The sequence below is a fragment of the Aotus nancymaae genome, unplaced genomic scaffold (genome assembly GCF_030222135.1).
Source record: "Aotus nancymaae isolate 86718 unplaced genomic scaffold, 86718_ANA_hifiasm-v0.15.2.pri h1tg000006l, whole genome shotgun sequence".
NCBI classification, from domain to species: domain Eukaryota; kingdom Metazoa; phylum Chordata; class Mammalia; order Primates; family Aotidae; genus Aotus; species Aotus nancymaae.
This window is the reverse complement of record NW_026988417.1, coordinates 69,865,524-69,928,500: the sequence shown is the minus strand read 5'-3', so window position 1 is coordinate 69,928,500 and position 62,977 is coordinate 69,865,524. Positions and strand designations below refer to the sequence as shown.

General features: G+C 41.2%; 1 protein-coding gene and 1 pseudogene across 1 annotated transcript; one reads left to right on the top strand and one right to left on the bottom strand.

Annotated features, from left to right (window-relative positions):
* The first annotated feature begins 14,965 nt into the window (after positions 1-14,965).
* On the top strand, positions 14,966-20,013 carry SOWAHB (sosondowah ankyrin repeat domain family member B). Its single transcript, XM_012447078.3, has one exon. It carries the CDS (start codon positions 15,265-15,267, stop codon positions 17,644-17,646), a length of 2,382 nt encoding a protein of 793 aa, XP_012302501.2. The 5' UTR covers positions 14,966-15,264; the 3' UTR covers positions 17,647-20,013.
* Positions 20,014-21,660: 1,647 nt separating this feature from the next.
* LOC135269494 (large ribosomal subunit protein uL24-like) lies at positions 21,661-25,757 on the bottom strand (annotated as a pseudogene).
* Between the last annotated feature and the right edge of the window lie 37,220 nt (positions 25,758-62,977).

The window sequence follows — 62,977 nt, the reverse complement described above, 5'->3', positions numbered from 1 at the left end:
TGGACAGGAGAAATCTTTATTGAATGAAACTGTCTTGCATATTTCAGGACATTTACAACTCCAGGTCCAAGATACTATCTAAATGCCAGTAGCACCCTCCCAGTCATTGTATCACTACAAATGCTCCTACACATTTACAGTTATCCTTAAGGGGTGGTGCCATCCTTAACTTTTAGGCTTCTGTGGCAGACATCTATTCTTGTCTACCCAGTATATAACTTTTCCAGGGAAACTCCTTCCCACAGCCATGTGTTAGATGGCCATCTTCTTAGGCGACCCTTCTCTAGCTACAGAGATGAGAAAACAGGTCTGCATTGGACCCAGGCCAAGTGAAGTAAAATCCTTTCCCAGGTTTTAAAAAGTTGAACCTAGGGGAGACTTGTAGTTCCTCCATAAGTGGAGACATAAGATCTGGTGCTCTTGAATACACTACTGGTGGGAATGTAAATTGGTGCTGCTAATATGGAAAACAGTATGGCAACTCTGCAAAAGGTTAAATATAGAGATACCAAATGACATAGCAACTCTACCCCTAGGTGTATAACCAAGAGAAATGAAAAAATGTTCACACAAAAACTTCTACATGAATGCTCCTAGTATCATTATTCATTATAGCCAAAAAGTGAAACAGCCCATCAGTCTACTGATAGATGAATGGATAAACCAGATATGGTATATCTACACAATGGAATATTATTTGGCAATAAAAAGAAATGAACTACTGACCCATGCTACAACATAGTTGAAACTCGAAGAAAACATGAAGGAAGCCAATCACAAATGACCACATAGTTTGTGACTCCCATTTATATGTAATGTGCAGAATAGGCAAATTCATAGGGAAGGAAAGTAGATTACTAGTGGCTGGGGGTAGGGAGAAATGGTGAGTGACTCCTGCAGGTTGAGTATCCCTATATAAAATGCTTGGGACCAGAAGTGTTTCAAATTTTGATTTTTTTAAATATTGAAATATTTGCATATACGTAATACAATATATTGAGGATGGAACCCAAGTCTAAACAGAAATTTCATGTATGTTTCTTATATACATAGCCTGAAAGTAATTTTATATAATATTTGAAATAATTTTGTGCATACAACAAAGTTTTGACTGTGACTGTCACATGAGGTCGGATGTGGAATTTTCCACTTGTGGTATGAGGTCTGTGCTCAAAAGCTTTGGATTTTGGATTTTGGATTTTGGACTTTTGGATTAGGAATGCTCAACTTCTAATGGGTGGAAGGTCCAGTTCTCCTCCAATAACCTGTAGCTATATCTCTCCCAGCCTGGCATTATTTAGTCTTAAAAAAGTTTCGTCTTCTTGCTTAAAATTAAATAAGATACATATATATACATAGCGAGAGAGATTGATGGGCTGTTTCACTTTTATATATATATATTCGTTATATTTAATATAATATTGAACACGAATATTATATGGCTATAATCAATATATAAAATTAATATATATTACACATAGATTTAATTATATATTAAACATATGTATACATTTAAAAATATATGTAGCATACTTGTATATATATGTTTAATATATATATTAAATGTATGTGCAAGTCATAGTCCAAACTGTTACATGCACAAAATTATTAAAAATATTATACAAAATTACTTTCAGGCTATGTGATAAGAAACATAAATGAAATGTGTCTATATAAATATCAGCAGTCATTGCTGTATAACAATGATTCAGTCAGCAATAGACTGCATATACAATGGTGGTCCCATGAACTTATAACGGAGCTGAAAAATTTCTATCACACATATACTTACTGTTGTGTTACTATTTTCTGTCTTACTATTCAGTGTGGTAATATGCTATACAGGCTTGCAGCCCAGGAGCAAGAAGCTATACCACATAGCCTAGGTGTGTAGTAAGCTATACCATCTAGGTTTGTGTAAATACACTCTATGAAGTTTGTACAACAAACTCTCCTGGCACGTTTCTGAGAGTATAACCCTGTTATGGAACAGACGACTACACATGCTTAAGGAGGAGCTTATCATTAAAAACGGATCATGTACATTTCTATTTTAAATGTTATTTTCCATAATTTAAAGTTCGTGGAACAATTCTTGTCAGATGTGGTTAGATAGTTATCGTTTTAATTTTAATGTTGCTGAAGGCACATACTAGGTGTATGTGCCAATCCCTTGGGCTTACAGTATTGCTGGTTTGGGCGTGGAGCTCAGCATTATCTTTAATCTATGGTTTCTTTGTAAGAAATGATTTCAGTATATATTATAACTTTGTTGCTATTTGTATGCTTGTTAAGTGGATTTACAGATTATATTATCTAGTTTTAACTAAATTAATCTTCATCAAGAAGGCAAATGATTCATGAATAAGAAGAAAAACTAGGTTGTAACTTGCTATGGTCTGAATGTTTGTATCCCCCCAAAATTCACATGCTAAAACCTAATCACCAATGGGATGGAATTAGGAGGCCATGGGGACAGAGCCCTCATGAATGGGATTTATGCACTCAGAGAACCCAGAGAACTGCCTTGCCCCTTCTACCATGTGTGGACACAGCTAAAATACACCATCTATGAACCAGAAAATGGGTCCTTCAGTCATTGAATCTGCTGGCATTTTAATATTGGATTTTCCAGTCTCCAGAGCTGTCAGAGTTCAATTTTCACTGTTTTGAAGCTGCCCAGTTTATGATCTTTTCTTATAGTGGCCCAGATGAATTAAGACAAAGCTACATCTTGAAGATCTTTATCCCGTAAGCAATGAATAGCCATTCCAAAGTTGTTTTAAGGGTTTGTTTGTTGTTTTAGCAAGAGAGTAATATAATCTGATCTGGCTTTTAGGATTGTAAGATGAGCAGTATGATAGAGGATGGACTGGAGTTGGAGAAGACTGAAGGCAGCAAGTTTGATGAGGAGGCTATGGCAATAGTCCAGGTGAAAGATACAAGAGCCCCAAATACGGCAGTGGCCAAGGGAATGGATTTGAGACAAAGTTCAGAAGACAGAGTTGGCAGGGCAGGTGAGGTAAGTAAGTGCTTGGGATAAATTCACATGGTGTGGTTGAACATCTGTGAGCTCTGTAATATAGGAAGAGTGACTTTGGTAGAATGGAAAGATAATGAGGGCTATTCTGGACATGCTGATTTAGGGCCACGAGAGACCCAGTAAGAAGCCGGAAATGTGAGACTAAAGCATGGTAGAAAGGCCCAGGTGGAACTATGTGTAATTAAAACAATATTTGATGTGATTTCTCCCAAGGAGAGGATGTATTTGAAAGCGGGATCCCTTCTATCACTTCTTGGTTTAAAACTCTGTTGGCCTCCTGTGATCTCAAAGATGAAATCTAAATGTCTTAATTTGATACTCAAAATCCTCCCCAGTCTATTACCAATCTATTATTCAGTCATTTATTCAACCCATCAGCCTTTCTAGAGAGCCTGGATGTGCCACAGCGAGTGTTAGAGACACAGAGATAAATAAGTGGTCGGTTTCTGCCCTGGAAGAGGTGTCTAGTAGGGGAGAGAAGCAACACAACAGACTATTAGGTTTCAGTAAAATAAGGACAGTAATAAGGACCACCCCATGAGGCTGTAGCAAGAATTAATGAGTTCATACACATAAAGCCCTTAAAACAGTGTTGAATATGCAACAGCTATTATTATTATAGGAGGAGCATGTACTGAGACTAGGGGCATGGGGCAAGGATGGCTCCCTTGATTTGGTGACAGCTGAGCTGAATCTTGAAGGAAATTTAATGTAGCTAGAGTCCAGGGAAAAGGGGAGGGGTTGGAGAAGGACATTTCTGAACTTCTTTCAGTTTTCTTGTATAGTGAGTTGAATGATGGCCCCCAAAGGATGTGTCCACGTCCAAATCCCTTGAACTGTGAATGCTATTTGTGAAAAGGTAAAGGCTTGCAGATATAATTAAATGAAGGATCTTATCTTTAGTTTATCTTTAATCCAGGAGAAGAGAAGAAGGCCACATGAAGATGGAGCCAAAGACTAGAGTGATGTGGTCACAAGCCCAGGAAGCTGAGAAATGAAGACAGGCATCAGGCGCTGAAAGAGGAAAAGGATTCTTTCTTGGGGCCTCTAGACAGAAAACAGCCCTGCCAACACTTTCATTTCCAATGTCTGGACTCCAGAACTGTGATAAAATAAATTCCCGTTATTTTAAGGAACACAGTTTGTGATGTTGCATTACAGCAGCCCCAGGAAACAAATACATTTTGTTATTCCAAGTCCTCTTCACAACAGTCTTTGCTAGTGGTGAACCAAACACAGTCCCACCGTCATGAGCCCCTGTTCTGGATGAGGGGCCAACACAGTTCACCCACTGGCCATCTCTACTTAATGTCTAATGGACATCTCAAACCAAACTTTCTCTCAGTGGAAATGCCTGGAGGTACCTGGAGATAAAGAGCTGACCTAGCCAGAGAGTTCAGCTAAGACCTCTGTGAGGAGGTGACATCTGGACATCTGCACAGAATAAGGAGGCTGGGTTAAGGCAGTGACTGAAGGAGGCACTCTCTTGGTTTTGCTTTGCTTTTGTTTTGTGTAGGAAGGAAAGAATAGCCAGGAGAGATAGGGAAGAAAGAGGATAAAGATACACAGTAAAGAGGTAACAGAAGAAGTCAGGACCTGCGCTTGAGGGGCAGAAGTGAAGTTGGGCTAAGGTGAGAAGGCAGAACAGGGTTAGGGGTCTTTGAAGTGAAACAGGTACAGAGCTGGGACTAAGTGATGCTGACTCCAGACTAAAACCATCTGGGTTTGAATCCTGCCTCTGCCACTTACTTATTCATTACAAAATAGGAGGAGATTACATTATCTGGACCTTGGTCTCTGCAACTATAAAATAAAAATAATAATAGATCCTACCTCGTAGGATGTTGTTAGGAGGATGAAGTATATTAACACCTGTAAAGCACTTGGTTCCATGTCTGGCACTGCATATGCAATAAATACCATTATTACTGTTAACATTATTAAAAGCAGCAGCAAGTTTAAAATCAGAATGTGAGCACTGGAAAGGATTTCAGGATCGACTAGTCTAATTCCCCCATTGTACAAATGAAAAGACTGAGGCCCAGAGAGGTTTGAAATTGGCCAAATTTAAGGAGATAGGAGCAGAGCCAAGATGAGACAAATTGCACGAAAGTCTGCTTTTTCTAGGTGAACTACACATATATATTTGGGAATCATAAGAATATAAGCGGCGATTGAATCTGAGGAAATAGCGTTACTGAGGAAGAACACAAGAATTAGTACAGAGTGTTGAAAGAATGGTGGCCAGGTGTGGTGGCTCATGCCTGTAATTCCAGCACTTTGGGAGGCCAAGGCGAGTGGATCACCAGGTCAGGAGATCGAGACCATCCTGGCTTAACATGGTGAAACCTCGTCCCTACTAAAAATACAAAAAATTAGCCGGGCATGGTGGCACGCGCCTGTAGTCCCAGCTACTTGGCTGAGGCAGGAGAATTGCTTGAACTCAGGAGGCAGAGGTTGCAGTGAGCTGAGATCATGCCACTGCACTCCAGCCTGGGTGACAGAGTGAGACTCCATCTCAAAAAAGGAAGAAAGAAAGAAAGAAAGAAAAAGAAAGAAAGAAAGAAAGAGAGGGGGAGGGAGGGAGGGAGGGAGGGAGGGAGGGAGGATGGAAATAGTAGATTTGGAGTCAACTTGATTTGAATATCCCCGTGTGATGGTATTAGGAGGTGGTGCCTTTCTGAGGTAATTGGGTCATGAGGGTGGAGTCCTCATGAGTGGTATTAGTGCCCTTATAAGGGACTGAAGAGACCAGAGTGTTCCCTTCCACCAGCTGAAGACTCATATAGAAGATACTATTTATGAGCCAGAAGGTAGGTCCTCAGCAGACACCAAGTCTGCTGCAACCTTGATCTTGGACTTCCCAGTCTCTAGGGAGCTTAAAAGTCACCCAGTTTATGATATTTTGTTATAGCAGCCTGAATAGGCTAAGACACCATTAAATTTTGAAACTTGGTTTTCCCACATGTAAAATCAGAATACACATAGAAAACCTGCTGATGCCTTTAAGAAAATTTAAATCCATATGTTCAAAAGTTGGCAATGGAGGGAGACTTTCCACAAGAGGGAAGAGAGGAAAGTCTCTTACTCTAGACCCTAAAATTAACCTTATTGTTGGGGTGTAAGTTTACTCACACTAATGTCTGCTGGAGCCACAATCAGCAGACCGGCTTTAGGGAGACAAAGCATGGATTTTACAGTTTCTCTCATTGCCGTAGTATGGTTGAGACAGCTTACAATATTTAAGCAAGATAGTACTAAAGATACTACACAGTAGAGGTTTGGACAGAAGGCAAAGAATAAGCTCATCAGAACATCCTACAATCTCATGTCGGATTTGGACGTAGGACTTTTTTCTTCTCTTTCTAGATTTCCTCCATAGATACATTCATCTAATCCCATGGCTTTAAAATACCATCTCAAGGCCAAAGACTCAAATGTATACATCTAGCTCTGACCGACTCTTGAGCTCCAGACCAATGGCTTGCTCTAGATCATTACTTAGATGTCTGATGGTCATTCAAATATAACCTTTCCAAAATGAGATGCTTGACTTCCTGCTCCCAAACCAGTTCTTCCTGCAACATTCTCAATCTTTATAAACTTATATCCAATTTATATAGTTTGGATCTCTGTCCCCACCCAAATCTCAGGTTGAATTGTAATCTCTAGTGATGGCGATGGGGCCCGGTGGGAGGTGATTGGATCACGGGGTGGATCTCTCATGGCTTAGTACTGTCTTTGTGATAGTGAGTAAGTTCTCAAGAGATCTGGTCATTTAAAGGTATATGGCACCCCCTCACTCTCTCTCTCTCTCTCTCTCTTGTTCCTGCTTTTGCCATGTGAGGTGCCTGCTCCCCCTTAGCCTTCCACCATGATAGGAAGCTTCCTGGGGGCTCCCTAGAAGCCAAGCAGTTGCTAGCACCATGCTTCCTGTAAAGCCTACAGAACAGTGAGCTGATTAAACTTCTTTTCCTTATAAATTACCCAGTTTCAGGTATTTCTTTAGAGCAATGTAAGAATGGCCTAAGAAATCAATCCATAAGCAAACTCTCTTAGTTCTACTCTGAAACATTTTGCAAATCTCAATCTTTCTCCACATCTGATGTCTTAATATTCCAAGCCACTGCCATCTCTTACCTCACCTTCTGCAGTAGTCTCCCAGCTGGATTTTCTGTTTCTACTTTAATATCCCCCAAAATCTACTCTCCACACAGCAGCCAGATGGTCTGTTTGCTACATAAATTATGTGTCACTGTCTTGGTTATAAACTTCCAATGGCTTCCCATCACACTTAGATTGAAACCCCGACCCCATTAGACTCTGCAAGACCGAGATCCTGCTCACTGTCTGACCTCACCCCACACTTCCCTTGCTCATGATGCTCCAGATTCAAGGCTGGGTTGCTTTCTGTTCCTCAAACACACCAAGCTACTTTCTTTTATATCTATCTATCTATCTATCTATCTATCTATCTATCTATCTATCTATCTATCTAATGTATCTATTTTTATCGCAAGAATCAGAGGAAAAACCATGCTCGTTTCTGATGTTACCTCAGCTGTTCTCTGTGTCTGGAAGGCTCATCCCATCCTGCTCCCTCCTCCCCGTCTTCTCATGGCTGCATTCTTACTGTTGTGGTCTCTGCTTATTGTTGTGTTCTAACAGAGGCCTTCCCTGCCCGTCCTTGCTAGAGTAGCTCTCTAGTCAGCCTCTATTGTATCAGCTAGTTTTTGCATCTGAGCACTTATTGCTACCAATATTTCCCTATTTTCTGTCTGTGGTCTGTTTCTTCCTCACTAGAATGTAAACTTTCTGAGAGCAGTGATTTTATCTGTTTGGTTTACCACTGTGTGCCCGGCCTCAGAAAAGTACATATACCTGGTGGACCCTCAATAAATATTTGATGAATAAATAAATAAACGTTCAAGTAAGAGAAGGGAAGTAAATGCAGGAAGCACTATATCATTAGATTGGCCCATAAATTAGAATCCCCAACTTCAGCTTATAGTTCATCATGAAATACATTTTCCTTGCTATGTCAGCGTGCCTAAACTTGTGGAAATCCAGACCTGAACAATGGAGGGTGAGGACGGAGGCTAGGCAAGCCCCATGGTTTTCTCTCCTGCATTTCTACATTCTACCTTCACTATGGTTTCACCTGATGTGTTAGTCCATTTTGCACTGTTATAAAGGAATACCTGAGACTGGGTAATTTATATAGTAAAGAGGTTCATTTGCTTCATGATTCTGCAGGCTATGTAAGACACATGGTGTCAGCATCTGCTCGGCTTCTGGTGAGGCCTCAGGAGCCTTTACTCATGGCAGAAGGCCCTGTGTAAAAGGGAGCCACTTAGTGAGAAAGGGAGCAAGAGAGAGGCGAGGTGATGCCAGTTCTTTTTAACAATCATTTCTGATGTGAAGCAATAGAGCAAGAACTTTCTCATTAGCATGAAAAAGGCACCAAGCCATTCATTAGGAATCTACCCCTTTGACTCACACACCTCCCAGAGGCCCCATCTCCAACACTGGGGATCAAATTTCAACATTCGATTTTGAGGGGACAAACATCCAAATGGTATCACCTGGGGATCTACCCACTGACCGGGGTCATTAACATGGGGCAGTTCCACCTTCTTGAGTGGTGATATCACTCCACATCCACAGTAGAGGTTTGGATGGAAGGCAAAGAATAAGCTCATCACAACATCCTACAAGAAAAACAGACTTATTAATAGCAAGGAGCGCTGCTTTCTGCAAGATAATTGAGTTAGTTTATTCAGACTGCTTTAACATAATACCATAGACTTGGTGGCTTAAACAACAAACATTTACCCCTCATAGTTCTGGAGGCTGGAAGCACAAGATCAAGATGTTGACAGATTTGGTGTCTAGGGATGGCCCACTTCTTGGCCCATAGACAGGTGTCTTCTCATTGTGCCTTCACATGGCAGAAAACGGTGGGGGAACTCTGTGGGTTCTCTTTTATAAGGGTACAAATCCTATTCATAAGGGCTCCACCTTCTAAAGCTAATTAATTCCTAAAGGCCCCATCTCCTGATACCATCACATTGGGGGTTAGGATGTCAACATGTGAATTTAGAGGATCACAAGCATTTCATCCATAAGAGTAATGATCTCTGTTCTACACACTTCCCATACTTGTTCTGAAGATCTGATAAAGAAGTGTGGTTTGGAACATGACCCACATGTGTAAATCACTACATTAGTATACTATTTGCTCCTCATCACTATGTGTTAATGAGGAGCAGAGCAAGTACTCCTGGCAGAATGCCATCAGTGTTCCTCATGTGACAGTACTAAGGACTTAGACAATTTTTGTTGTCCTCTCCAACCTAGATAACTCAGTATCCCTGTATAAGATTCATTCAACGCCTGAGCTCACCATTCTACAATATCATCATCTCCAATATACCTCTCGCGTCCACTATGCTTCATTCATGTGGTCACACTCTGAGCCTTGTCATCACCCCCAAACTATTCCACTTTGGAAACCTCAAGCACCAAGACCTGGGAATAATTGACTTTCTGCCCACAATGTCCTAACCCTCGAGCTCTCATATTCACTTACTCCCTTTGGACCTGCTTTTCAACCCCACAGAGACTTCCTCAAACCTTTCCTCCCTATCTCTTAGCCCCCTTCTGAGCTGACTTCCTTCATTATTCATCCACACCACTTCCTTCTTCCAAAATCTCAATTTTCATGCCCTCACCTGCCAACCCTCAACCCTGGAACAGTCTAGTGCCTGCCTTTTCTGCTTCTAAACACCCAGGATACTGTGCCCTCATGGAGAAAACCACACAGTAGTGTGGTCTGGTGACACCATAAACTTGCAAAATAAGTTGGTTCCCTTGGCCAAATGGCAATCCTATATGTCTCTCCCGATCGCCCTAACTGATACATGAACCTTATTCATGCTTCTTTCTCTCTCTTACATATTCATACTCAGAATGGCATCCTTTTCTATACCATGAGGAAAATGGAGATCTTCATACATAAAACCCCTCAGCTTTCTGCGCTCCCTGTGCAAATAAAATGAATGTATACCTAGAGCTATGGCCGAGATGAATTGCTGTCAACCAGAATCTGTTCCTTCCTTCCTTCTGGACACACAGCTCTGCTACATTTCTCAACCTCTTTGCAGTTAGGTGTTACCATGTGATGAAATTTTTTGCCAATGGAATTTGAGCATTAGTGTTGTTTACCACTTCCATGCCTGGTCTATAAGATGTCCCACATGCACATCACCATGATCTTTCCCCTTCTGGCAAGCTGTGTGATGATACGAAAACCATGTGTTAAAGATGGTAGAGCTGCCATCAGCCTTGTTCCTGAAATAACTGCATGGGAAGTAGCTGCCTGCCTGTCTTTAAAAACTGCCTTAAAAATGATGTAAGTGAGAAACAAGCTTTGTTTTTGAGTCATTACGAATTAGGGTTTATTTTTATAGCAGGTTAACCTATGCTAACGAATGCAATAGCCATTTTTCCTCTCCCGATTCTTAATGGGAAAAATGGCTCTCCCCTGTCCTGTCCCAGGGAATCCTTCTGTCTGAACTCTGGACTCCAGCCCCACCCCAAGCCTCGTTTCATCAATTATTTACTCTCTCCTCTATGTCTCAACTTATCCTCTCCTGGCTCTTTTCCCCCTGCACACGGACATGCTCATATCTCTTCTAACAACTATACCCAAAAAATCTTACATTATGTGATCTGACAGTCTCCTTGTCTAGAATTATCTTTTCTCTTTCCTTTTATGGTCAAGGCTTTTTCATCCCACTCTCTACCCCCTCACTCTGTGACCTGGTCTCCCCACCACTGTTCTGAAACTGCTCCAGATTGGGCCCCAGTGACCTAACAGAAGATGCTCATATTTCACATCTTATCTAACTTGGCATCTTGGCATAGAAAGCTGTTCCTTCCTCCTCCTGCCTTGGTGCTCCTGTGACACTGAGCTCAGTGGTGCTTCTCTTCCTTCCTAGCTGCTCCTTCTAAATCTCCCTGACAGATTTCTTTTCCTCTCTCTCTTTGGTAAATGTGGATTCACCCTCTACCCTCTTTTCTTCCCACTGTGTATATATCTCTTTCTAAACAATTTTGTTATTGCCTGTGGTTCAAATGACCATTCTTTATAGATGCTAATGCCACACATCCTTGAGCCTCCAACCTATATTACCAACTGCCTTCTAGATATTTCTATCTTTATGGCCCATAGGCACCTCAAACTTAATATGTCCAAACTGAATCAGTCATCTTTCCCATTCCCAGCAACTACTGCCTTTTTATTTTCTATTGAGGCAGATGGTAACAACTGTCCATGGGTAACAGTCATCCACTAACCCTCTGAGCTGACTTCCTTCACATCAATTCATACCACTACCCTCTTCCACAAGCTTAATTTGTATGCCCCGACCTGCCAACCCTCAACCCTGCAACAGTCCAGTGCCTGCCTTCCCTGTTTCTAACCTCCCAGGGCATACTCTGTCCAAATGGAGAAAATCACACAGTGGTTTGGTTGGGGGCATTATATTCAGGCACTCAGGATAGACACATGAGAGCAAGCCAACCTGGTCTCTCATCCCCAAAGTACTCTGCCTCCAAATCCTACTATATGTATCTGCTGAACATCTCTCCAATACAAAGGGAGACAAACGTCTCCCTTTCTTGGCCACTGCTGAGCTCAGACCTTTTTCATCACTTTCTTAGATCATCTCAAGTAACTTCCGGACTATTCTTCCTGTGGACAGCCTCACCTTCCTCCTCTAGTCTTAAATTTGATATTGTCTCCTTCACTGTTGATATTCATTTATAGGATTTTTTTCCCTTAATGTCTTTTTCAAACTAAAAAGTAATATTCTCATTGTAAAATAGTCAAATAGTTTATCAGGCTATTTAAAAAAAAATTAAAGTCATCCCATAGACAGTTCTTAAATCTTATCACCAAATATATATACACAGCATTTTTTTCTAAAAATGGGATCTTATTACACACACCATATTTCTTCTATGCTGTATTGTATTTTAGGAGGAAATTTTTTTTTTTTTTCACATTTCAACATCTCTAAAATCACAATGTGTCATACAATCAATGGTTCTTAGGTTTGGCTACATACAGCATTGTTCTACAATGTATCTTTTTACTCATTAATATTGGTCATGATTCCAAACCAACACTTAACCTTCAGGAGATCTTTCTAAAGTACAAATCTGGTCAAGTTGCTACCCTTGGGAAAATTCTTCCAAGCTGCCCCCGCCCCCAAAGCCCTTCATCTTCTGATTCTCATCTTTTTCCCTTTCTAGCACATCTACACACGTCCTCTTCCTTAAAGCCAAACAGGCCAAGCAGATCTACTGGCAGTTCATTCCCCAAATAGCTATGCTTATGCTAAGCCAGATCTCTTTGCCTTTGCATCAATGTTTTTTCTGCCTTAAAGCTTATTCTCACCTTTTCTACTCAAAGTTAGCTCTTACTGGAGAATTGTCCGGATCCCCCAAGCTGAGCCTGAGTTCTTCCTTTAGGCACTTCCCCTCAACTTCTCCAGTATGTGGTGCATGTCTCTGTTAAATCACTTAGCACACAGGTTCATGCCATTTATCTTGTTGCTCCTACTAAATAGAGAGACATAGCAAGTTCTCAAGCCCACTTTCCTCTTTATTCCCATTTCCAACAGTGTCGGGGTTATGTAGGAGCTTCATAAATATTTTTGGAAATAACAAACTGTATATGCAGGAGGCAGGAAAATGCTCCCTGAGATAACATAAAGAGCTTTCTAATTAACCATCCCTTTACCCTGAGACAAGAGAGAGAAAGAAGAGAAGGTCTGGACACCAAAGTACCTGGGAATCCAGAAATCTAAAGCAATCAGATTTTTTTCTTTTTGTTCCCTCCAGTCCAATTAATTCTACCCTCAACTAAAAATAATCTGATTTCAACAACCATATGCTTTATAATCTCCCCTCACCTGGACTTCCACTTCCTTTCTCTCTAGTCTTTTTAAGTCCTTTAAGTCGAAACTTCAGTCAATATTATGGCTCTCTTTTGCAGCAAGCCCCTTATTTTGTAACCAAATGTTTTTAAAAGTACCAAAGAGGGATTCTTTCCACTTGCCATTCTAAAATACCTACTTGAGTCTTCCATTCGGTTTTCCTCCTGCCTTAGGTATGGACTCGCCTCACTCAGTCCTAGCAAGACTCTATACCAGCAAATAAATTCAAAAGAAAAAAAATTCTAAAGAAAACTGAAGTTTAATACAAAACCTTTATTTTAATAACTATCCCATAGGCATGATGTTATGTAGAGACATCGGTGGAAACCACTATCCCTCTCTCAACCCAGTATTGGGTTTAAATCCTAGAAAATGCCAAAAGTAGACAAAAATGTTTCCAGTACTTTTTTTCTGACCTAGATAATTTAAAGCCAAGGATTCATTCATGGAAAAGTACCAGGGTACTTTTGGGGATTTAAAAATCAAGCTCAGTTAATGTGATCTGTAGGGCAGTCACTAAGATTGGTCCATGCTAAAACATGTCTTTGTCAACAGTTGCAGGGCCAACACACACACTTTCAGTACTCTCTCTTGGCAAAAAGAATAGAAACTATGAATAATCAGAAATAGAAGAGCAAAAGGGAAAGCGGAAAGATGAGGGGAGTGCAAGAAAAAAGAGTGACAAATGACAGGGAAAGAGAAAATGGACGCTTTTGAATGGGAAGTACAGTGGACATGAGAGGATCTGAGAAACAGACATATTTCCTGTCAGTAGAGGCTGAAGGTAAACAAAGATGTCTTGTAACAGAAAGAAATGGGAAGGTCAAGCTAAAGAAAAGAATGAGAGGGCTTGTAACTAAAACAGGAAAAGAGATAATGACAGTGAAAACTATCTCAGGCATGTCTACAGGACTGATAAGGAATAGACATCCAGGGTCTCATCTCCAAGAAAAAAGTGTCAACATGTGGAGAGAGAAAAAGGAAGAGGGATCCCAGCTGTTATGGGGCAAAGGTCTGTTAAAGACAGCTCTTGTCTGCATTTTGAACCTGTGGAGGGAATCTTACATTCTGAACGGAAGGACTTCACCAAGCCAACACAAAACACTGTACAAACCTCTGCTGTTCACAAATTTTAGAGGAGTAAATAAAAGCAAACTAATGCTACACATCCAATACCTTAACTGGCGAGACATAATTTCTAGTTCATTTTGGCCGCTGGGAGCAAGAAGCTATCAAAGTGTTTTTGTTTGTTTGTTTCTTCCAACACCTTAATGTGCGACAAGTATGAAGGAAAAAGGCCCAAACCAACATTGGCCAGTAGTAATTTTCAGAGTGATTTCTCTTTTCGGTCTAGACTTGGATTATTTGGACGGACCCCTTGGAAGGGACGCCGGAGAAGCGGCCCAGTATTTCCAATTTAAGAAAAAATTAGTTTGGATGCAAAGTGAGTTTTGCAGACCTCAAAACAGCCTCGAGAAATCTGAAATACTCCTCTACAGCGTTCATAAAGAAAGAGAACTCAGATTGCCTGTTAACTCGCACCTTCCCCTCCTCCCCCATCGGCTTCAGCCTGAACTCATCAAAGCACCAGGAGGACAGGAACGGACTTTCCATCGCTTTTGTTTCCTGCGTGGCGGAGACTCAGAGGAACGGCCGGTCGCCTACCTGCCTTCCACTTCCCTGGCCGGGAGCGGCCGCGCGTCTCGCAGAGCGATTCGCTGCCGGCTGGGTTCGCCGCCAACCTCACCTACCCGCTGGCTCTCCGGCCCGACTCTTCTGGGTTGGGTGGCGCGGGGTGGGGGAGACCTCGGAGGGCGGAGTGACACTCGGAGGCGGGCCGGGCCCTTCCCCCCAGAGCCAGGGAGGAGGAGGCGCCGCCAGGGCGCAGGTGAAACCGACTCGGCCCTATCCCGGGAACTTTCGCTGCGGGACTGGTTGCGAGAGGCTAGCGTCGTGCGGGGGAGGGGGGGGCTGGGAGCCGCCCTCTCTCTCCCAGACTGCCCGTGGGGACTCAGCCCAGGGGCCACAGAAGGGGACCCACGGCCCTCCTGGCGCGCTCACCGGCTGCGGGCAGCGCTGGCCTCCGCCGCTGATGGGGGCGGTTGGTGCCGCCCCCGGGGCAGGTGACATTGGCCCGGCCAGGGTTTTCTCTGGCGGGGGAGAGCCCCCGGAGGGCGAGACGCAGACACCCCGGAGGCGGGGGACAAGGCAGCGATGGCCCGAGAACTGAGCCAGGAGGCACTACTGGACTTTCTGTGCCAGGCTGGGGGCCGCGTGACCAATGCTGCCTTGCTAAGCCACTTCAAGAGCTTTCTCCGAGACCCCGACTTGCCCCCCAACCAGCACCAGCACCGCCGCGAGCTCTTCAAGGGCTTCGTCAACTCGGTCGCCGCAGTGCGCCAGGACCCCGACGGCACCAAGTACGTGGTGCTCAAGAGGAGGTACAGGGACCTTTTGGGGGAGGAGGGGCTGCAGCGACCCCGCGATCCGCCCGCAACCGCCCCCAGTGCAGGGGGAGCTGCGCCCTGCTCCCCGCGAGGCGCGCGCCGAGGGGAGCCTCCCCAGCAGCAGCCCAGGCGGCGGCGGCGCGAGAAGGAGCCGGAGGAGGAGCCAGCAGGTGCAGCAGCCAGAGCCGCCGACGCGGGTTGCAATGGACTCCCAGCCAGCGGCGCCCGCGGGGCTCCTGGGAAGGGCGGCGGATCGAAGGGCAGCCCTGGAGAGAGGTCGCCGGTGCCCGCAGCTGCAGCGGCAGGGGCCCAGGCGAGAGCGAGGTGCGCGGCGGCGGAGGCGCAGGGCCGCTGCTGCTGGGAATGCCTCCAGAACAGCCTGGCGGGGCTCCCGGGAGAGCTCGGCTCACTCCCGGACTCCGCCACCGCGGAGGAGAAGCCGGCGCCGGCTCTGCTCGCCCTGGAGGGCCGCGGGGCTTCCAGGGAGCGGGAAGAAGGCGCGTTGGCTGAGCCCGCGCCAGTGCCTGCAACACCTCGCTCGCCTCCGGCCACCGTTGAGGCTGCGACGAACCGGGCTTCTCTGCCTGCTCTCCTGCCCTGCCCCGCTCCCCGCGGAGACCCGCCGGAGCTGCTGACCCCCAACTCCCTGCATTATTCGACCCTGCAGCAACAGCAGCAGCGCACTCGAGAGTGGGTGGCAAGGCACCCGCAGGTGCCTGGGGCCCGTGATCAGGGCCCTATCCGCGCCTGGTCGGTGCTGCCAGACAACTTCCTCCAGCTGTCGTTGGAGCCTGGCTCCACCGAGCCTAACTCAGAGCCGCCAGATCCCCGTCTTTCCTCACACCCTCTCTTTCCTGTTGCTCCAGATGAATCCTCGGAATCCTGGCCGGGGAACCCTTCACTGACTGTCTTTCGCAGCATTCGTTGTCAGCTGTCCCTCCAAGATCTAGATGACTTTGTGGACCAGGAGAGTCACGGCAGTGAGGAGAGCAGCAGCGGGCCCAAAGAGTCCCCGGGGGCTTCTGAAGAAGGGCTGCAGGTTGTCTTGGGAACCCCAGATCGGGGGAAGCTCAGGAATCCAGCTGGAGGCCTTTCTGTATCTCAGAAGGAGGGTAGCCCCAGCCGGAGCCCTCAAGGCCTCAGAAACAGAAAGGATGGTCACCCCTCTCAGCAGGTCCCTGCAGGGGCTAATGGCCTTGCAGGTCACCCCCTGGAGCCTTTGCCTTGGCCAGCTCCTAGGTTAAGGAGGTCCCTCAGGAGGAGCTCTCTGGCAGGAAGAGCCAAATTGTCCTCCTCTGATGAGGAGTACCTTGATGAGAGCTTGCTGAGAAGAAGTCGGCGCCCACCTCGATCCAGAAAGCCCTCCAAAGCAGGAACAGTGCCCAACCCAAGGGTAGATGCAGCTTTATCACCGAAGCTTGCAGAGGTTAAGGCTGTTGAGGCTGAGTGGGATTCGCGACACAGCTTGTGGGCTCGTAATGGGGAGGGGCCTGCAGCCTTGGCCCCCCACAGAACTTCTGAGCACAAATCATCCCTGGTTCCCCTAGATGCCAGGGAGCACGAGTGGATTGTGAAGCTTGCCAGTGGCTCCTGGATTCAGGTGTGGACTTTGTTCTGGGAGGAACCTCAACTGGCCTTGCACAAAGACTTTTTGACTGGGTACACTGCCTTGCACTGGATAGCCAAACATGGTGACCTCAGGGCCCTTCAGAACTTGGTCTCTGGAGCAAAGAAGGCAGGGATTGTCCTTGATGTAAATGTGAGGTCCAGTTGTGGGTATACCCCGCTGCATCTTGCAGCCATTCATGGCCACCAGGGAGTTATCAAATTGCTAGTGCAAAGGTTGGCTTCTCGCATAAATGTCAGGGACAGCAGTGGGAAGAAGCCATGGCAGTATCTAACCAGTAATACCTCTGGGGAAATATGGCAGCTACTGGGAGCCCCTAAGGGCAAGCCCATTTTCCCTGTCTATCCCCTAGTTGGAAGTTCTTCCCCCACCAGAAAGGCCAAGAGCAGGGAAATATCTAGAAATGTTACCCGAAAGACTTCCTTCGCTGCATTACTCAAAAGTCAGCACAGCAAGTGGAAATTGGCCAACCAGTATGAGAAATTCCCCAGTCCAAGGGAAAGAGAAGAGTACAGTGACTGAGGTGGGTCTCTCTGTCCAACATGCAGGCAGCATACCCTCACCCTACTCAGTGAAAGAATTCCAGGGGAATATAAAAGCTGATGAGAGTTGGTAAAGAGGATGGTCAAGGGAGATGGCGTTGACCTCACTGGATCTTATGTCACCACATCCTGGACCTAAGGAGGGTCATCCAAACTTTTTGAAAGCTGAAGTACTTGAACTAGAGAGACCTAGGCAAGGGGCAGAGCCAGGTGCTCAAAATCCAGGAGGCATTCTTCCTCTTCCCTTGCCACCATGGATCTGGGCACAGTAAGCCACATTGTTTCCTTGAAGCAGCAGTCCCTGGCCTTGGCTAGAGAGGGAACAGATGTCGAACAAAAAGAGAGGCAATTCAAGGAACTGACGAAGCACATACAAAATCCTCTCTGGCTAGGAGTTCTCTGGCTTCTGTTCATTTGGAGAATAAATCTTGGCTGACAGTGGGAAGCACCAGGTTTGAAATCAGATGGCTTTTTCATTTTTTTGGCATTGAAATCAGTGAAATAAAATTATTACTGGAGAGTAAAGTTTGATTTGAGAGATTCCCCAGCCGTGTTCCCAAGTCTTCTTTTGAATGCCATGCATGGTGGTTAGTGGGCAAAATGATTAATGCCTCCTTTGGGTCTTCTCACTGATCAGAGAAGCAGTTGGGTAAGATTCAGTTATGACTTGGACTCCATTCCCAAGAGAACTGTCATTCAGGCCCTGCTTTTTTGTATCAACCCAAAGGGAACTTTCCAAATGTAAAAACCATGTGGCTCATTTGCATAGTGACTGAAACCATCTTTCATGGAAACTCCCTGTGTAACAAACAGAATTATCATCACTTGTTTTCAGTAGGTTTGAATGGCCAACATTTGTACTCAGAAAAAGAAATGATTTCACTCTGGGGAAACAGTAAGGATTAAGAGAATGCATCCTCACCAGGACTTTCTAAGCTGCTAAATGTAATTTTATTTGCACTAAACTTGTTGCCAATTAAGATTAAATATTAGCCTTTAAGTATTGTATATCTAACGGAAAGCATTCCTTTTTAATTGCTTTTGAAGGGACTGATTACTTGTGAGTTCATGATGTGAGAGAATGGCTAGTCTATAAATGTCAGTAGAACATCAAGATTTCAAAATAAGTTCAAAGAGGGCTGAAAAATTACATGTTCAAGTGGAAATTGTTAATTTTTAATGGGAATGTTTTCATGTGATGTGGCAATGATGCTGTATTTTAAGTCTTTTTGTGTTTCTTCTGGTTATTTTCCCCCATTAAAAGATCAATAGATCTTTATAATTTATTGTACTATGCTGATTACTGTTAGTTTTCTTCTTTACAAAATTGTGTCTCAGTGAGTGCCAAATATTATTGGTTTCTTTGATTTTTTACTGTATAATTTTGCTGAAATAAATACATCTTTTCTACTAAAAAAATAAGCATAATAAATAAAGGAACTAAGAGCTTTTTTCCCGAAAGACCTATATAAGAGATGAAACTTTGTCAAATCAAAGCAAGAAAATGGGCAACCACAGATGGGACATAGTTTAAAGAGATAAAAATTTAAAAGAATACAAGATAAACATCTATGCAAATACTCTAGTAAACTAGTAAAATTTGTAAACCACCAGTAAGCTAGTGATATTTCAAGGAAAAGATGTAAACTTTCTAAAAAATCCAATGAATGTTTTTACTTTATCATATTGTTATCACTACATCAATTTATTCAACAGATGTGTTTTGTGTAGTGCTGTGGAACTTATACAAGTGAGTAGGAGATAAACTCTCCCATCTTGAAACTTAAAATCTAACAATATTTATAATTGATTGCTTTATACCCTTTTTAAAATTATTATTATTTTGAGATGGAGCCTTACTCTGTTGCCCAGGCTGGAATGCAGTGGTGTGATCTTGGCTCACTGCAAACTTCGCCTCCCAGGTTCAAGGGATTCTACTGTTTCAGCCTCCCACGTAGCTGAGATTACAGGCAACCACCACCATGGCTAATTTTTATATTTTGTATTTTTAGTAAAGATGGTTTTTCACCATGTTGGTCAGGCTGGTCTCGAACTCCTGACCTCAAGTGATAAGTACATTGCATGTTTCAGTATTTGCAAAGTGCTGGGATTACAGGCGTGAGCCACCATGCCTGACCAGTACCCTATCTTACTCCCATGATGTCTTTTAAAGGTGAATTATATCAAAAAATAAGCTTGTAAAATGAGGCAAAGAGAAAAGAAGGATGGTACCAGGAATGAGGGCAAACAGCAGCAATGCAAGAAAAAAATTTCAAAGTGTCCTAAGTACAAAATAGTGCTCTGGGGAGAGCACTTATTTCTAGAGAGAGAGAAAGAGAAATAGAAAGGGAAAGACAGAGAGAGAGAAAGAGAGATCTTTTTAGGCTGGTAAAATCAGGGAGGGCTTCATAAAGGTCAGGAATCCTTGAATTAAATGATACTGACTTTCCCAAGAAACCAGCTGTGTTAGTTCTACCACATTCTTGACTTGTGCTTCAGTGTGTGATTTACATAGCACTAGTGTTGGCTGATTGTTGACTGGTTAGAACACAATCCTAAGTCTCAAGTTGATTCTTATGATGAATCATCATGCTGCCTCTGATCAACTCTTTTACATGGTCAATATGTTATGTTGGGAGGAGTCAGGGGAGAAGAGGGTGTAGAGAGGAGATTAAAACACAGATCTGATCCTGACACTCTCTTGCTCATGTTGTAAAGTCCAGGCCAGGAGGGCTGCCAGAACTAGGGTACTTTCCCAGCTTTTTGCCAGCCACTCCCTGCCGTGAACCCCAAACTGAAGCTTCATCAGACCCATTGGGATGCTACTGCCCCTAACCTCTCAGTTTCTGTCTTGTGCTGAATTTCTTCTACTTAGAAAATCATTTTTTTCTATTTTCCTAGTAATCTTATTCCTCAAAGGACAGCTTAAATGTCACAGCCTATATGAAGATTCCAGGACAAACACCTCCAAGCCAGAAGCTGTATAGCTCCTTCATCAGAATTTTCCTAATACTATGTACATACCTCATTTATAATTTTTGCCACATAGTATTTAGGTATATTGTATGTCTCAATATTCCTGAATATTTTGAACATTTGGAGATTAGTGAATATGTTTTCATTTCATCTAGATTTCCCAAATATTTATGAAGCATCTACTATGTGATAAAGACATACTTCCTGCCTTCAAGAGCTCATAGTCTACTAGGGAAGGAGATGTGAGGGTTGGGTCACTGAAAATTGCTTCTAGCACAGTGAGGTAAGTGCACAGATGTGTGTCAAGACTCTGAGAATACAAAGAAGGGGACATTTATGAAGCATTTTCTGTGTGCCAGTCTCTATGTTTATGCTGGAAATACAACATTTAGTAGAATATGCCTATTTCCTGCTCTGTTGGTGCTTTTCTGGATTGGGGAGGTCAGGAGGCAAAAAGGAACTTATGTGAGTTTTGAAGGGTGAAGTGGAGAAAAGAGTTCTGGAAGAATATCCTGGAAGAGGGAAGGGACATGACCAAAACCACAGAGTGGTTTAGGGGATACTGAGCCACACAGTGTGGCAGAAGTGAGGCAGGGCAAAAAGAGATGAAGATGGAAAGGTCATTTAAGACTAGGTTGAAAGAAGGGTCTTTTTGACCTCAGAAAATACAGGCATTTTCTAGGAAGCCAGGGACTGTAAAAACTCCTCCTAGAAAAACATAGTGTTATTCCAAATCCAGATGTTTTCCTGACGTCTTAATTTGAAGACAAAAAAAAAAAAGTATTAGATTAAATGTGCTTAATTTTATAGTTTCTCTGTCAAATTTTTCTTAGGTCTTCTGTGTTGTTAATGCTTATTTGCTAGCAAATAGTGGTAGGCAACAAAGTAATTTAACAAATGGCAATTTCATTTTAAAGGCAACCATTAGACATTGATTAGATATTGTTGATAAGCTTAGCTCAACACTTCTTTTTCTTTCATTTCAGCAGTTGTATGAAAGCTTGTATATAAGATTCCTTTATTCCTGTATCTTCTCAGTGGTTTCTTTCTTGTATTTGCCCTTTTTCTTTCCTATTTGGTGAGATTTGGATTTCTGTTTATGGATCTTTTTATGGTCTTTGTCCACTTTTAGCCTAGTGATAACCACTTTGCTGGGGTGAATGCCTACATGGACAGTTGTACCATTAGCCTTTTGCTGCTGCGCCTGTTCAATGTAGATGACATATTTCTTCCTGTAAACCTGGACTATGTTGCCAATTTGCCGACCTTTATGATGTCCTTGCACAAGCTGAACTTCATCGTCCTTTTGGATGGTCATGGATCAAACATCGTACTTCTGTCTTAGTTCTTTGGAAAGAGGGGAAGACATAATCTTCCTGTGAATGTGGGAAAGTGCATTGAAATGCCTTTTGCAGTTCTTGCTTCTGTCAGAAGTCACAAAAGCATTGAATTTCACTTTGGCCACTCTCGCTTCAGTGATGGCTGCAAAAGGTGCTCGACACTTTTTGTTGTAGTCATAAAGCAATGAATTTTAATGTAATAAATATACTGTAAATATGAAGTACATATACTGTAATCTTGTTTTATGCTAGTAAAATTGCTTATAGTTCAACATGTCAGTGTGTTACACATAGCATGCTATGAATTCCAGACACCTTGATTCCTTTGTATATTTTTGGTTTTTTTTGAGGCAGGGTCTCACTTGGTCACCCAAGCTAGAGGGCAGTGTACAATCATAGCTCACCGTAACTTCAAAGTCCTGGGCTCAAGAGATCCTCCCACCTCAGCCTCTTTAGTAGCTGGGACTATGGGTGCACACCATCACACCCAGCTATTTTTTTTTTTTTTTTGAGACAGGGTCTCTATGTTACCCAGGCTATGTTGCCCAGTCTGGGTCTCAAACTCCTGGCCTCAGCTTCCCCAAGCACTGGAATTATGTGTGAGCCACCACATCTGGCGCCCCGTACATATTTTTTCTTGTTGTTGAGACAGGGTCTCCTGCTGTCACCCAGGCTGGAATGCAGTGGTGCAATCTCAGCTCACTGCAGTATTGACCTCCGGGACTCAAGCCATCCTCCCACCTCAGCTTCTGGAGTAGCTAGAACTATAGGCACACACCACCACACCCACCTAATTTTAAAATTTTTTTGTAGAGATGAGGTCTCACTATGTTGCCCAGGCTAGTCATCAACTCCTGAACTTAGGCAATCCTCCAGCCTCAGCCTCCCATAGTGCTGGGATTACAGGTATCAGCCACCATCCCCAGCTCTCCCTATACATCTTAAAAAATAACTTTACACATACCATACAATTCACCTATTTTAAACATAAAATTCAATAATTTTTAGTATAATCACACTTAATGCAGCCATCACCACATTAAGTTCCTGTATAAATCTGAGAACCACTGATCCAGGCAATAGGAAGCCATTGAAGGTTCAGTGCAGGAGAGTGACATATAAGCTGGGGTGAAACAAAGATTCTTCTTGCTGCAGTAAAGGAGATAAACTAGAAGCAGAGATAAGTTAAACTATTGTAATATCTTAGTTGCATATTGAGCATATCAGGAATGTTGACTCAATAAGCTGGATAAGGTGATAAGATTGGACATCTACAGTGAGGGAAAAAAGCTTTGTTGGAGGGGCTGATTTAGTTGATAAGAATTAAGAATTAGGTAAAATGTAGAAGTGTTTCTCCATTTCTTCTGACCCTCAAAATACCCTGGTTTTGTAAATTTTTTTTTTTTTTTTTTTGAGGCAGAATCTCCCTCTGTTGCCCAGACTGGAGTGCAGTGGCATCATCTCGACTCACCGCAACCTCCACCTTCCAGGTTCAAGCAATTCTCGTGCCTCAGCCTCCTGAGTAACTGGGATTACAGTGTGAGACCACACCTGGCTAATTTCTTTCTTCTTTCTTTCTTTTTTGAGACAGACTCTCCCTGTGTCGCCCAGCTGGAGTGTAGTGGTATAATCTCGACTCACTGCAACCTCCACCTCCCAGGTTCAAGCAATTCTCCTGTCTCAGCCTCTGGAGTAGCTGGGATTACAGCGTGTACCACCACATCCAGCTAATTTTAGTTTAGTTTTTTTTTTTTTTTTGGTGGAATTTGCTCTTGTTACCCAGGCTGGAGTGGTACGATCTTGGCTCACTGAAACCTCCGCCTCCCCAGTTCTAGTGATCCCCCTGCCTCAGCCTCCTGAGTAGCTGGGATTACAGGCATCCACCAGCATGCCCAGCTAATTTTTTATATTTTTAGTAGTGACAGGGTTTCACCATGTTGGCCAGGCTGGTCTCAAGCTCCTGACCTCTGGTAATACACCCGCCTCGGCCTCCCAAAGTGCTGGAATTACATGTATGAGCCATTTTGTCCAGCCTAATTTTTGTATTTTTAGGAGAGATGGGTTTTTGCCATGTTCACCGGACTGGTTTTGAATTCCTGGCCTCAAGCGATTGGCCTGCCTCAGCCTCGAAAAGTGCTGAGTTACAAGTGTGAGCCATGGCATCCGGCCTGGTTTTGTAATTAAATCACTGCATTCCTGTAATGACCATCTAGGTTCATGGTGGCACTGAATCTAGAGTGTAAATGAAATGTCTGTACAAGCTGTTTTACTTAGCAGTGCTGCTGTGTGTACGTGGGTTTGTCAACATCAAAACAAATTAAAAATGTTTAGTGAAAGATAGGATAATGTAAGTACTTAAGCTCACGGCAAAGAATCTAGGTTGCCTGGCTCCTGACCTGATTTGGACAAGACCTTCGACTTCTTAGCTTTGTCATTTACATTGAAATAATATTAATAGCAATAGAAAATGGGTTTTCTGAGAGGATAAAATGAATTCATACCTGTTCAAAGTTCATAGAAAATGCCTGGCACATAGTAGATCCTCAATAAACACTTGGTATTATTATTTTTAACACCATTTAAAATATACAGTTCACTTAAATTTCCATCTATACAAAAAGCAAAGAAATCTACTTGATTTAAAAGGTGCTGATAAAAATTTACTGATAAAGCTAAATAATTTTTATTATGCTTCTACACAAGAAAGATGCCTGGGATTCTCATTTCAAATGAAAAAGATCATTTATCTCTTGTAGTTATCATTAGCTATTATGATATGCCATTAAACAGAATTATGTCTAATTGAAGTCATATTAACTAACACCAGTCAAATTAGAAGCTCTGATGTTGGCTGGAACTAAACTCAGACAGAGCTCTGAAGGAATCAGGCTTTGGAGAGGTGAGGGGTGTGTGTGTGTGTGTGTGTGTGTGTGTGTGTGTGTGTGTATAATGCTATTGTCACTCATGAATTGGAAAAATCTAAATGGAACCATGCAGTAAGGTTTATCCAATTTCTGCTAAATTTGGTCACAATGAAGTCACTGAATTGGATTAAAAATTATTGATCTGACTATTCCTCCTTCATGATGTGAAAATAACACTTCTTGATCTCTAGCTACCAAGCTTGACTCCTATTTTCTACATTTTTTTTGGGGGGGTGGGTGGGGATTGATCCTTTCATTTATTCAGACTTACTCATCATCACACTCTGAGCCCCTTTCTGCATCTACCTCAGTGTTCTCACACAACTCACAGGCTAGAGAAGTCTTCAAAGTGTGATCACAGCACTGAGGGGTCCCAAGTAAGGCCAAAGGGCCTGGGGGAGTGGTGAGGATCCAGCAGGGCCTCATGAAGTAGGTGACGTCTGAGCTGGGTCTCCAAGAATGAGACACCACTTAGCTAGGGCCTCTGTTTTCATATTGAATCACTGGAATACAATTTGCTGAATTCAACAGCTTGATAACCTGGGCTGAGGCTAATTAGCTTTGTTTATGTTTTGCTTCTGTTTTTTCTGTCTCCCCCGCAAGGCTGTCATCTCATAAGAATGAAGACCTCTGCCTGCTTCACTACCTGCCGTGCTTCCGTGTGTGGAGCAGGCCCAGCATGCAGTAGGTCCTCAGTGAATGTGTGCTGGAAAAGGGAACCCTGATCAGGATTTGCCCTCTGAATTTGTCCACTCACGCTGCAGTGTCAGCTCCTTGAGGACAGCAATGTCATCAGTCCTATAGATCCCTGGATCAGCACCTAGAGAGGGCTTTGCACATGGTAGATGCATACTGACTGGCTACTTACAACAGTACACAGGAACAGGTTTTGAAGCTGGGAGTGAACCAAATCCTACTTTCAAGCAGGAAGCTCTGCTCCTTTGTATTATGCATAAAATGGGGCCTGTGAAGGAGGCGGCAGGAGAGGGAAAAGATGCTGCCATGGGTTCTTGTGTACATAGAAGACAGTGGCATGGGAGGAGGACATGAGCAGGCATATCCAGGAAATGAACAGAGGACTGAGGCTCGACCCTGAACCTGCTCTCTCAGGTGTCACACCCTCTCCCACTGGAAGCAGGTGAGCAGTTCCTCTGTCTTGGAGGACACATGACCTTGACCTGGCCAATCAGCAGAGCCCATTTTCTTCAGCCACAGTGATTGGCTAAGGTCTGGGCACATGACCAATCAGGTGCCAAAGGTCAGACCTCGGGGTTGGAACCCTGGGGGAGGAGAAGCTCTATTTCTGTTAGGTTGCTGGAGTGGATGGTGACATCTTGTCGCCTTGAAAGGAAAGCCCACCCGAGAATGACACCAACACAGAGGGAAGTAAGCAGAGCCAAGAGGTCGGGAGAGGTGGTTCCTGGTGCCATTATCCAGCACCCAGCTCCAGCCCGGGTGAAGTTGGCTAGGCACATAGTCACTGGCATTGCAGGTCGGACACAGAGGTCTGCAGAGCAACTCCAGCTGTGTTCTTTCGTCTTCACAGTCAGCAACGTTTTTATGGGTAGCATTCTCAGGATTCGTAGCTAGAAGGCTCTGTACCTTGCAACAGGGCCTTACGACCGTCTCTCCTGATGCCTATCAGTATAGGCACCTTGAGATCATCAGCCAGGACAACTTCGCCAAGGTGAATGAAGTTCACCAAGCACCTTCTCACTGGGACCCAGGTGGCTGTGACCATCCCAAAAGGGCAGCAGAACTCCTCCTGCCTCGAGAGTCTATTCCATGGGGTGACCCCAAGGTCATCAAGCTCTTTGGACACCACAGACACTCTGTTCTTAGCCATAGAGTACGCCAGCAGAGCAGAGCTGGTCTACTACAACCTAGAGCTGGGCTACATGAAAGCAGAAGAGGCCTGAAGCAAGTTTTAGCAGATAGTATCAGCCCTCTAGTACCAGCAACAGAAGGCAGATATTCACAGGGACCTGAAGCCCAAGAACTACCTTGTGGCCCATCACAATGTAAAAATAACAGACTTTGGACTTCATACCAGGTTCACTGTATGCCAGAAGTTGGGCACCTTCGGTGGTAGTCCCTTTTATGCTATCCTGAACTCTTCCGTGGCCAAACATATGATGGGCTCCCATGGACGTGTGCAGCTGGAAAGTCATTCTTCACACCACAGTAACCAAGGCCTGCCATTTGTAGGGCAGACCTTTGTGGCGATGAGGAAGCTGATACTGTGTGAACAATTATACAAGATCCCGCTCTTCACTCTTCCTTTCTATAGAACCAGAAAGCTTCATACACCTATTTCCAACCCCAGGGAGAGGCCTATACTAGAGCACATCATGGAACACGTATGGATCAGCACTGGTCAGGAAAAGACACGAAGGCCATACTGGGAGCTGTTCTCTGATCACCAAGACTCCTGAAAGACAGAGCTCCCGGTGTCCACTGGATGAGGCAGACCACATCCAGTCCTTGTTAGAACAAAAATTTGATGATACCATGGCCTGGTACTGAATCCTGGGCTATACAGGAAACCTGAGGTGCAGGGCTCCATCATCACAGTGAAGCCTTTGCCTTCAGTAGATCCCACTCAACAGCTGCTAGCCTTCCCCATCACCTGAAAGAAACTCTTATGCTTTAACATACAAAACTGGTTAAGTACATTGGGAAAAGGTGTACAGTTCTTATATTCTTCATTTGTTCACCTTTAAGTGTCCAAAGTGTCTTGTCATTCAGGCTGGTCTAAATATTTAGGGTTGATATAAAATGTGAGGTATAAGAAGGCCAACAGGTCAGGAAACAAGTATCGTACAACTGAAAAGATAATTTGTTGCCCACATTTCCCAAGAGGACAGGCATACAACACACAGGGCCCCACAGGGAAGCACCAGGGCGGGGTGGGGGGCAGGGGTCAGTAAGCAGAGGGAGGGGGAGAGAGCCGCGGGCAAGAACCTTTATTGTGCTTCCTTCTCACTTTTGCCCAGGAAGAACTCCTTGGCAACAGCTTGGATGGGTGGAGTGGTGCACAGCGGGTGCCAGCAAATGGTGAAGGCCACCAGAGGCTGGCAGGAATGCACCTCCCCTTGGGTAGGCCGCAGGAGCCCAGCGCTGCTCATGCTGCCCTGGTTGCTGTGGCCACTACTGCTAGTTCCTGCTTAACACCTCAGTCACATGCATCTGGTGTGTGCAGCCTGATGATGCCCCTCTTTTCTACTTTTAAGACTTGTTGTGTGCTTTGTAAAGGCTTTACTATATGTAAATTAGGTCTCAATTTAAAAAGAAAAGGGCTAGACAAGAAGAAATATTTTTCAAATGCCTGTTGGGGCCAAAGCCTGGACTCTGTTTTGAAAGTGCCTACTTCTTCCATGTACTCTCCTTTCTTTCCTTCCTTCTTTTTCCTTTCCTTGCCTCCTCTTCTTTTTAGAACAGCAAACATTCCCAAATCTAGTAACTATTAACAGGTATTTCTGTACCATCACTTTTTCTAAAACTACAATTGTTAATCTTACAGGATGTAAAGGTTTTTGCTATTTATGTCCCAAAATACAATCAGCTTCTACTGAATTCTTATCCTTTGGTGTCAACTAGGGAAGCACTTCAGGGACATAAATATAGTGAACCAAGTGACATGCCACCATTCCACAATGGGTCGCACTGCCTAAGAGAATGGGCCAGTCAAGGTAGGGGTAAGACAAGGAATTCATTATATGACCCTGCTAATGGCCCAGAAATAGTCCCATTTTCTTAGTTACTTGAGGACTGAGAACTTCTCAAGACTTGCTGAATTGCATAAGGGTGTTCAGATTGGAGTACAGTATTCAGAGTTTCTGATTAAAACTGACTTTTAAAAGAACAAAATGAGTATTTTTTCTGCTCTGACAGCTTTGCCTGCACTAATGGTCCAGGAATAGTCACATGGATTTTTCTTCCTGGAAAGGGCCACAGGAATAGCCATGCCTTTACAGTGTTTGTATGTTGGGTGACTGTTCTTCGTATTCCACCTAGTTTGACCCTAATAGGTTATATGCCAAATATAAAACCTTTGTGAACCTTGATTTTTCTGGGGAAAGGAGAGAGAAGGAAAGAGAAAAACATATCAATAGCATCAAATTAGCCTCAGATCTTCAGGACAGACAGTGCTAAAATGCATAATATTACTAATAAGTAGCTGCAAATGGAGAGTGGGGGAGAACAGAAGGCTGATTTTGCTTTATGTGTAGACCATATATTCTCACAATAATGACTAACTCTGGACTCCTAAGGGGCATATTAACTAAGTAATGTTTTATAGAAATATGTTATTAACCTACCTGTGGAGCCATCTTTCCATGCATTATAGAAAGATCACAAAATATTGCCCTAGATTTCTTGGGCAAGATTCCTGATACCTGTCATAAATTATTGGGAAAGCTGAGTCCTAGAACTACTTTTCAAATTTTGGGTGTACACATATCTTCCAGGAGCAGTGAATCTAATATGTATGATCTTACACAAGCATTTTCTCTTCTGATCTTTGTTCTTATTAGCTAATTGTAAAATTCAATCAGTAACTGACAAAGGGGTTGAAACTCAAGTTTACTTGCTGCTTGTTATAATCTGCATTATTTGAGGTTTTAATCATCAGGGTTGTATTAGTCCATTCTCACACTGCTATAAAGAACGAGGTTTAAGTGACTCACAGTTCTGCAGGCTGTATAGGACGCATGGCTGGGAGGCCTCAGGAAACTTACAATCATGGTGGAAGGCGAAGGGGAAGCAGGCACATCTTAAACATGGCAGAGCAGGAGAGAGGGAGAGAGAGAGAAAGGAAGTGCCACACACTTTAAACCATCAGATCCGGTGAGAACTCGCTATTAAGAAAACAGCAACCAGGAAGTCCACCCCCATGAACCAGGCCCATCCTCCAACACATGGGCATTACAATTGGAGATGAAATTTGTGTGGGGATGCAGAGCCAAACCATATCAAGTGTTATTGATATTTTACATCACTCCATTCTACACACACACCCCACCTCCAAACACACACATACCGTAGCATAGATAATAAAGAATTGCAGTTATATTCTTATACCATAAGATGTATTTATTTAAGAAGTTTCTCAGATTTTTAGTAAAGGAAAACATCTGCATGTGGCCACTAACTCTGAGATCACTAATATTCCTAATCCCACAAACAGCCTGTGATTCTTTGAGAAGGGAAACAGATTAATTCCTTGGACACGGGGCAAAGACAAACATTTGCATGCAGAAGTTGTATTATCACTTGACCATTACCCTATATTCTTGTATGTGTCACCTTACACCCTCTTGTGGTCTCTTGGGTCTAGGTGTTTTCCTGCTAAAAGCTTCCTCAAGGACACCTGGAGAAGCAGAGTGGCAGAGCAGGTGGAGTAGTATCGCCTGGTGATCTCAGCATTCTGGACACAGGCAGGGCTCTTCAGGCTTCCCTAGTTAATGTTTTTCCTGTTATTTTGGTACATTTATGACTCAAATTCAGTTTTGGAGTCTTTTGTGAGGTACTTTCTCAGTTTCAAAACTCCTTATGTCTTTATTCACTTGAACTGAGTAAAAGAAAATCCTTATTCCTTGTAAATTGAAAGACACAGCATTTAGATACTGGCTTATGATGGAAGCTGGATTGTTGGTGTTCCTAAAAGGAAATAGAAAGTTAATATGAAGAGAAACAAATAAATATTTTGTGTTGTGGGATGGTACCACATAAATACTGCCATTATCTGGTAGGTTTAGGAAATGGATTATTTTGATTAACAAATTATTCAAGTTAAAAGGAATTTCTCACATATGTTTTACATGATGAACAGTTGTAAGAAAATTTAAAAACAACAACGAAATATACTCAGCACTAAACACAAGTAATTTATGTGTCTCAAAAAACAATGAAAGATTCTTAAGTGCTTTGTGCTTATTGCATTTTAGAGGCCCGAAACTAAAGTCAGTTGATAAAAGGTTGTGTTTTTATAAATTTTACATCTATTTTTGCATCTGAAAGAAACTTTATAGTTATACAAATAATACATGTTCATTGTAAAGAAAAATAAATAACACAGATAAAAAGAAGAAGAAAACTGTCCCTAATTTTGCTACCTCAAGCAACCACTGATAATATTTTGTTGTATATACACACTATCAAAACTTATAACAAAACCAAAACCATATTGTACATAATTGCTAACCTATTTTGTTGTTTAATATATCACTATTTTTTTTTACATTTGAACTGGAATTCTATACTGAGTTCCGGATAAAGTTTAGGTCTTTAGATGACTAAAAGTGGAGCAGTTGAAAAATTATTTGTAGACCAGACTTTTGCTTCAATGCCATTTCCCTTCTCTGCAGTCTACCGCCAGGTCCTAAATAAGTTAAGTTTTAAATTATCTAAAAAATCATTATTAGCATTCATTTGACTTGAAGCAATAAATTTTATTTTGTTTTTAACCAGCTTCTTTGCCCAGTGTTCTGGGTGAATGACTTTTCAGGCAGGAGGCCCCTCCTCCAGGAAACTGGTTGCCTGTTCCCACCCATAGCAGGAAGACAAGAGGGAACTCCCAGCTGTGACCAACCATCTCTCACCTGTAGCTTTTCTGTTCGCCTGTGGGCCAAAGGTGACACTGACACAGGTGTGGGCCAGTTATGATTTAGGAAAGTTTACTATGCTTGATTGCAACATAAAAGGGGCTAGATCTACCAGTGCTTTTATTCTTAATAGCTAAGGAGAGACTATATTAGAATTACTTTATTTAACATAAGGCTAGGGAAGGAAACATAAAAGTCTAAAATATACAGTTTTTTTCCTGGTCATATGTATCTTTTAGTTAAAGCATTATCTGAAGATGAAGATTGGTGCTAGTTTTGCTTTTTAATAAATTTTCTTTCAGCAATTCAAACACATTCTCAGAAGATATAACCTAATGAGTAATAGATTTTAATCATTTCCAATCCCATAAATTCCCTTTTAACTTTTGGGTGCATAAGTCTAATCAGCATGCATATTTTATTTTACCTTCTATACTATTTTATTTAATAGCATATCCCATATATTAAAATAATTTTCCTTTTTTACATTGTTTATAGCCAGGTCTACCATGATTAATATATGGCAGTTTGTTTAGCTATTTCTTTCCTCTTTGACATTGAGTCATTTCTCACTATTACAAATATTGTAGTACTTATATATCTTTTTTTCTCAAATTACAATAGCAGCAAGAAGATATAAATATCTTGTAAAAATAATTACAAGGTTCTTTTATTTCTTGGCTATTTTCCCAGCTGCTGTTTTATAGCTTTTGTTACATTTACCAACTTGTACTTCAGAAAAATTGAATCATGTTAAAGTGCCATCAGCAAGCATGTCTTCTGAAAGCCATAGCAAGAGTGAGTTTTATGTTATTTGCTCATTTTAATGGATATGCAGAGTAGCCTTTACATTGAGTTGCATCTCTATTTGTTGCTAGTGAAACTGTCTTGTTAGATTGTTTTAAAAAATCTAATTTTTAAAATTTTTTTAAAAATTTCCTCACACCATAAATGTAATATTGTAATTACTAGTTATCTACTGCCATGTAACAAATTACCTCAAAGCTTAGCAGTTAAAAAAAAGTGAAACACTTACCATGTCACAGTTTCTGTAAGTCAGGAACAGCTTAGCTGAGCAGTTTTGGCTCAGGGACTCTCGTGAGGTTGTAGTCAAGATGCGAGTCATGGCTGCAGTCATCTGAAGGCTTGCCTGGGTCTAGATGGTGGTTCTCAGATGGCTCACCCACATGGCTCTCAGTAAAGGCCTCAGTCCCTGTCTAGAGGGCTCACTTAATGTCCTCACAATTGAAATGTCTTGGCAGCTGGCTTCCCTAAGAAATGATCCAAGCAAAAGAGCAAGGAGGAAGCCATGGCATCTTTCCATAATGTAGTTGTGGAAATCACACACAATCACTTCTATGATATTCTATTTGGATGAAGAGTTATTAATCCAACCCACACTGAAGTGGAGGAGAAGAACCTTACAGCTCTTGAAAGAAAAAGTATCAAAGACTTGTGAACACATTGCAAAACCATCTCATATACTAATTAATATAAACAACAGTGAAAAAAACCAGCCTCTCTTGACCATTCTTTGTTTCTGGTCTGGCTGATGTTTTGTTACTAATGAAGTGTGGGAACACTTGTAGAAGGGCCACTTTTCCTGACAGTCTCACTTGGCTTTGTCTTCTTGGTCTAACATTGATGTATGGAGTCATATTATTAAAAAGAAAGGAAGAAATGATGAGTTGTTTAGCATATTTCTTCAAATAATCCTTCATCTGCCTGAAAACAAGATTTCCTTTCATTTGGCAGAGTGAAAAACAAGAGGACAGGTTGTGATTGGATACTTGGAGGTAGGTGACTGAGGGAGTAGGATACAGGTAGCATAGGCAAAGGAGGAGTTCAGGAAGAAAAGGAGATCAGGAATAGAATGGAGGTGCCAAGGACTACGCTTCAGAAATACTGGTACAGAAACCAGGTGGAGTGGTAGAATCTTTGGGAGTATAATGTCAAGGGCAGAGCAATGAATCCACTTTAATCATTCAGACTTATCCAACAGCATATCTCTAGTGCTGCTTTCTTAAGGAACATCTATATATAAAAGCAGTCTCTGTTGGCTTTAGGTTACAAATAGAAACCAGTCATAAGACATAATACTTCCTCATACCATGTAATGCAAGGTAATATACTGAGTGTTTTAGTCAGGGTTCCCTAGACGGAAAGAACTAATGAGATAGATGTATATAAGAAGGGGAGTGCATTAAGGAGTACTGACTCACACAATCACAATGTGAAGTTCCACAACAGGCCATCTGCAAGCTGAGGAGCAAGGAAGCCAGTCCAAGTCCCAAAACCTCAAAACCAGGGAAGCCGACAGTGCAGCCTTATGTCTGTGACAAAGGCCCAAGAGCCCCTGGCAAACCACTGGTGTGAGTCCAAGACTCCCAAAGTTGAAGAACTTGGAGTCTGATCTTTGAAGGCATGAAGCATCCAGCATGGGAGAAAGAGAAAGGTTGGAAGACTCAGCAAGTCTGCTCATTCCACTTTCTTCTGACTGCTTTATCCTAGCCACAGTGGCAGCTGATTTGATGATGCCCACCCAGATTGAGGGTGGGTCTGCCTCTTCCAGCCCACTGACTCAAATATTAATCTCCTTTGGCAACACCCTCACAGACACACATAGGAACAATACTTTGCATCCTTCAGTCCGATCAAGTTGACACTCGATATTAACCATCTCACTGGGTATTAAAAATATGTTTTGGCCTTATTATTTAAAAATTAGAAAGCATTGCTTATTGGTTGCTAGTTATATCCATACCAATTATTCACTTTAAAAAGATCCTGAAAAAGATTTTACTTGGTAATAACATCTTACAAATTCTTTATTGACTAGGCTAAATATGCATCTGGCAATATTGAAATAAGCCAGTAGGCAAGGATTTCATGACCAAAAACCTGAAAGCAAATACAATTTTAAAAAAAGATAAATAGCTGGGACCTAATTAAACTAAAGAGCTTTTGCACAGCAAAAGGAACAGTCAGCAGAGTAAACTGACAACCCACAGAGTGAGAGAAAATCTTCACAATTTGTAAATCTGGCAAAGAACTTATATCCAGAATTGAAAATAAACTCAAACAAACCAGTTAAAAAAAAAAAAAAATCCCATCAGAAGGTGGGCTAAGGACATGAATAGACAGTTCTCAAAACAAGATATACAAATGGCCAACAAACATACGAAAATATGCTCAACATCACTAATGATCAGGGAAATGCAAGTCAAAACCACAATGTGATACCCACCTTACTCCTGCAAGAATGACTATAATCAAAAAAATCAAACAGTAATGTTGGTGTGGATGCGGCAATCAGGGAACACTTCTAAACTGCTGGTGGGAATGTAAACTAGTACAGCTGCTATGGAAAACAGTATGAAGATTCCTTAAAGAACTAAAGGTAGAAGAAATGCCATTTGATCCAGCAATCCCACTACTGAGTATCTACCCAGAGAAAAAGAAGGTATTATACAAATAGAACACTTGCACATGCATGTTTATAGCAGCACAATTCACAATTGCAAAATCATGGAACGAACCCAAATGCCCATTAGTCAATGAATGGATAAAGAAACTGTATATATATATATATACAAATTGTGTGTGAGTATATATATATATATACACACACACACACACATACATACATACATACAGTGGAATACTATGCAGCCATAAAAGAGGAATGAATTAACAGCATTTGCAATGACCCAGATGAGATTGGAGACTATTATTCTAAGTGAGGTAACTCAGGAATGGAAAACCAAACATTGTATGTTCTCACTGATAAGTGGGAGCTAAGCTGTGGGAATGCAAAGGAATAAGAATGATACAATGGACTTTGGGGACTTGGGGGAAGAGTGAGAGGGGGGTGAGGGTTAGAAGACTACAAATATGGTGCAGTGTATACTGCTTGGGTGATGGTTGCACCAGGATTTCACAAATCACCACTAAAGAACTTACTCATGTAACCAAATACCACCTGTACCCCAATAACTTATGGAAAAATAAAATAATATTATTAATAAAAGAAGCCAGTAGGGAACAGAACAGATACCCATTAATTCATCATTTTCTGGTGTTAGAAATGTTAGGGACCATTCACTGAACTCTACCACCCTGCCTTATCCACCCTACTCCTTGATGGGGCTACCTGACTTTCCAAAATGCTATGCCTGGAGTTCCAACCTGCATCATCCTTGAAGCGTTCTCAGTACCCACTCCTGGCCTAAATAAAGCCTGATTTTGAGCATCTCAAACTCTTCATTAGGTTTACTTTATTTACTTACAAGTCAGGTTATCATAAAACCCTTTCACCAAGAAATTCCTCTTTGGAAAATTTATCCTGCAGAGATATGCATAGGTACAAAATTGCATAAGTAGAAGCCTTTTCATTCCAGCATTGTTTGTAATATTTAAAAAATTGGAAAGGATATAAATGTTAATGAGAATCAGCAAGAGACCAATACAATAAAATACCTTCTGGCCACAAAGAAGAATGAAGAAGTTCCAAATATTGATATAGAACAATCTCTTAAGATATGTTATGGACAAACCAGCCAGGTCTGGCATGATATGTACACTATTTATATAAAAGTGAGAGGAAGAAAAAAGGGAAAGTATATGTATTTTCTTGTATATGAAAAAAAATCTCTAAAAAGGAAATACAGTAACATTGCTAACATTGGTATTTCCCAGGGAGAATAATGAGTTGAATGTGATTGGGACGGGGAGGCAACTTGTCACCATACACCCCTCTACCTCTTCAATTTTGGACCTTAGGAATCTTCTACCTATTTTTTAAGATTTAATGTAAAATAAGTTTCACATAATCACAGATAGATTTTTTAAAACTTGTACACAAAAAGAAATGTTTCTATTAATAATTTTCATATCTCAGATTATATATATTTTTTAAGACAGAGTCTCACTTTTTTGCCCAGACTGGAGTGCAATGGCGTGATTATAGCTCACTGTAACTTCAAACTCCTGGGCTCAAGTGATTCTCCTGCCTCAGCCACCTAAAGCACTAGTCTTACAGGTGTGAGCCATGCACCCAGCTTAACACTAATTTTTTAATGGATTAAAAATTATGTTAAATCAATGGGCAAAACTGGAAGAATTTGAGCAACAAAATAAAATAACATTGGATTATAACTTAAAGCATAAAATAAATATCTAGGAGACCATGTCACTATAAATAACTGATTGACTAAATTAATAAATGAAGAGACCAATCTTCTCTGCAGAATAATTCAAATTAATTATGTAGATGCTCCAACCTTAAGGTGGAGCATAATTCTTTGCTCATTAATTGTGGGCTGTACACAGTAACTTCCATTCAAAGAGTGTAGTATGGAAAAGGAGGTGAAGAGTAACTTTACAGTAGAGAAACTTGACCGAACTACCTCAGCCAAATGATTAGGGACCACATCAGCAGTGAAAAGTCATCTTTTATTTATTTATTAAAAATTTTTTCCAAGGGAGTGAAAAGTCATCTTGATAGTATGTACCCTTGATATGACATAATGAGAATGGTACTTTACTGCTGTGATCCAGTCTAATTATGAGAAAAACATCAAATTCCAGTACAGGGCATTCTACTACATACCTGAATAGCACTCCTAAAAACTGTCAATAGCCAGGTGTGGTAGCTTGCACCTTTTGTCCCAGCTACTTGGGGAGCTAAGGTGGGAGGACTGTGTGAGCCCAGGAGTTCAAGGATGCAGTGAGTTATGATCATGCCTGTGAAAATCCACTGTACTCCAGCCTGGGCAACATAGTAAAACCCCATCTCTAAAAAATATATTTAAAAAAAATTTTTAAAACCTGCCAAGGTCTTCAAAAGCAAGGAAAGTTTGAGAAGCTGTCACAGCCAAAAGGAACCCAAAGAGACATGATAAATGTGATATCTTAAATGGGATTGGGGAAGAGAAAAAGGACATTAGGTAAAACCTAAGGAAACCTGAACAAGCTATGGACTTTAGTTAATAACAATGTATCAGTAATGATTCACTAGTTGTAACAAATGTACTATACTCATGTAAGATGTCACTAATAGGGGAAACTGGGGGGTGGGGGAGGGCTATATTTGAACCCTGTGTACTAGCTGCTAATTTTTTTCTGTAAATCTACAGCTGTTCTTAAAGTCTATCAATAAAAAAAGAAATAGGAAGAGGAATACAGAGCAAAGGTTGTAAAATGTTAACACTTGAAGAATAGAAGCAAAGAGTAAAGAGGGGTTGTTTGTACAGTTCTTCCAACTTTTCTGTTTGAAATTGTTTCAAACAAAAATTTTTTTTAATGTAACTATCCCTTCCTTGAACCACATCTAATCTAAATGTCTCCTAATCGTTATTATTATTATTTTGCTTTCAGACAGGGTCTCGCTCTGTTGCCCAGGCTGGAGTGCAGTGGCACGATCATGGGTCACTGCAGCCTTGAAGTCACAGGCTCTAGCCATCCTCGAACTCACAGGCTTGAGCCATCCTCCTACCTCAGACTCCGGAGTAGCTGGGACCACAGGCATGCACCACCACACCCAGCTATTTTTATTTTTTATTTTATAGAGACAGGATATCTCTATGTTGCCCAGGCTGGTATAGTTAATTATTCAATGTAATAAGGAGATATTCTCTTTAATATTAAATAGGGTTAGTGCCAGCCAATGGGAACCTCAAATGGCCTGTTACTAGGCAGAAGGTGGATCCTGGCAACAGGAAAGGTTTCAGAACTGACTGAAGATGGCCATGGGCAGGATGTTTCCCAGTGCGGTAGATAAAGGCATAAGTGCCATCTAAGGGGTATATCCTGGCAGCCACTGCAGTTTTAAAAGGGAAACTTGAGCCCGGTCCCCTTTGCTGGTGGTATTCCCAAGCCTCCTCCCTCCTGATAGTCTGTTGCCCATGGCCTCCTTATTGCGCTTTTCCCCTTCCCCACCAATTTTGTAGAGGTGCCCTCTGGGGCAGGGAAAAGGGGGATACTTATCTTGACACCAAACCCTTAGCCAGTGGCAAAAAAAGGAAAAAAGAATAGAAAGAAAGTAAAATTTTACAGTGTAACAACAGCAGCAACACAGCAGTTAAAGACAAGTTTATTGAAGCTATTTTATTTTATTTTATTTGTGTTTGTACAAACATTTCTTTATGAGTGACTTGAATTCTTGAGGAATTTTTGCGCCTTAGTTAAATGTCTGATGGAGAGGTGGAACTCAGGACTTGCTACAAATGGAATAAAATTCTCTTTAGAATTAGGTAGAAGCTTCCAGCATAGATTTCCTTTGCCCTTCAAAAGAGATTCCACAAGCATTTGGATATTTATTTGGCAAACCCTAGGATCGTGAACATATGGAACGTGTGGGTATCCTACTTCCTTGCCTCTGGGCACCTTTGGGAGAGAAATCCCTGCCAGACAGTGAGATTCTCAAAATTTTAAGATGATAAAATTATGTTGGTGTGCTGAGGAGATGGTGGTATCATTCCTTATCCAAAATCTATATCCAAACAATGACTGAAGCAAAGGTCCTAGCAAAGGTCCTTGGGACTAGGAAAGAAAATTAAAAATAGTTCTGTAGCTTGTGTTTTATATTGACAGACCTAACAAAGTGGTCAGTTTAGAAATGGTAAGTGCGACTGCTCGTTTTTGTTTTGTTTTTGTTTGTTTGTTTCTTTTTTTGAGACTGAGTCTCACTCTGACACCCAGGCTGGAGTGCAGTGGCATGATCTAGACTCACTGCAACCTCTGCCTCCTGGGTTCAAGTGATTTGTGCCTCAGCCTCCTGAGTAGCTAGGACCAGAGGCGTGTGCCACCATGCCTGGCTAATTTTTTTTTTTTTTTGAATTTTTGTATTTTTGTAGAGATGGTGTTTCACATTGGCCAAGCTGGTCTTGAACTCCTGGCCTTAAGTGATCCACCCACCTCAGCCTCCCAAAGTGCTAAGGCATGAGCCACCATGCCCTGCCTCGATTGCTTGTTTTTTGTATTATTGTCCCAAGATGCCAGACACAAATATTCATTAGAATTTAAAGCATAGGCATTTTCTCTCTCTCTCTCTCTCTCTCTCTCTCTCAAATTTTCCCTAAGGGGAATCAAACTAATGTAAACTGCTCTATAAAACTTCCAACTTCAGTTAGCTGTTCTGTATGTAAATTGGTGCATTTTGCAGAATTTATCTTCCATAGCAGAGCTCATTACAATGGCCACTTCTGAGTTAGAGACAGGTTATGACCTTGGAAGATTAGGGAAAGCATGTTTTCTCATGTGTGGTCTGGCTCACCGGTATCATTGCTTTATTTGTTAGATAAAAACGGCAGATGTTTGAATTCCAGCCCAGATTGAGTGAATCTGATTTTCTGGGGCCAGGACTGAGGAATCTCATTTAATCCAGGCCTCTGGTAATTATTCTGCTCACTGAAGTTTGAGGATGAACTTCTGCTCTACATTCTCCAGGCATTGTATAATAGAGAAATGGAAAGCTTTAGATAAGAGTGCCAGTCTGTCTTGAGTCTTAGAAAGAGTTATTTTTTTCCGTCGATTTGGACTGAAACATTTCGGAATTGGCAGTTGCCCTCATAAGACATTATAAGCATCTCATAAGACATTATAAATTTTAGTTCTTATACTCTCGAAATGAATATCCTAATCAAAAACTTCATCAGAGGCATCCATTTTAGTCGTATCGGCTTTTTAAAAGCTTTTATGTTATTTGCTTCAATGTTTATTATACCTTTTAAAATTATAAAGGTAATAAAAATCACATCTAAAATTTAGAAAATAGGAAAAGGGGGGAAATTACACATTGACCTGCTACATACTGTAACATGGTATCCTATAGGGATACTATAGGCTTATCATGCTATATTTTTACTGTACTTTTTTCTTATTTACATATATAAATACCATTGTGTTACAAGTGTTCACAGTATTCAGTGCAGTTCACATGCCATACAGGTTGTAGCCTAGGAGCAGTAGGCTATACCATATACCTTAGGTGTGTGGTAGGCTATATTGTCTAGTTTTGTGTAAGTATATTTTATTATGTTTGCACAATGAGGAAATAGCCTAATGATGCATTTCTCTAAACACATTCTGGTCATCAAATAATGCATGACTATTTCTTACCATGAGATTTCCCCCATAGATTCAGGATTCCCCCCTCCTTTTTAAATCATTGCACAGTCACAGTATATTACAGTTTCTGTTGCATTGTTCTAACTTATTCTTAAACATTATTTTTTATGTCTATAGAGTTTAGGTAGCCATGCCTCTGTTTTCTGCTGATGGAAATTATTTCTAATTTTTTATTATTTATAAATATTCGATCAGTATCTTAATGGATAAAAACATTTTCTGGATTTGTGGTTTTTCCTTAGGATTTTCAGAAGTGGAATTACTTGGTCAAATAGTAGCAACTGTTTATTTTATTTTTATTCTTCAACTTTTATTTTAAGTTCAAAGGTACATGTGCAGGTTGTGCAGGTTTGTTACATAGGTAAGCGTGTGCCATGATGGTTTGCTGCACAGAGCATCCTGTCGCCTAGGTATTAAGCTCAGCATCCATTAGCTATTCTTCCTGATGCTCTCTTTCCTGCAACATGCCCCCTCTGACACGCCCCAGTGTGTGTTATTTCCCCCTATGTGTCCATGTGTTCTCATCATCGGCTTCCACTTATGTGAGAACATGTGGTGTTTGGTTTTTTGTTCCTGCATTAGTTTGCTAAGGATGATGGCTTCCAGCTCCATCCATGTCCCCACAAAGAACAGGATCTCATTCCTTTTTTATGGTTACATAATATTCCACAGTGAATATGTACCACATTTTCTTTATTTGGTCTATCATTGATGGGAATTGAGGATGATTCCATGCCTTTGCTATTGTGAATAGTGTTGCAATGAACATATGTATTCATATCTCTTTATAATAGAATGATTTATGTTTCTTTGGGTATATACCCAGTAATGGGACTGCTGGGTCAAATGGCATTTCTGCCTCTAGGCCTTCGAGGAATCACCACACTATCTTCCACATGGCTGAACTGATTTACACTCCTATCAACAGTGTAAAAACATTCCTTTCTCTCCACAACCTCACCAGCATCTGTTGTTTTTTGACTTTTTAGTAATAGGCATTCTCATTGTGCTTTTGATTTTCATGTCTCTAATGATCTGATCAGTGATATTGAACTTGTTTTCACATTTTGTTGGCCAAATATATGTCTTCTTTTGAGAAGTGTCTGTTCATGTCCTTTTCCTGCTTTTTAATGAGGTTTTTTTCTAGTAAATTTGTTGAAGTTCCTTGTAGACTCTGCATATTAGGTCTTCGTTGGATGGATAGATTGCAAAATTTTCTCCTATTCTGTAGGTTGTCTGTTCTGATGATAGTTTCTTTTGCTGTGCAGAAGAAAAATTATTTTTAGTTTAATTTGATATAGTTTGGCTGTGTCCCTACCCAAATTTCACCTTGAATTCTAATAATTCCCATGTATCAAGGGCAGGCCCAGATGGAAATAATTGAATCATGGGGGTGGTTTCCCTCATACTCTTCTCGTGTTAGTGAATAACTCTCATGAGATCTGTTGGTTTTATAAATGGGAGTCTCCCTGCACAAGCTCTCTTGCCTCCTGCCATGTAAGCATGTCTTTCTTCCCCTTCGCCTCCTGCCATGATTGTGAGGCCTCCCCAGCCATGTGGAACTGTGAGTCAATTTAACCTCTTTCTTTTATAATGACCCAGTCTTGGGAATGTCTTTATTAGCAGCATGAGAACAGACTAATACAAAATAGATTCCATTTGTCACTTTTTGCTTTTGTTGCAATTGCTTTTGGCACTTTTGTCACAAAATCTTTGCCCGTATCTATGTCCTGAATGGTATTGCCTAGATTTTCTTCTAGGATTTTTATAGTTTTGGGTTTTACATTTAAGTCTTTCATTTATCTTGAGATAATTTATGTATATGGTATAAAGAAAAGGTCCAGTTTCTATCTTCTGCATATGGCTAGCCAGTTCTCCCAGCACCATGAATTAAATAGGGACTCCTTTCCCCATTGCTTGTTTTTGTCAGATTTGTCAAAGATCAGATGGTTGCAGGTGCATGGTCTTATTTCTGAGTTCATTATTCTGTTCTATTGGTCTATTTGTCTGTTCTTGGACCAGTACTATGCTATTTTAGTTACTGTAGCCTTGTTGTATAGTTTGAGGCATCAGATAGTGTGATGCCTACAGCTTTGTTCTCTATGCTTAGGATTGTCTTGGCTATTCCAGCTCTTTTTGGTTCCACATGAATATTAAAATAGTTTTCTCAAATTTTGTGAAGAATGTCAATGGGACTTTAATGAGAGTAGTACTGAATCTATAAAATACTTGGGGCAGTATGGCCATTTTCACAAAATTGATTCTTTCTATCCATGAACATGAAATATTTCTTGATTTGTTTGTGTTCTCTCTGACTTCTTTGAACAGCGTTTTATAGTTCTTCTCGAAGAGGTCCTTCTTTTCCCTTGCTAGCTGTATTCCTAGGTATTTTATTCTCTTTGTAGTAATTATGAGTGGGTCTTCACTTATGACTTGGCTCTGTACTTGCCTGTTGGTAGTGTTTAGAAATGCTAACAATTTCTGCACATTGATGTTGTATCCTGAAACTTTGCTGAAGTTGCTTATCAGCTTAAAAAGCTTTTGGGCTGAGACAATGGGATTTTCTAGATATAGGATATGTCAACTGCAAACAAAGATAATTTGACTTCATCTCTTCCTGTTTGAATAGCCTTAATTTCTTTCTCTTGTCTGACTGTGCTGTCCAGAACTTCCGACACTATGTTAAATAGGAGTGGTGAGAGAGGACATCCTTGTCTTGTGCTAGTTTTCGAGGGGAATGATTTCAGCTTTTATCCATTGAGTATGATATATAGTTTTTGTTATTTTGAGATATGCTCTTTCAACACCTAGTTTATTGAGTTTTTTTTTTTTTTTTTTTGAGACGGAGTTTCGCTCTCGATACCCAGGCTGGAGCGCAATGGCGCGATCTCGGCTCACCGCAATCTCCGCCTCCTGGGTTCAGGCAATTCTCCTGCCTCAGCCTCCTGAGTAGCTGGGATTACAGGCACGCGCCACCGTGCCCAGCTAATTTTTTTGTATTAGTAGAGACGGGGTTTCACCATGTTGACCAGGATGGTCTCGATCTCTTGACCTCATGATCCACCCGCCTCGGCCTCCCAAAGTGCTGGGATTACAGGCTTGAGCCACCGCGCCCGGCCGTTTATTGAGTTTTTAACATGAAGGGATGTTGAATTTTATTGAAGACCTTTTCTGCATCTATTGAGATAATCATGTGGTTTTTGTCTTTAGTTCTATTTATGTGTGAATCATATTTATTGATTTGTGTATGTTGAACCAACCTTGCATCGTGGGATGAAGCCAACTTGATCATAGCGGGTAAGCTTTTTGATGTGCTGCTGGATTTGGTTTGGCAGACATTTTTGAGGATTTTTGCATCAATGTTCCTCAAGGATATTGGTCTGAAGTTTTCTTTTTTGTTGTGTCTCTACCAGCTTTTGGTATCAGGATGATACTGGCCTCATAGAATGAGTTAGGGAGGAGTTTCTCCTTTTCATTTTTTGGGTATAGTTTCATTAAAAATGGTACCAGCTCTTCTTTGTACCTCTCATAGAATTCAACTGTAAATTTGTGTGGTCCTCGGTGTTTTTTGTTTGGTAGGCTTTTTATTACTGGCTCAATTTGTGAACTTGTTATTAGTCTATTTAGGGATTCAGTTTCTGCCTGGTCCAGTCTTGGGAGGGTGCATGTGTCCAGGAATTTATCCATTTCATCTAATGTATGTGCATAGAGGTGTTTATAGTATTCTCTGATAGTTGTTGTATTTCTGTGAGGTGAGTGGTGACATCTCCCTTATATTTCTATGTTTATTTGATTCTTCTCTCTTCTCTGTTGGTCTAGATAGCAGTCTATCTATTTTATTCATTAAAAAAAACAGCTCCTGGGTTTGTTGATTTTTTGAGGGGTTTTTTTATGTCTCTGTCTCCCTCAGTTCAGCTCTGATCTTAGTTCCTGCCTTCTGCTAGCTTTGGTGTTTGTTTGTTCTTAGTGGTCTAGTTCTTTTAGTTGAGATGTTAGGTTGTTAACTTCAGATCTTTCTAGCTTTTTGATGTGGGCATTTAGTGCCATAAGTTTCCCTCTTAACACTGCTTCTTTAACTGTATCCCAGAGATTCTGGTACGTTGCCTTTTTGTTGTCATTAGTTTCAAATAACTTCTTGATTTCTGCCTTAATTTTATTATTTATCCAAGAGTCATTCAGAAACAGGTTGTTCAATTTCCATGTAGTTGTGTGGTTTTGAGTGAATTTTTAAATCTCGAGTTTTAATTTCATTGCACTGTGGTCTGAGAGACTGTTATTATTTAAGTTCTTTTGCCTTTGCTGAGGAGTGTTTTACTTCCAATTATTTGATCAACGTTACAGTAAGTGCCTTGTGGGGATAAGAAGAATGTATATTCTATTGTTTCTGGGTGGAGAGTTCTGTAGCTATCTATCAGGTCCACTTGATCCAGAGCTGAGTTTGGGTCCAGAATATCTTTATTTCTGTCTCAGTGATTTGTCTAAGATTGTCAATGGGGTGTTAAAGTCTCCCACTGTTATCGTTTGGGAGTCTAAGACTCTTTGTAGGCCTCTAAGATATATATGTACCCAATACAGGAGCACCCAGATTCATAGGCCACTTGCCCTGTGAATCTGGGTGCTCCTGTATTGAGTGCATATATATTTAGGACAGTTAACTCTTCTGGTTGAATTGAACCCTTTACTATTATGTAATGCCCTTCTTTGTCTTTTTAAATTTTTGTTGGTTTAATGTCTGTTTTGTCAAAAATTAGAATTGCAGCCCTTGCTTTTTACTGTTTTCCATTTGCTTGGTAAATTTTCTTTCATCTCTTTATTTTGAGCCTATGTGTGTCTTTGCACAAGGAGATGAGTCTCCTGAAGACAGCATACTGATGGGTCTTGGCTCTTTAACCAACTTGCCATTCTTTTTAGTTTTTTTTAAAGTGGGGCATTGAGCCTATTTACATTTAAGGTTAGTATTTTTATGTGTTAATTTGATCCTATCATCATGTTGCTAGCTGTTTATTTTGCAGACTTGTTTATGTGGTTGCTTCATACTGTCACTGGTCTGTGTACTTCAATGTGTTTTTGTAGTGGTTGGTAATGGTTTTTCCTTTCCACATTTAGTGTTTCCTTCAGGAGTTCTTGCAAGGCAGTCCTGGTGGTGATGAATTCCCTCAGCACTTGATTGTCTGAAAATGATCTTATTTCTCCTTTTCTTATGATGCTGGATATGAAATTCTGAGTTGGAAATTCTTTTGTTTAAGAATGTTGAATATTCTTCCCCAGTCTTTTTTGGTTTATAGGGTTTCCCTTTGTAGGTGACCTGCCCTTTCTCTCTGGATGTCCTTAACATTTTCTCATTCATTTCAACCTCGGAAAATCTGATGATTATGCATCCTGGGATTGATCTTCTCATGGAGTATCTTACTGGAGTTCTCTGCATTTTCTGAATTTGAATGTTGCCCTGTCTTGCAAGGTTAAGGAAGGTCTCCTGGATGATATCCTGAAGTATGTTTTCCAACTTGATTCCATTCTCTCTGTCTCTTTCAGGTACCCCCATCAGACAAAGTTTCAGTATCTTTACATAATCCCATATTTCTCATAGGTTTTGTTCATTCCTTTTTATTCTTCTCTCTATTCTTGTCTGCCTGTGTTGTTTCAGATAGTCTTCAAGCTCTGAGATTCTTTCCTCTACTTGGTCTATTCTGCTATTGATTCTTGTGATTGCCTTGTGAAGTTCTTGTGCTGTGTTTTTCAGCTCCATCAAATCAGTTATGTTCCGCTTTAAGCTGGCTATTCTGGCTATCAATTCCTGAAATGTTTTATTATGATTCTTAGTTTCTTTGCATTGGGTTACAACATGCTCCTTTAATTCAATGAAGTTTGTTATTACCTACCTTCTGAAGCCTACTTCTGTCAATTCAGCAATCTCAGCCTCAGCCCAGTTCTGTGCCCTTGCTGGAGAGGTGTTGCAGCCATTTGGAGGAGAAGAGACATTCTGGCTTTTTGAGTTTTCAGCATTTTTGTGTTGATTCCTTTCTTCTTATTCTCCTTCTTCTTTTATTTTATTATTTTTTCCATAAGTTATTGGGGTACAAGTGATATTTGGTTACATGAGTAAGTTCTTTAGTGGTGATTTGCAAGATTTTGGTGCAGCCATCACTGAAGCAGTAAACACTGCATTGTATTTGTAGTCTTCTGTCCCTTGCCCCGCTCCCGCTCTTCCCCCCAAGCCTCCAAAGTCCATTTCATCATTCTTATGCCTTTGCGTCCTCACAGTGTTAGGTGCATATATGTTTAGGATTATGATATTTTCATGTTGGGGTTTTTTACCATCATATAATGTCTCTCTTTGTCTCTTTTAATGTTGCTTTAAAGTTTGAAGTTTATTTTTTCTGATATAAGAATAGTTACCCGTGCTTGCTTTTGGTGTCCATTTGCATGAAATCCCTTTTTTCACCCCTTTGCTTTAAGTTTATGTCAGTCCTTATGTGCTAAGTGAGTCTCCTGAAGGCAGCAGATAGTTGGTTGGTGAGTTCTTATCCATTCTGAGGTTCATTCAATGGATTGAAATGTGAGGTATCATAGCATTCATGGTGCTCTTTGTTGCGTGTGTACTTTGGTTTTTTTGCTTTTTGTTTTTGCTTTTTAACTTGTATTTTTTTTTTTATAGGTCCTGTGTGATTTATACTTTAAAGAGGTTCTGTTTTAATGTGTTTCCAGGATTTGTTTCAAGACTTAGCAGTTAGTGTAGTGGTGGCTTGGTAATGGCAAATTTTAGCAGTTAGTGTAGTGGTGGCTTGGTAATGGCAAATTCCCTCAGCATTTGTCTGTCTGAAAAAGACTGTATCTTTCCTTCATATATGACACATAGTTTTGCTGGATACAAAATTTTTGGTGGATAACTGTTTTGTTTGAGGAGGCTGAAGATAGGGCCCCAATCCCTTCTAGCTTGTAGGGTTTCTGCTGAGAAATCTGTTGTTAATCTGATAGGTTTTTCTTTATAGGTTACCTGGTGCTTCTGTCTCACAGCTCTGAAGATTCTTCCCTTTGTCTTAACTTTGGATAACCTGATGACAATGTGCCTAGGCAAAAATCATTTCGCAATGAATTCCTGGGTGTTCTTTGTGTTTCTTGTATTTGGATGTCTAGGTCTCTAGCAAGGCCAGCGCAGTTTTCCTTGATTATTCCCCCAAATATATTTTCCAAGCTTTTAGAATTATCTTCTTCCTCAGGAACACCACTTAGTCGTAGGTTTGGTTATTTAACATAATCCCAGACTTCTTGGAGGCTTTGTTCATGTTTTCTTATTATTTCTTTGTCTTTGTTGGATTGGGTTAATTCAAAGACCTTGTCTTTGAGCTCTGAATTTCTTTCTTCTACTTGTTCAATTCTATTGCTGAGACTTTCTGGAGCATTTTGCATTTCTAAAAGTGTGTCCAAAGTTTCCTGAATTTTTTATTGTTTTTTCTTTAAGCTATCTATTTCCTTGAATATTTCTCCCTTCACTTCTTGTATCATATTTTGGATTTCCTTGCAATGGGCTTTGCCTTTCTCAGGTCCCTCCATGATTAGCTTAATAACTAACCTCCTGAATTCTTTTCTTTTTTTTTTTTTTTTTTTTTTGAGAAGGAGTATTGCTCTGTCATCCAGACTGGAGTGCAGTGGTGCAGCTCACTGCAACCCCTGCCTCCTGAGTTCAAGCAATTCTCCTGCCTCAGCCTCCTGAGTAGCTGGGATTACCACAGCTGGCTAATTTTTGTATTTTTAGTAGAGACAGGGGTTTGCCATGTTGGCCAGGCTGGTAACCTCCTGAATTCTTTTTCAGGTAAATCAGAGATTTCTTCTTGGTTTGGATTCATTACTGGTGAACTAATGTGATTTTTGGGTGGGGGAGGGGTTGAAGAGCCTTGTTTTGTCATATTACCAGGATTGGTTTCTGGTTCCTTCTCATTTGGGTAGTCTCAGTCAGAGGGAAGGTCTAGGGCTGAAGGCTGTTGTTCAGATTCTTTTGTCCCGTGGGGTGTTCCCTTGATGTAGTACTCTCTCCCTTTTCCTATGGATGTGGCTTCCTGTGAGCCAAACTGTAGTGATTGTTGTCTCTCTTCTATGTCTAGCCACCTAGTGAGTCTACCCAGCTCTGGGCTGGTAGAAGGGGTTGTCTGCACAGAGTCCTGTGATGTGAACCATCTATAGATCTCTCAGTCATGGAGACCTGTTCAGTGCCTATTCTGGTGGAGGTGGTGGAGGTTGCAATGGACTCTGTGAGGGTTCTTAGCTTTGGTGGTTCAGTGCTTTACTTTTGTGTTGGTTGGCCTTCTGCCAGGAGGTGGCGCTTTCCAGAGAGCATCAGCTGTGGTATTACGGGGAGGAACTGGCGGTGGGCCCTAGAACCCCTAAGATTATATGCCCTTTGTCTTCCCCTACCAGGGTGGGAAGGACCATCAGGCGGGGGCGGGACCAGGTGTGTCTGAGCTCAGTCTCTCCTTGGGTGGATCTTTCTGTGGCTGCTGTGGGGGATGGGGGGTGAGATTCCCAGATCACTGAAGTTGTGTACCTAGGAGGATTATGGCTGCCTCTTCTGATTCATGCAGGTTGTCAGGGAAGTGGAAGAAAGCTGGCAGTCACTGGCCTCACCCAACTCCCATACAAACCAAACCAAAGGGCTAGTATCACACCCACCGTGCCCCCCCTTCACCACCCACCCCTCAACAGCCCCCAGACTGTTTCCAGGTGGAGAGCGAGGTGGGCTTGAAAGCCTGCCCCAGGCTATCCACCTCCAAGCAGCGAAAGAATAGGGCTTAGTTCTTCCCCCACCTGTGGAGTCTGCGCACCAGATTTGCTCTCTCCCCAGGTTCTGGCCAGGAGGCTTCTCACCCCGTTTAAATTGTTATAAAGTTCAGCTGGAGATTTGCTTCTGCCCTTGTAGTTTTACCCTATGCTTCTCTCCTGTAACCAGCGAGCTCCCAGGGCCTTCCTGCTGCTTCCTCTACCCTTGTTTTTCACTTGGGTCTCCAAATTGACTTGGCTCCGGGTAAAGTCAGAAAGTTCTTCTCAAACAGACCTTCAGCTTCTCCAGTGGAGGTATGTGTTTGGGAGACGAGGGTCTCCCTTTCCCAATTCCGCAGTTGGGTCACTCACATTTTGGGCAGGATCTCCTGGGTCCTGCAGGAGCAGTCTACTTCCTTCAGAGGGTCTGTGGGTTCTTTCGGAATTTCTGGTTTGTTCTTGCGGTTGATCTGGAACTAAATTCACAATGCAAGCCGTTGCCCACTGCTCTGTGCAGAGCTGCAATCTAGTCCTGCCTCCCGTCTGCCACAATCTCTCCAAAACCTCTTATTTTTATAACTTTTAGAAACAGTCTCGCTCTGTTACCCAGGCTGTAGTGCAGTGGCACGACCATAGCTCATTGCAGCCTCCAGCCCCCAGGCTTATGTTGATTCTTTCTCGTCTTTGTGGGCTTTTCTTTGGTCTTTGAGGCTTCTGACCTTTGAGTGGGGTTTTTGTGGGGTCTTTTTTGTTGATGTTGTTGTTGTCTTCTGTTTGTTTTTCTTTTAAAGGTCAGACCACGTTACCACTGCTGTGGTTTGCTGGGGGTCCACTCCAGACACTAGTTGCTTTGGGTTTTCCCATACCTGGAGGTATTACTAGTAAAGGCTGGAAAACATCAAAAATGACAGCTAGCTTCTTCCTCAGGAGGCTCCATTCTGGGGGGTTCTGACCTGCTGCCAGCCTGAATGCACCTGTAGTAGGTGGCTGGAGACCCCTGCTTGGAAGTCTCACCCAGTTAGGAGGAATGGGGTCAGGGACCTATTTAAAGAGATGGTCTGGATGATTTTTGGAAGAGCAGGTGTGCTGCATTGCAGGGGACCCTTCCCCATATGGACTGTTTGTGGTCTCCAAAGCTGGAAGGCTGGAATGGCTGAGTCTACTGAACCACAGAGATGGCAGCTGCCCCTCCCTCCGGAAACTCAGATCTGTCTCAGGCAGATTCTGGCCTGTTGCTGTTGGCTGGCTAGAATTCCAAGCCAGTGAGTCTTAACTTGTGAGATGTCATGAAAGTGAGGCCTGCAGAACAATGCTGCTTGGCTCTTTGGATCAGCCCCCTTCCTAGGGATATGGATGGATGCATTTCCCAGCTTGCTAGTGATCCTGGGGCCAGAATATGTAAAACTCCTGTGTCTGTATGTGTGTCTAAGTGGCTGCACTGCCGAGGCTCCAGAGACTCTGAGCTCTGTGTATCGAACCCAACACCCTGGTAGCATGGGTTCATGAGGGGATCTCCTGAACCACAGATTGCAAAGATCTGTGGGAGAAGTGTGGTTTCCTGGGCAGAGTCGCACAATCACTCACTGCTTCCTTTGGCTGGGAGTGGGGTTCCTTTGGCTCTGTGCTGCTTCCATGTGGGCCATCGCCCACCCTCCTGCTTTACTTCATTCTCTCTGGGTCGAGTTGTTTGCCTGGTCAGTCCCAATGCAAGAACATGGATATTTCCTTTGAAGGTGCTGAATTCACTCATCGCTTTCATTCCTCTTCATGAGTGCCGTGGAAAGCAGCTGCTTCTAATTGCTAATTGTTTCAGCAATTGGTTCTTGAAACATTTGTACACGTGAATATAATTACAAAGTCGGCATAAGAGGTGGTCCCTAAATTTTATTCTTAAACATGTAAAAAAAAATCCATCAATAAAATACTTAGTCATGAATATTAGTAATATACATAAGTATAGATGTGTACATATTCTCCAGTGTCATTCTCCAATAACTCCATAAATTAATTTATGTAGACTTTCATTCATGGAAGAATCATGCAGCAGAGACTTTTGTTGCTTTGAGTAGAATAATGCGGCAACTGTTCCATCTAACATTCCTCACTGCATGCCTCCCGGATGCCAGGATCTGTGCTAGGGAATGATACCCACATTCCCTCTCAACAGAGCTCACAGACTTGGGAGAGAAAACCAAGCAAGACAAGATAATATGGTAAATGTTGGGATGGTATTCTCTACCTCAGATTTTAAGGACATCTAATTTAGAGGTCAGTGGTCAGAGAAAGCTTTTTAGAGAAAGTGACGTCTAAACTGGGACCTAAGGGGATGAATGCTCCAGACTGAGGAATGGCACATTCCTTAGTTCAGGGGCCAATTCAAACATCTGAAAGGGGAAATAGTTGAGAAGCTTCTCCAAAAATTAAATAGAAAGTTTCCAAAGGACCCAGCAGCTCCACTGTTAGGTATATAGTCAAATAATGGAAAACATCTGTTCATGCAAAAATGTGTGTACAGATGTTCATGTCAGCATTATTCATGATATCCAAAAAAGTGGAAATAACCCAAATGTCCACCAACTGATGAGTAGATAAACAAAATGTACTATATCCATGCAGTGGAAAATTATTCAGCCATAAAAAGGAATGCAGTATTGATACATACCACAACATGGATGAACTTGAAAACCTTATGCTAAGTTAAAGTTAGACACAGAAGGCCACATACTGTATGATTCCATTTATATGAAATGTCCAGAACGAGTAAATGCAGAGAGGCAGAGAGTAGATTAGTGGTTGCCTAAGGTAAAGGGAGGAATTGGGAGTGACTGCTAACGGGTATAGGGCTTCTTTTTCTTTTTCTTTCTTTTTTGTTTGTTTTGAGATAGGGTCCAGCTCTGTCACCCAGATGGGAGTGCAGTGGTACAGTCACAGCTCACTGCAGCCTCGACCTCCTGGGCTCAAGTAATCTTCCCTCCTCAGCCTCACAAGTAGCTGGGACCACAGGCATACACCACTACACTTGGCTATTTTTTTATTTTTCCTAGAGATATGATGTACCTATATTGCCCAGGCTAGTCTCAAACTCCTGAGCACAAGTGATCCCCCCACTTCAGCCTTCCAAAGTGCTGGGATTATAGCTGCAAGCTGCCATGCCCTGCTGGTACAGGGTTTCTTTTTAAGGTGAGGAAATGTTCTGGAATTAAATAGGGATGATGGTTGCACAACATTTTAAATTATACATTTAAAATGGTTGAAATGGTGAATTGTATCTAATTTTTTTAATTATAAAAAAAGAAAAAACCTGAAGACTAGCAAGAGCTCGGCACTTTTGAGAAACTGAAAGAAGCTCTGAATCACAGGAAAGCCTGAAACAAAAAATGAAAGGGGGAGGGGTCAGTTATGAACTGAAAAGGTAAATGGGCCAGTTCTCAAAGGGCCGTAAACACTACATTAGGGAGTTTGGTTTTATCCTGAGGGCAAAGGGAAGCCATTAGAGAAGATTCAGTCAGTCTTTTGAAAATTAATTAATTAATTTACTTTTTGATTCAGTCAGTCTTGACCTGCCTTGAGGATGTATGTTTTCCAGTGATCTTATGATTACAAAGGAAGGGGACAGAAACAGGGAGGTTATTTCATTCAGGGATTATCAATCGGTTCAGGACAATTGCAAACTGACCTGGTCATGCACAGAACTTCGGTTCTTTTTGGAAGATAACAATAACTGCTCAAGAAGGTTAATATAGGGAGACAGCTACCTACTTGCTTTCCTCCCAACTCAATCACCATAGATGGATAACTGGTTTTAATAAAAGTGAGCCTCAGATCAAATTCGCAACATATTTTTAAAAAGAAAAATTTATTTTTTTGAATATAGTTTATACTACTTGTTCTATAACAAATAATGCAGTTCCCAGTTCTCTATTTTTTGGGGGATATTCAACCATGCCTTTCAGCAACACCTTGCATAATATGTTCATCTGAGTCACACTCAGTCTCCTTCAGTCTCCTGCAATGGTAATATCTAAGTATGGTATGAAATATTTTAAAGTAATTAAAGAACATATATATATATATATACACACACACACACATACATACATATATATACATACACACACATAAATACACACACACACATATGTGGTGTTCAGGAGACATACATAATGTCTTTCCTGCCATCATTTATTGCAATTTAAAATTTATCGCTAGTATGTTTTTACAGTTGATATTACAGTAAAATATTCTCAGTAGTAGTATCACTATAATTTTAGCTCTTTATGACATTATTATTACATTATAAATTCTAGCAAATAAAATTTACTCCTATATGATATTATAATATTTATGTGTTTGAAACTTTTCATAAATGAAAAGTGTAACAGAATATAGAAACATGTCAATGTTGTTCCTGGAATATAATGAACTTTTTGTGTCTATCACAGAGGAACTCAGATTCTTTACAGGAGTAGTTGGTGATTTGATTTATAAGATGGAAAAAGTTGAGTATCCTGATAATGTAACTCTTTCACTTTATAGATCAAGAAAAATGCCTTGTCCAAGATCACTCCACTTGAAATTGACCCATCTTCTGATTGCCAAGACATCTCTCTATTCAGTAGCCATGACTGAACTATCCAGCTCATTCTTTCCAATTCACCAATGAGGTGCTTGTTTATGCATCTCTCCTTCAACAAAAATATATGCCAACCGCCATTCTAGAACACTAGAACATAGTGGTGAACAAGATATACAAATATGCCTGTCCCCATGTGGCTTATATTCTATTGGAGAAGAAAGGTAATAAACTAAAAAAAAAATAGGTAGAATATACAGTATGTTAGATTTTTCTAAGAAAAAAAAGTGTGGACAAGGTTAGAGAGTGTCAGGGCAGTGTCAAGGTTTAAATTTTTTAATGAGATGGTCAGGGAAGGTCTCGCTGAGAAGATCAAAATTCCTTGATGCTAGCATCTACCTACCATGTCCTTATCATGTTTATGTTCGTCACACCAGGCTTAGCACAGTGCTTTCAACATAGAAAGCATTCAACATATATATTGAGTTGAATATTTTCATATATTGAAATTTGAAATAAAAAACAAAGCAACCCCTTTTCTTCCCAGCAGAATGCAAAGAATCATAGAATTTCCATAAAGCTAGATATTTAATTATGGAACAAACTTTGATCATGAGTTATTGCTTTCCTTATTTTTATTTTTTTCTTAGGAGTTTCATTTTAACAATGTGCTGTATTTGATAAATACATTTGCCAAAATTAACATTAAAAAAGAAAGAAGCATATTTTGATAACTGGCAGAGTAACTCCTCATATAAACACAGTATAGGTTAAGAATTTCTCTTTTGAAACTCCAGAAAATCAGTTTATGTGTCATGCCTGAAAAAAGGGAGTAACTTTTGTCAGAGATTAATTTAGAATAAACCAGAAAAAACCAGGTGTGGTGGCTCACTCCTATAATCTCAACACTTTTGGGAGGCCAAGGCAGGAGGATCACTTGAGCCCAGGAGTTTGAGAACAGCCTGGGCAACATTGCAAGATGCCATCTCTACAAAAAATAAAAATCAACTGGGTGCAGTGGTAAACACCTGTAGTCCCAGCTACTTGGGAGGCTGAGGCAGAAGGGTGCCTTGAGCCCAGAAGTTTGAGGTTGCAGTGAGTGATGATTGTGCCACTGCACTCCAGCCTGGGTGACAGAGCAAGACCCTGTCTCAAAAGTAAATAAATACATAAATAAACCAGATAAGAAACATGCATGGGAAGATTTCCAGTCCTATAAGACCCACCGGCCTGCTCTGATTCCTATTCCCAAGCATCCCTAGGAAGGAAGGGATGACAGTTACCCACAGAAGAGTTTGCTAAGCATATCTTGCCAGCAAGACTTTTCTGTTATAGAACCAAAGACCTTGTTTGTTTATACAGCAGATATTTATTAAGAGCTTATTATGTGCAGATTCCAGTGAGGGTTATGACAATATAGAAGGACTATCTAAGAATGATTAACTATCTTGCAAACTATGCCTGTCTCCTTTCTTTGTGTATCTACATTAAACAGTAGTTTGTGTTGGCTAACGTATTTTCTTTGGTGTAGTGTAGTGGAGAGTCCCCTGATCTCACAGCTGGAATACCTGCTCCTTGGTTTCACCTCTGTCCTTAATTTGTTAATTAAAATTTTTTTGAGATATAATTCACATATCACACAAATTATCCTTTTAAAGTGTATGTGTGGGTGGTTTTAGGGCAATCACAAAGTCGTGCAATCTCAATTTCAGAATGCTTCAATCACTCCAAAAAGAATCCCCTTATCTGTTATTAGTCACTCCCATTTCACTCCAAACCCCCTCTACACTAGGCAATCACTAATGTACTTTCAGTCTCTATGATGATTTTTCTTGTTCTAAAATTTTTATACAAATGAAATAACATGACTTCTGATCTTTTGCATCTGACTTCTTTGACTTAGAATAATGTTTTCAAGGTGCATTAGTACTGTAGCATGTATCAGCGTTTCATTTGTTTTTCTTTTTCTTTTCTTTTTTTATTTCTTTGAGACAGGGTCTTACTCTGTTGCCCACGCTGAGTGTAGTGGCACGATCATGACTCACTGAAGGCTTGACCTCCCTGACTCAAGCAGTCCTCCTACTCAGCCTCCCAGGTAGCTGGGACTACAAGCATGCTTCATCATGCCAGAAAATTTTTGTATTTTTTGTAGGGATGTGTTTCACCATGTTACCCAGGCTGCTCTCAAACTCCTAAGCTCAAGCTATCTACCTACTTGAGCTCCCAAAGTGCTGGGATTACAGGTATAAGCCACTGTGCCTGGTCTACTTCATTCTTTTTATGGCTGAATAATTTTCTACTGTATGGATTATCACATATTGTTTAATCTACTCAGCAGTTGGTGGACAGTTGGGTTTTTTTCACTTTTTTGGCTATTATGAATAACATTATTATGAATATTTGTGTAGAAGTTCTTGTGTGAACATGTTTTTAATTCTTTTGGGTATATACCTAGGAATAGAATTGTTAAGTCACACAGTAACTCTATTTTTAACATTTTCGAACTCCAAACTGTTTTCCAAAATGACTGAACTGTCTGTTTCCATCAGCAGTGCCTAAGGGTTTCAGTTTCTGCATATCCTCTTTACCAACACTTGTTATTGTTCATCTTTTTGATGATAGCTATCTTAGTGGGTATGAAGTGGTATTTCATTGCAGTTTTAATTGCATTTCCCTAATGATTAATAATGCTGAGCATCTTTTCATGTCCTTATTGGCCATTTGTATATATTTGAAAAATATTCAAATACATTGCCTGTTTTAAAATTTTGTTATTGGTCTTTTTACTATTGGGTTATATGAGTTCTTTATATATTTTGGATATTAGTTTCTTATCAGATATATTATTTGCAAATATTTTCTTTCATTCTTGAGTTGTCTTTCCACTTTCTTAATAATGTCATTTGAGGCTGGGCGCGGTGGCTCATGCTTGTAATACCAGTACTTTGGGAGGCCAAGGCAGGCAGATCACCTGAGGTCAGGAGTTTGAGACCAGCTTGGCCAACATGGTGAAACCCCATCTCTACTAAACATACGAAAAACTAGCCAGGCATGGTAGCAGGCGCCTGTAATCCAAGCTACTTGGGAGGCTGAGGCAGGAGAATCTCTTGAACCTGGGAGGTAGAGGTTATAGTGAGCCGAGATCACTCCACTACACTCCATCCTGGGTGACAGAGTGAGACTCCATCTCAAAAAAAAAAAAAAAAAAAGTCATTTGAAGCACACAAGTTCTAAATTTTGATATTTAATGAATTTCTTTTTTTTTGGTCACTATGTTTTTGATGTATTTATGTAACCACTGCCCATGAAGGGCTACGCCTATGTTTTCTTCTAAGAGTTATATAGTTTTAGATCCCACATTTAGATCTTGGATTGTTTTCGTGTTAATTTTTGCATATAGTGTGAGGTAGGGTTTGTAGGGAGCCGGAGACCTCCTCCAACCCCTCTTAGCTCTTAGCAGGGTCTTCAGCTAGGACTAGAAACAAAATTGACACCAAGGAGATTAACAAGAGAAAAGTATATAAATTTTTATTAGTTTTACATGTACATGGGGATCTTCACAAGAGCGTGAAGTCTGAAGAAGTGGCCAAAGTAAGATGATTTTAAGCTTTTTAGGCAAAAAAAATGTTAAATTTGAGAAGAAATGACAGTACAAATAAAATCCAGCTTGAGACAGTAAATTCTCTAGGGGAGTCACCAGGAGATATATGGGGTGGGGGCATAAGACTAGTGGAAGAGGTTACTTCAGCAAATATGTTTAAATAAGGGTTACTTCAGTAAATATGTTTATTCAGGTCCATTGCAGGTCCAGTTCCAAGTCTCTGATGGAAGGGCTATTTTCTCACCCTGATAAGGTGAAGGTACCCCTCCCAGAGGAATCTATGGTTGCTGCATGGAGGAAGAGATGGTCCAGCTAGCCCTTTCTGAAACTGCAGTTTCTCCAATATTTTCAACTTGAAATAGTCAATATACCTACCTAGCATATTTTGAGATGGCATGTTCTTCACTCCTTCAGGTTCTAAGTTCATTTTTTTCATATAGATATTCAGTTGTCCCACCATCTTTTGTTGAAAAGATGATTTTTTCCCCGTTGAATTATATCAACATCCTTGTCAAAATCAACTGACCATTAAATGTAACAATTTATTTCTGGACTAACAATTCAATTCCATTGATCTATATATATATCTCCCCTTTTTTTTTTTTTTTTTTTTTGAAACAGAGTCTCACTCTGTCACCCAGGCTGGAATGCAGTGGCGTGATGTCGGCTCACCGCAATCTCCGCTTCCCAGGTTCAAGTGATTCTCCTGTCTCAGCCTCTCAAGTAGCTGGGATTACAGGAATGCACCACCACAGTCATCTATTTTTTGTATTTTTAGTAGAGACAGGGTTTCACCATGCTGGCCAGGCTAGTCTTGAACTCCTGACCTCAAATGATCCAAATGATCCACCTACCTTCGCCTCCGAAAGTGCTGGGATTACAGGCGTGAGCCACTGCACCCAACCTATATATCTCTTGTAAACTAGAACCACACTGAATCGATTACTATACTGTGTAGTAACTTTTGAAATTGAGAAATGTGAATTTACTTTTCCTCTTCTTTTTCAAGAATGCTTTGGCTATTCTGAATTCTTTGCATTTCCATGTAAATTTGAAAATTTCTGCAAAAAGGCAAGTGGGATTTTGATAGGGAATTACATTAAATCTGTTGATCAATTTGGGAGGTATTGCCATCTTGTCCATATTAAACCTTTCAATCCATAAACGCAGGATGTCTTTCCATTTATTTAAGTCTTTCCTGGCTCTTGCATAGCCCTATCATTTGCATCCTTCTAGATTTCTAGAAATATGTGGAAGCTTTGCAAAGCCCCTAAGAATATTTCATTCCCAAGCTTTTCCTTTTAAGTGTTTTGTGGTCCACGTCTTGTTTGCCTCAACTGTTATTGCTGCTTCAAGCTGCTGTAATGTTAAACAATTGCTATTGATTGCTTTTGACAAATGGCCCTGGAGAAAATGCTGTTCTGAGTCAGGTCAAATAAAGACAAAGCTTTAGAACAGAATTTTCCAGGAAACTGACAGATTCATCATAAAACGACAGTTCTCTGAGAAGAGTGTTTTTGGGAGTTCCCAAGCCATTCTGCCCCCTCCAGTGGCTGCTAGGCTGCTGGGTTTCACCATGACTGGGGGCTGTTTGTCCTCCAGCCTCTGCTGAGCTAAGGAGGAGTAGGAATAGAACAAATTAAACAGCCACAAAGTTCACTGTGCTTACTGAGATCAGCATTTTTTTCTTTTTTGTAAATAAACATTTCTCTTTGGTTAATTTCCAGAGTTCTAAAAAAGTTGTTTTTGACCATTTTTGCCAGTGTTCTCACTACTGTTATGGAGAAGTTGTATTCAGAAGAGAGGTCTTTACCATTCCCATTGTCACCCGTCACCCTCTCCATCCACCTCTGTCTTACCATTCATTTTTGAGCAAATCACTTTGTTTCTCTGAGCTTCTGTTTCTTTTGTTTGTTTTGTTTTTTGAGATGGAGTCTCGCTCTGCCACCCAGGCTGGAGTACAGTGGGTGATCTTGGCTTACTACAACCTCCGCCTCGCTGGTTCAAGCAATTTTCCTGCCTCGGCCTCCCGAGTAGCTGGGACTACAGGCATGCACCACCACACCCAGCTACACCCATGCACCACCACACCCAGCAAACACCCAGACATGGGGTTTTGCCATATTGGCCAGGCTGGTCTCAAACTCCTGACCTCAAGCTATCCGCCCGCCTTGGCCTTCCAAAGTGCTGGGATTACAGGCATCAGCTACTGCTCCTGGCCCTGCTTCTTTATTAGGGAAAAAATGGAGATAATAATCCATTCCTCAGAGAATTGTAAGAATCAGATTACACACACACACACACACACACACACACACACAGTTACACTGAAGAAACAGTGAAAAATAAAAATAGGATGCAACTGCTATGCCCACTGTTAGAAAGGCTGTAAGTCCCTCTGCATTCTATCTGATGTGAATCCAGGTATGTGAATCCATCTCATTGTTTTTAAATATACAAGCAGTTTATCACTTTAGATAGTATTGATTACTGAACATTCTCTTTTACCCTAGAGTCCAAACTACAGAGAATTGGAAAAGCCCCTTTGTCTCCCTTTGCTGTAGAAGGAAGGATAAATCAAAACTTTGAGGCAAAGAACAGGGAAGTGATTTGTCTAAGGCTGCACAGCTGATAATTTACAGAGTCAGTATTGATTCCCTAGCCAGACTGTCTTTCTATCTCAGTTATTTCATTTGGTCTCCCAGAAGGCCAGAGTGCTTTTCGTACAATTTGTTCTTCGTCATTTGTATTATTTTTAGAGTCAGTGTATAAAGATGGGTACTCTGACCCAAAGCCATAAGATAAAAATAATATTTTGTTTAGAATTAAAGCATTATTAGTCTCAGCTTAGTAAAAATAAGCTAGGAACTTATTTATCTTTAAGAAAAAAGTCCTATTAGTTTATTGTAGACTACAGACAAGATTGATGCACCTTTACAAAATGGATCGGGATCACATTACTTGCTTCCTTTCAATTTACTATTAAGTTTATTTTATTTCTCAGTTTGCCAAGTATGTGTTAGAGTAAGTTTTTTAGGGATAGAATGAAGGTGGTAGATTTTCTGGGCCCTTACATAGTTGGAATGTGTCTCTGTTGCCTTCACATGTGATCCAAGTGGACTCAGCTGGGCACAGACACTTGGGTTACAAACATTTCCCCGTTTAAGATACAGACATAGTTCCATTCGTTAACATAGAATTGCGACATTTTACAGGTTCCAGTAAAAGGATCTGTATAGATTACAAAACGACCTCAGGTTCCAGTTTAGGTCTTTTAGATGCTTCTGAGGGCATCCACTGATGTCTTTTAAAAACCTACTGACTAGTGACTCTGCATTGGAGGGTATGGACAGAAAGTTGGAAAAAGGATCAATTTCCATGGTAACTTGATAAAGCCTCTTGAATACATTGCCCTCCTTTTGTTGCAATTTCAGGTTCAAAGGTCCCTGAAGTACAAAGAGGTCTAGACTCCTGCCAACAATGGAAAGGCATGCAGGCTGGGGCCCAGTCAGACTCAGAGAAAGATGGCAGCCTGAAGTGTATTAACCCTTGCAGTGGACACTCCAAGGCCAGTAAATGCCAGAATAATTTAATAAGCCACATCTATTTCTATGACATAACCAGTACATATTTCTCAGTAGACTGTACTGTAATAATGATAATAATAGCTAATGTAAGACAGTAACTGTGATAGTGTTCCTATTTTATAGATGAAGGAACGAAGACAAAGAAAAGACAAATCATTTGCCCAGGGTTACACACTTAACAAGTGGTGGAGCCGACAATAAAACTGACTGAAGCTGAAATCAAACAATTTGCTTCTCCCCGCACCTTACACTTACATGACAACATGGTACAGCTTCATCAATGTAAATCCCTTTATAGTTTTGCTATTGTATTGCCTGTGAAAAAGAGAGTTTGCTCAGTCTGGCCATAAGGAATATTGTAGAAAATGTTTAGTGGGCACATTCATGAATACACATGTTGATTATTTGGCTTGAGATAACTGGACTATTCTCTTACCTGGGTTCAACTGCATCTGCACCTGCTGTTACATCACTTTCTTTTTTAATGACTACTTCACTTATTTGTAAACACAGTTCTTAATATTGTATGTACTGTGAGACAGTTTAAATGAGATAATGACTCAGGTTTCGTCCAGTTCTAAAATTCTGTGATCCTGTGAGATTAGTTGTTAAAGAAAGGTGTTATGCCTATTAAAATCATCAAAATAAGTTGAAATGATAAAAATATATTGGCTGTCATGAGAGGAAACAGCTGCACTTATATATTATGTAATTCATTTGTTAAGTTTTTTCTTAAGAGCAGTGTGTGTGTGTGTGTGTGTGTGTGCGCGTGCACGCACGCATGCGCGCGCGTAGGTATAAAAATCTGGCATTTCTATTTTTAGGGGTTTTTGTCAGTTAGAAATGCTTTTGACCACAAATAACAGAAAACCTGACTTACTCTGGCTCAAACATATAGAGGTTTCTATTTCTGGCCTACCAAAAGGTCAGAGGCAGGCAGTTGCCAAGGAGGGTGTAGCAGTCCAGCTCAGCTCAGGATGGACCTCTAGATTCTCTTGGCCTTTCTTGTTTGGTCACAAGAAGGCCTACCATAGCAGCTGTATTAGGCCATTCTTGCACTGCTGTAAAGAAATACCTGAGACTGGGTAATGTATAGAGAAAAGATGTTTAATTGGCTCACTGTTCTACAGGCTGAACGGAAAGTGTAACGCTGGCATCTGCTTCTGCGGAGGCCACAGGAACCATCCAATCACGGCAGAAGGCAAAGGGAGAGCAGATGTCTGACATGATGGGGGCAGGAGCAACAGAGAGAACAAGTGAGGTGCCACATGCTTAAACAGCCAGATCTCACGAGAAGTTACTCACTATCGAGAGGACAGCACCAAGGGAATGGTGCTAAGCCATTCATAAGAAACCCATCACTTTGGGAGGCCGAGGCGGGTGGATCACGAGGTCAAGAGATCGAGACCATCCTGGTCAACGTGGTGAAACCCCGTCTCTACTAAAAATACAAAAAATTAGCTGGGCATGGTGGCGCGTGCCTGTAGTCCCAGCTACTCGGGAGGCTGAGGCAGGAGAATTGCCTGAACCCAGGAGGCGGAGGTTGCGGTGAGCCGAGATCGCACCATTGCACTCCAGCCTGGGTAACAAGAGCGAAACTCCGTCTCAAAAAAAAAAAAAAAAAAAAAAGAAACCCATCCCCATGATCCAATCACCTTCCACTAGGCCCCGCCTCCTACGTTGGGAATTATATTTCAATATGAGATTTGGGTGGAGCAAATATCCAAACTATATCAGCAGCTATAGAAACTTGCCACCCAGATCTGTTGCTGTGGGAAGCAGAAATGACTTGACAGTCTCAGCTGTAGGGATCCATCACTGC

Bases quoted from the DNA above. Each gene is read 5' to 3' on its own strand.
- SOWAHB (XM_012447078.3), top strand. From the start codon at position 15,265: ATGGCCCGAGAACTGAGCCAGGAGGCACTACTGGACTTTCTGTGCCAG.